The sequence below is a fragment of the Myxocyprinus asiaticus genome, chromosome 28 (assembly GCF_019703515.2).
Source record: "Myxocyprinus asiaticus isolate MX2 ecotype Aquarium Trade chromosome 28, UBuf_Myxa_2, whole genome shotgun sequence".
Lineage (NCBI taxonomy): Eukaryota > Metazoa > Chordata > Actinopteri > Cypriniformes > Catostomidae > Myxocyprinus > Myxocyprinus asiaticus.
In genome coordinates this window covers 11,768,891-11,832,943 of record NC_059371.1, presented here as the reverse complement: position 1 = coordinate 11,832,943, position 64,053 = coordinate 11,768,891, and the positions used below count along the sequence as shown (strand labels likewise).

The following is a 64,053-nucleotide window of genomic DNA, read 5'->3' as shown; positions in this document are numbered from 1 at the left end:
TACATGAAAGTTCAGCTTTTACACATACACACAAACTTTTAATGTAATGAATTAAACTTTGATTATTCAAGCCACAAACAAACAAACATATATATATAAACAATTTACATCAAATAACAAAACAGACCACTGTCTTTACATTTCTGTCTTTCTTTACATGTCTGTTACATTTTAAATGCTGAATATTCTGTTAATGTAAGTCAACGGGAGAGTTTCAAAGTTTTACATTTCTTCAAAACCACAATATTTGAGAAATGTCAATGCAGCGCTGCCTTGAAAGCATTAAAATAAATAGATTAATAATTATGTATCAATTAATCAATCAATCAATCAGTCAATCAAATCTTACCAGAGCCCCTGTTTTGTTGCAGTTCTGTCTGATAAGCTGGGCCATTCTACCCACCACCTCCGTCATGCTATCTGCATGCTGGGGTCTCTTGCCTTCACTGAGACAGCTGAAGTGCTGGGTCATAATATAGATATATCGTAGAATGTGGTGAACCTGCCGTAAAAACATACTGTATAGATTATTAAGAAAAACGCTCATCAAAGTGCCTATTAGAAACAAAATAGCAACTGTATCTAGAAAAAAATATAACTGTATCTGAGGGAGATAAATTTTGTATTAAGGAAACATACATGTAGCCATGTACGGGTGGCTGTACCTTCTCAGAAGGACAGTGATCCTTTTCTTTTGATATGTCAAATGGACCAGTCAGATTCTGGGTCAAGAGAGGGCATGGGAACTTGCATTGTCAACAATTTCACAGCACTTGTTACACAACACAATGCAACAGTTCAGTGGGTCAACAGTCATATTCTAATGATCACCAACAGAAGGCAGCAGTTATTCACATGCTCATTATAGAGTTCTGATTAAAGAATACTATCCAATGGTCCACAATTGCTTATATGATGATCAAACAAGAAATGCAGCACAACTTTGGTAAATGTTTATATATTTAAGGTCAGAACTTACCAGATTTTGGAGCTCCACCAGGATGAGTGCCCTGTAGGTGCTGATGATCATAGAATAATCACATGCACGTTTACTGTGGGCCACTGCGAGCAGCAGCATTACAGTCACACAGACAGCAGGCCTATTCACACACTGTTCATGTGCAAAATAAAAATATGTGTTATCATTTCTTTATTTCATACACAAATGTAAAATATTTTGGATTGATATGAAAACATAAATATATTCATGGAAGCTTTAAAAATATTCTAAATTCTTTCTACTGTCTATTAGAATGGAAGCTTGTTTCCGCCAAATGAAAAATAAGTGCTTTGATAAGTCATAAATATTGAGATAAAAAGTCTTAATTATGAGAAGTTATAATTATAAGATATAGTCATTTATTTTTTATTTTTATTTTTTTTTTGGATAAAAGTCATAATTATGAGAAGCAATAATTATTATACAGTAAGTCATAATCATTAGACAAAAAGTCAAAATTATTAGATAGGTCAATTATAAAATGAGTCAAAATTATGAGATAAAGTCAATATTATTAGATAGTAGGTCAATTATAAAATGAGTCATAATTATTAGATAAAAAGTCATAATAATGATATAAGTTATAATTATGAGATCAAAAGTCAAAATTATTAGATAGTAGGTCAATTATAAACTGTCATAATTATGAGATAAAAAGTCAACATTATTAGATAGTAAGTCATTATTATGAGATTAAACCATAATTGAGATAAAAAGTCATAATGAGATTGTTATAATTATGAGATAAAAAAATCAAATTTATTATAGCCTTTAAGTATCTCGTTATTTAAGTTTTTTTTTTTATATATATTTTTTATTTTTACTTTATCTCATAATAATGACTTTTAATCATGTAATCAGGATATAGTATCTCATAATTATGACCTTTTAACTCAAATTATGACTTTAAATCTAACAATTATGATGGGTTTATGGCGGAAATAGACTTCCACAGAATTTCGACGTAGAATAATTTCCATAGAGTTTTAGTATAAATGTTTCAAATTCTTGTTTATTTGTGTAGGGGCAGTTCACACCGAACGCGTTTTTGCTTCCGTTTACATTGTTTTTCTAGGCAAACCTGCGCTAGACGGATGTCTTTGACCAATGCGCCGCGTTTTTTAGACGCCTTGTCAAGTTATAAAGAATTCAGTTGCTAAAAACGTGTCTCGAGACACCTGCGTTCTGTTCAACACACTCGCTGCGTCCAGCACGTTCGGTCTGAAACGGCCCCTTAGAATAATTTCATTAGGATTTGGAAACTTAGAAACATTTTACATTCTTCCTAATGTCTATTAGTTTTCAGAAGTAGTTAGTAGAATTGCATTGTTACTTATCTAATCTAATCATGCAGCAATTGAATACTGGCAGTCGTATTTAAACAGTGATGCAGCTGTATCGAGGAACAGATCTTACCATTGACCATGGGGTGCTGAAGGACTCTAGTGCGCACCAGTCAGGGCTCGGAAAGGTGGACATGAACCAGAGGCGTCCAGCGCTTCTTTACATGTTTCTCGCAGAAAACTTAAAAAAACGGACCGAACAAATTCCACCTTAAATACGCGTTTTTGGACAAGTTAGTGCTCTGGCAAGAGGCGCGTTGAAGCGTCCATTCCAGCATTGCCGAAATAAATGTGTGGCGAGGCTCTCATTTCTCTCAATCGTCATGGGCTGCTGGCATCGCGCTTTGGATTTCACCAGAGCTCTAGTCTGATCAAGTCGAGAAAACTTCCGCGATCAATCAACTTTACGCTTTGTTTCGGTTTCGGCACAAGATTACTTTTTAAAACTGTTACATTGAAGGGTCCACTGGTTAAGTAACTCAAAGTGTGCAGCGACCACATGAGGGTTTTTTTCTTTACTGGACTCAGTTGTGATCAGGAAATGAGTCCTTAATTATACTGATATGTAAAGAGAGCTAGATCTACAAGGTTTTATGACTAGATTGAAATGGACATTAGTCGCTGTGCAGAGCAGTTGAATGAGGCAGTGTGGTTTGTGTTTAGCTGATAAAATCATCAGTACAGTAATATTTCATATACAGTAGATTTGCATTTCCAGAAGGAAATGCCTGTGCTTGCTAGATAGGAAAAGGAATAGTGTTCAAGTTTTAGACAAGGTTTTATGCTTTGGTTCTGTGTCAATTATAAGCTGCATCATAGCTGCTTTGTCATTACACTTAGCTTGCATCTGGTTTTCTTTCAGCGAAGCATGAGCATCAACACAAAATGTGGCTTTATGCAACCTTTGTGGCCCTTGTGTAAAGGCGACTCTTTATGGTTAAACTGATGCAAGAAAGAAGCAAACACAATTCTGTATGCACATAAACACAAGAAAGAATATCAGTCTTAATCCAGTATGCAAGTATTGCAAAGACGTCATTGCTGTCGGCTAGATTTTAAATATCGAACATTCTGAAATGTAAATCAATTGGCAATTTTCACATTTTAATCGCAACCCTTAAAAAAGGTATATACCAAAGGCTTTAACTACAAATAATAAACAAATAAATATGGTGTCTGTATGTTAACTTGTTCAAGCTGAATTGCAATTAATCGTGGAGAATAAAAATAGAATGTCAATAGTGTTGCCCTGCAAGCATTGTACTTATCACAAAAGCACTGACATCAGAAGCACGTTACATACTTCATTTATTTTACACAAAAAGCATAATGAGAAGCAGAATATGGTGATGTCAAAGGGTTCTGGCCATGAAATCTTCAAATGGGTCTCATGTCTCTGGCTAGTCTTACGTCTAAACACACAAGACTTTACAAGACAGTGAAAATTACAACAGCAAACACATTTGTAATGAAAACTGCCTTTAAAGTTGTCAAGCTGTCAAAGCTTTCTTCTAGAAGGGCAAAAACACAAAGTTGTAAAGTATTAATAAAATAAGGAAAAATACTGTATCTTGACCGTTCTTCCACAGTTTCCCTAAGAACAACATATTTGCTAAACCAAACCAGCACAGGATTGTAAATCTGATATCAGTCCCAGACTTTAGAAGGTGTTTTTGATCTTTGAAGCCACAAGGATCAGGATCTCTCCAATGTTCTTCTGCCAGTTGTGAATGTGCTTGGATTCAGAGCATCACAGCTCACTGTGGCGTGGTTCTGCATTCTCGCAATGTTTCTTTACCTCTTCTTGCTGCTCCTGAAGAACAGAAGAATACCAGATTGAAAACATGTACGAGGGGCAACATTCAATGTTTTAGGTATCTAAACATATCTGCATGATTTTATACATTACACTGCTGCCACATGATTGGCTGATTAGATAATTGCATGAATAAGCAGATATACAGGTGTACCTAATAAAGTGGCCGGTGAGTGTACATTATCTGTATGGCCATCTTTTGATTTTTGAGGCCATCTATGTGGTCTATATGGCCATCTTTTGAGTTTTGAGGCCATCTGTATGATCTATATGGCATATGATCTTTATGGTCATCTTTTGAATTTTGATGGCACCTATATGATCTACATGGAAATCTTTTGAGTTTTGAGGGCAACTGTATGATCTACATGGCCAACTTTTGTGTTTTGAGGGCATCTGTATGATCTATATGGCTATTTGTTTTTGTTTTGTGGCCATCTATATGATCTATACAGGGCTCCAGACTAAAAAAAATATTTAGGAGCCATTGGCTCCTTAACTGAAACATTAAGGAGCCAAATGGCTGTTTTTAGTCCCCAAATCATATAATTGCTTGATTTAGATTGCTGTACAGAAACAAGATAGAAAGCAGAACAAAAGGAAGACAGCTGATAACCCATAAATCGGAGGTTTAATAAAAAGTATATATAGTTGAGAAGATACGCAAGTTTGCATTCCCTTTTGTCTCATCAATGTTCACATCCCTTTTATAATTTATACAAATATAAGAGATAAAACATTTATTTTATTTATTACTGCCCTTCATAATCTACATAAGCAGATATTTACATAAAGCATAGTATGCATATAGTAGTGTGTTGTCTTCTTGAGCATCAATGAATGTTTGCACCTTGTGTAATAGTTATGTATGTGTCCCTCAATTGTCCTAAGTGTCAAAAGCTGGATCTCATATATATATATATATATATATATATATATATATATATATATATATATATACACAGTTGAAGTAAGAAGTTTACATAAACTGAGTTTAAATGTATTTGGCTAAGGTGTTTCACAATTCCTGACATTTAATAAAAAAAAATTCCCTGTCTTAGGTCAGTTAGGATCACAACTTTATTTTAAGAATGTGAGATATCAGAATAATAGTAAAGAAAATGATTTATTTCAGCTTTTATTTCTTTCATCACATTCCCAGTGGGTCAAAAGTTTACATACATGTTGTTAGTATTTGGTAGCATTGTCTTTAAATTGTTTAATTTGGGTCAAACATTTTGGGTAGCCTTCCACAAGCTTCACAATAAGTTGCTGGAATTTTGGCCCATTCCTCCAGACATAACTGGTGTAAATGAGTCAGGTTTGTAGGCTTCCTTGCTCGTACATGCTTTTTCAGTTCTGCCCACAAATTTTCTATCGGATTGAGGTCAGGGCTTTGTGATGGCCACTCCAATACCTTGACTTTGTTGTCCTTAAGCCATTTTGCCACAACTTTGGAGGTATGCTTCTGGTCATTGTCCATTTGGAAGACCCATTTGCGACCGAGCTTTAACTTCCTAGCTGATGTCTTGAGATGTTGCTTCAATATATCCACATTATTTTCCTTCCTCATGATGCCATTTATTTTGTGAAGTGCACCAGTCAATCCTACAGCAAAGCACCCCCACAACATTATGCTGCCACCCCCATGCTTCACGGTTGGGATGGTGTTCTTAGGCTTGCGAGCCTCACCCTTTTTCCTCCAAACATATCTATGGTCATTATGGCCAAACTGCTCAATTTTTGTTTCTTAAGACCAGAGGACATTTCTCCAAAAAGTAAAATCTTTGTCCCTATGTGCACTTAAAAACTGTAGTCTGGCTATTTTATGGCGGTTTTGGAGCAGTGGCTTCTTCCTTGCTGAGCAGCCTTTCAGGTTATGTCGATATAGGACTCGTTTTACTGTGGATATAGATACTTGTCTACCTATTTCCTCCAGCATCTTCACAAGGTCCTTTGCTGTTGTTCTGGGATTGATTTGCACATTTCACACCAAACTATTTTCATCTCTAGGAGACAGAATGAGTATCCTTCCTGAGCGGTATGATGGCTGCGTGGTCCCATGGTGTTTACAGTTGCATACTATTGTTTGTACAAATGTATGTGGTACCTTCAGGTGTTTGGAAATTTCTCCCAAGGATTAACCAGACTTGTGGAGGTCCACAAATTTTTTTTCTGAGGTCTTGGCTGATTTCTTTTGATTTTCCCATGATGTCAAGCAAAGAGGCACTGAGTTTGAAGGTAGGCCTTAAAATACATCCACAGGTACACCTCCAAATGACTCCAATTAGCCTATCAGAAGCTAATTTGCTAATTGCCTAAAGGCTTGACATCATTTTCTGGAAATTTTCCAAGCTGCTTAAAGGCACAGTTAACTTAGTGTATGTAAACTTCTGACCCACTGGAATTGTGATATAGTCAATTAAAAGTGAACCAATCTGTCTGTAAACAATTGTTGGAAAAATGACTTGTGTCATGCACAAAGTAGATGTCCTAAACCACTAATATATATATATATATATATATATATATATATATATATATATATATATATATATATATATATATATATAGAAGTGGTGCAGGACTTTTATTTATAAAGAAGCCCGAAATACACATGGGACTGCTATTCTGAAATGTCTGCGCTCCCAGTTGTGAATATTCTGACGGATGAATCACTGAGAAATTGGCTCTGATTCAAACTGCTTACCTGAGCTCCTGAGTTCAGGTGATTCATGGAAAAGACCTGGTTCAAAAGAGTCATTTGTTCACGACTCTCTCGCGCTGGGTTTGTTGTTGCGTGCGGTGCAGCGAGCTCGTCATCACAACAGAACAGGTAAAAAGCGTCTCGAGACATACTGGCATACATTCTAAAGATGTATTCAGTAACTCACAAGATGATATTTGACGAAACCGCACATGAACGCACACAACCCGACTGTCGCCAGTGGCGACTAGATTTTAATTATTGTCGCAATCAATTATTTTTGGTTGCATTTGCGACCATTTTAGTCGCAGTCTGGAGCCCTGCTATATGGTCATCTTTTGAGTTTTGATGCCATCTATATGATCTGTATGGTCATCTTTTGAGTTTTGAGGCCATCTATATGATCTATATGGCCATCTTTTGAGGCCATCTATATGATCTATATGGCCATCTTTTGAGTTTTGAGGCCATCTATATGATCTCTATGGTCATCTTTTGAGTTTGGAGTCCATCTACAAGATCTATATGGCCCCACTTATGATCTATTTGGCCATCTTTTGAGTTTTGAGGCCATCTACATTATCTATATGGCCATCTTTTGAGGCCACCTATATGATCTATATGGCCATCTTTTGAGGTCATCTATATGATCTATATGGCCATCTTTTGAGTTGAGGCCATCTATATGATCTATATTGTCATCTTTTGAGTTTGGAGGCCATCTACATGATCTATATGGCCATCCTTATGATATATATGGTCATCTTTTGAGTTTGGAGTCCATCTACATGACGTATATGGCCATCCTTATGATCTATATGGCCATATTTTGAGGTTGGAGGCCATCTACATGATCTATATGGCCATCCTTATGATCTATATGGTCATCTTTTGAGTTTGGAGGCCATCTACATGATCTATATGGCCATCCTTATGATCTATATGGCCATCTTTTGAGTTTTGAGGCCATCAGTATGATCTATGTGGTCATCTTTTAAGTTTGGAGGCCATCTATATGCTAATGTACTCTTAAAAGTTGACCAAACAAACTTTTAGCATTTATTTTTAAATAAATTATGAAAACGGAGCAAAAATATTTATGACTCCAAATTTCTTAAACAATAAAATGCTCTAGAATGAGAAATGTCCCTCCCTCTAAAACCACTTGCTTCTAACTGACAACAGCAAGTAGCAAGAGTTCATGGCTTTGACATAAACTAAAGGCTGCTGGCTATTTTAAAATAAGGGACTAGCCCTTCGATATGTCATGTACCAACTTTGTTTCAATAAAAAAAAAATCTGTAAATACAGGAGTGAAACCTGCAGTTGTCAAGACATTTCCTAAGGTCTTGTCCTAAAAGCTAGTGCACAAACTAATTAAACAACATAGCTTGTTTTCTCCACATCAGAACTGCTCGATTTTAAAATAAATCAGATAAATTGCTCCACCCACAGGCTACATGCTTACCTGTGTGCCATGCTGTAGCTCAAACTTGTAGACGAATCCCCAGGCATCTCCCAAGCCTGGCTCAATCTTTACTGTTCGTAGGAATCACTCTTTCATCTTTGTTATCTTTCTCTCGCTCCAGAACAATCTGCAGAGTAGACGAACACAGACATGGTATAAATGCAACTTAAAAACAAAACAAAAATGGCTGCAGGCAAGATCAGACTGTTCTTGCTAAAAAATGAAGGATGTGGGAGGGTTGCACTGTCAGCCGGAATTAAGATTTGGGGAGTTTAGGCAAGAGTCTGGTAAGGAGTCTTACTTGGCCACTGCCAGAAGTACATGAGGATCATGTTCACACTTTCTGAAAGCGTCCACGCTCTTGGTCTTGCTCTGGGGTCTGGCCTCCAAGAACACCGCTTCAGCCCAAAGGATACCTGATAACAGAAAGAGGTGATTGCAAAAGTGTTGAATTGTAAAAATGTGTAGAGGCTCTAGATGTATCTGTTGGAGGTGTTGATGAAAGCTTTGGCTTACCAGAGTTAGGACACTCCTGAAGGGCTTTAGCCATGAGTGTGTTGGCTATGTTTTTCAAGCCTGCTCTGTATTCAAGCTGAACAGACTCTAGCCTGGAGAATTTGAGACTGAGAAATGTGATTTCTAGGTGTCAGTAGTCGATACCAACAGCAGTGAAATTTGACAATTCTTGATTCTAATTTTGATACAAAAATTGACATTAACCACCAACTCTGAATAAATATTAAATTAAAACAATAGCATGTCATAAAATCCATTTGCAGCTCTTCGCCTTTCAAGTAGTCTTGGTGGTGATACTGCAGCAGAAGCAGCACTACAGCAAACTATGTTAATTTCTTATTGTCCAGTTGTCAATCATATAGCACCAGGGCAAATCCTACGATGGTGTAGGCTTAGCTCTTAATATTAATTAAATGATAAATGTTCAGCCTGTAAGCCTTTGCAGAAAGGCACACACAGGCAATTGCTAGACAGCTGGCAAATTAATGAATCCTACTATGGGGAAGTCTGGGTCGTCAATATTAATTAGGTTATGTGACTGAATGCTCTCAAAATATTATAAAGAAATGTCAGCATTACCCAACTAATATTCATAAACAGAGAGTAGAATTCATAATTTCGGGTAGCAAACTGAATTTAGGCATTAAGGTTGGATCATATTACTCGACTTCAAACCTGATCTGTGTTGGTGCACGTCGGCTCCAGCCAGAGTTGTCAGAATTCACAGAACATTAAAGGACATGATGGGTACAGAATCCGATTTCTAACCCTCAGACAACAATTCCATCTAGCCAGTGTATATCAAACATGTTGATATTTTACAGTGGAATATAGAGGAGATCTTGTAGTGTATAATGGTCCATTCCTCAAATCTGAAGCCACCTACTGTTGACCAGCCAGTGGAAAAGCTTTGTCTGTTTTGTTTGCAACTAAGAACACAGAGTACAAGCAACATCATGTTTGTTTACATCTTTGTGTCATGCTTCTGCTAGTAATGGGAGGGTGCATGTTCATGCTAGGGATGTGTATGGTAACCATGTGTAATATTTTGGATATCCACAAGGGTTCACAAATGGTTATTTTTCGGGCGTCGGGACTCAGCAATATAAGAACGTAAAAAATGTCATTCCATTGTGTTTGCACATAAAAACTAAAGAAAAACAGCACAGACGCACACAAAAACACGTGTGAACAGCCCCTAACTCTTTTCATAACTTGCCCTATGCTTGAAAAACTGACCCAAAACCCGACACAAAACCCGACGGTTTGTCAGGTCCCGCTGGGCTCGGGTCAGGTTGCAGACCTCTATTGCATGTGTAGAATAACAGCATAGTGATTTTGGTATTCGAGAAGAGCGTCGAACAGTTAACCGAATGATGACTATCCGTGCACATCCTTAGTTTCCACATGAGTTAGTTGTGTTCATATCAACTTGACAGTCGGGTAGTGTGTGATCCTCAGTCATTTGGTGTGTGATGCCCATTTTTTTCTGTTGCCATTAACAGACTGTAAGGGTGTGATACCCAGTAGTATAATCTACACAGATTTTAAAAGTTGAGTAGTGTCTAGCATCAATATCAACTTTTATATATATTTGGCATTTGTAGAGGTTTCTCACCCCACCTTAGGGGTTTGTGGATTCTTGAGACATGCTTTCTCCAGAATGGCTCGAGCACATGTGAGCTGACCAACTTTCTCTTCCAGTCGGGACAATAAGCAGAATAGCATATCATAATGCACAACACATCGAACCTTGAGGCGGTTGGGCTACAACAGCAGAAGACCACATCGGGTTCCACATCTGTTAGCCAAGAACAGAAAACTGAGGCTGCAGTGGGCACAGGCTCACCAAAATTGGACAGTTAAAGACTGGGAAAAAACAGCCTGGTCTGATGAATCTCGATTTCTGCTGAGGTACACAGATGGTAGGCCCACTGCAGCCTCAGCGAGATAAAATTCCCCTCCCCCATTCTGATGGTTGATGTGAACATGAACTTAATCTGCTGACATGTATCTGCCTGATTTTATGCATTGCACTGCTGCCTCATTATTGGCTGATTAGATAACTGCATGAATAAGCAGGTCTACACTGTACAGGTGTACCTAATAAAGTGATCACTGAGTGTATATTTGTCTACAATCCTAATTTCCAGCATTTAAGCATAAGCCTTTAGATTTTTTAGAAAGGTTTTCAAGATTATGTGAAACATTTCGGTCAAGTACCTCCAAACTTTTGACTGGCTGTGCAGGTGATGCATTGAAGTTGACTATTAATGGAAAAAAGAAAACGGTATGTAAAACCCTTAAAAGTGAGGTACCCACGTAGTGCACAGCAACAGCCAGGGAGATTTCTGTGATTATTTTCCTGTTAGAACCTCACATATCCAGTTTTTAAAACATAATATATTGTGTTATTTTTTTCTAAAACATTATCACTTATGAGGAATCCTGCCAAGTGCTTGAGGTACATCTGATCCTTCGATATTTGTTTAGATGCTGACACCTTTTACTGGAGCCAAGAATTAAACAAGCCCAGACAGGGAGCCATTCTAACATCTTTCATCCCCTGCTCCATTTACACAAAGATCTCACGCTCCTTTAGAGGGTAAAGAAAATGAACAGCTGTTATCAGGTGGTTACCATCCACCTCAAAACATGATCCCAGGCCATCCTTTCAAACAACATTCTCTTATTCAAATAAAACATCTTGTACAAACAACATAGTGCAAGATCAATAACCTCAAATCAATGAAACGTTCACAATTTAAACCAGATTTTGCTTGTTTGAAAAAAAAGATTGGACACTTTTGTGGTGGTTCATTTGAATAAACTTAAATGGAGAGTTTATTTAACTGATGAAAATTCTGATATCATTTACACACCCTCTTGTCGTTTCAAACCTGTATTACTTTATTTCTTCCGTTAAACATCAAGGGCGATGTAATGCAGAATGTTAGCCTCAGCCAACATTCACTTTCATTGCATCCTTTTTTTTTTTTTTCACACAACGAAAGTAAACAGTGACTGAGACTAACATTCTGCCAAGCATTTCTTTTTTTGTGTTCCATGAAAAAGAAAGTCATACAGGTTTGGAACAACATGTTCCCGGCAGAGGGGTGTCCCCAACATGATACAGCAGCAGTTCCACCAATGTTGCATGCAGGGTTGCTGGACTTATTTAAAACTCAAATTTAAGACTTTAAGACCCTTTTCAAGACCTGAAAATACCCTATGTCGATACCTGAACAAACCCACAAATTCTCAAAATAAATCATGTATTACAGACTCTTTTACTTGAACAGTCTGGAGCACATTCAACAAAGCCTAAACACTACTTATCAGAGTACACAGGTTATCTGCGAGTTTAAAATACTCAAGACATGTTTTCCACTTAACGTTTTTCACTAAAAGAGAGTACATGAAAGATTTCATCATATATATCCTATTAAAATTGGTTTATGTACCAATATGTCAATACATATCAATTGGAGGTCGACTGATTTCTTGCTGATACAGGTGTTTGAAGGATGGAGATAACGTATTAATCAGCTGATAAGTGTTTAAAATTGAAACATTAAATGTGTTAAAACATGTCCTTAGTCTTTCCTTCCTGTGACGGGGCAGCCCAGAAAGAGGCTACAAGAGTTCAAATTGAATAAAATCCCAGATTCAGTTTACTGTGCAAAGAAAAATCCCAATAATAACCAGACTAGGGACTAAGGACTTTTAACTATAAACAAGCCCAAAATACACAGGGACTCTCATTTTAAAGGAATATTCCGGGTTCAATACAAGTTAAGCTCAATCAACAGCATTTGTGGCATTATGTTAATTACCTTTTTTTTTTTAAAGAAAAGGAGGGACTAGTCAAAATTGATTTTTGTGATAATCAAAATTATTCCACAAATGGTGTTGATTGAGCTTAACTTGTATTGAACCCAGAATATTCCTTTATAATGTCTGTTCCTTCATAAATGTGCAGTACACACTGATTGTGAACCACTCTGAAATCATTAGAAACACAGAATCATGAGCCCCCGCGTGCTTGGAGAATATGCAAAAGTTTTGCGTTGTAACTTCGAAGCATGCAACACATGCAGACTATGTATTTATTTAAAGGTGCTGTAAGCGACTTTAGCGTTCTGAAGCTTTCACGTGACTGAGCCATTGAATTAGCCAAGCTCTCTCATTCCATAGGTGAATTACAGACTGGGCCAACAGGGCCAGTGACTACCAGGGGCCCTGGGCTGCAAGGTCTCGCAGCCCATCAACTTAAAAAAAAAAAAAAAGTTTATATAAGCTTAAATATGTAGGCCCCAAAGCCTAGACAAGGCCCCTTCAATAGGGCCCTGTGACTGTGAGGGCGCCCAGACATCTTATAGGGCCGCTTTACCTCCCTGTTTCTAATTAAAATATTTTGAGCCACTCCTTAACAGCACTCTTAACATATTTGATACATAACTTTCTAAAGCCTCTACTGTATATCATCAACATAATCAAAACTTGGCTAAAAAACCTGTTGTATGCAATGCACTAGATGTCTACTGCCTACTGGTGAAAGTTCCCGTGCTCTTGAATGATACTTTGTAATATCATTTCCAAAATTTCTGCCTTTGTGTTGTGATGCACTTATCGTTTTGATGTGAATTCTTTTCTGATTTTGATAGAGTAAAAGTAACAGTAACGCTTATATTGCTACTGATATTTCAAATTGAGCATTTACTGAAACAAAGCAACGTGTGCTAACTTTTATGTACATTATTTATTAGAAAAATCGTGTTGAAAATGTGTGTTTAAAATGTGATACAACAGGGTTTTGAGGTTCAGTGCATCTGGAAAGTATTCACAGCGCTTCACTTTTTCCACATTTTGTTATGTTACAGCCTTATTCCAAAATGGATTAAATTCATTATTTTCCTCAAAATTCTATAAACAATACCCCATAATGACAACGTGAAAGAAGTTTGTTTGAAATCTTTGCAAATGTATTAAAAATAAAAAACAAAACAAAAAAAATCACATGTACATAAGTATTCACAGCCTTTGCTCAATACTTTGTTGAAGCACCTTTGGCACCAATTACAGCCTCAAGTCTTTTTGAGTATGATGCTACAAGCTTGGCACACCTATTTTTGGGCAGTTTCTCCCATTTTTCTTTGCAGGACCTCTCAAGCTCCATCAGGCACAGCCATTTTCAGATCTCTCCAGAGATGTTCAATCGGGTTCAAGTCTGGGCTCTGGCTGGGCCACTCAAGGACATTCACAGAGTTGTCCCGGAGCCACTCCTTTGTTATCTTGGCTGTGTGCTTAGGGTCATTGTCCTGTTGGAAGATAAACCTTCGCCCCTGTCTGAGGTCCAGAGTGCTCTGGCGCAGGTTTTCATCAAGGATGTCTCTGTACATTGCTGCATTCATCTTTCCTTCGATCCTGACTAGTCTCCCAGTTCCTGCCGCTGAAAAACGTCCCCACAGCATGATGCTGCCACCGCCATGCTTCACTGTAGGGATGGTATTGGCCAGGTGATGAGCGGTGCCTGGTTTCCTCCAGGCATGACGCTTGCCATTCATGGTCTGAGAGTCCTTCAGGTGCCTTTTGGCAAACTCCAGGCGGGCTGTCATGTACCTTTTACTAAGAAGTGGCTTCCGTTTGGCCACTCTACCATACAGGCCTGATTGGTGGAGTGCTGCAGAGATGGTTGTTCTTCTGGAAGTTTCTCCTCTCTCCACAGAGAAACGCTGGAGCTCTGTCAGAGTGACCATCAGGTTCTTGGTCACCTCCCTGACTAAGGCCCTTCTCTCCCGATCGCTCAGTTTGGCCAGGCGGCCAGCTTTAGGAAGAGTCCTAGTGGTTCCAAACTTCTTTCCATTTACGGATGATGGAGGCCACTGTGCTCATTGGGACCTTCAATGCTGCAGAAATTTTTCTGTACCCTTCCCCAGATCTGTGCTTCAATACAATCCTGTCTCGGAGGTCTACAGACAATTCCTTGGACTTCATGACTTGGTTTGTGCTCTGACATGCACTGTTAACTGTGGGACCTTATATAGACAGGTGTGTGCCTTTCCAAATCATGTCCAATCAACTGAATTTACCACAGGTGGACTCCAATCAAGTTGTAGAAACATCTCAAGGATGATCAGTGGAAACTGCTGAGCTAAATTTTGAGTGTCATGGCAAAGGCTGTGAATACTTATATGCATGTGATTTTTTTTCGTTATTTATTTTTAATACATTTGCAAAGATTTCAAACAAACTTCTTTCAAGTTGTCATTATGGGGTATTGTTTGTAGAATTTTGAGGAAAATAATGAATTTAATCCATTTTGGAATAGGGCTGTAACATAACAAAATGTGGAAAAAGTGAAGCGCTGTGAATACTTTCCGGATGCACTGTATATCTTTTAATCATCATTACTTTACATCCATGCCCACCACAATAAAAATAATAATAATAATGTTATAAGATAGGCCTATATTAAAAGTGTGAACAGCTAGTTATTTTACACATGCAGCTTGCACTGTCATTATAAAGATCTCATGGTTTTATATTACAAGCTATTTTACTATAATATCCTGAGACAGAAAATGTCAATATAGGGTTTGGTGTATAAAAAACCTGATAATAATTGATTTTATTAAAAAACATAATATTGTATTTGATGTGGTAGTTTAGCAAACTCATAGAAAATAACCACAACAATCCTAGGTGTTTATGCAGTACTGTGGCTAAATTGGTAAGGAATAAAGCATCGACTGAACCAGATGTTCCATCACAGCACAATAGTAATGACTTCATGAATTTCTTTACTGATAAAATTGAAATAATCAGAAATAAAATTGGAATTATGCAATCATCTGTCACAGTACCTCAGAAAACAGTGTCTCATAACTTTCCTCACGTGCAACTTCAATCCTTCGCTGTCACAGGTCATGAAGAGCTAACAAAACGTATAAAAAAAATCAAAAGCCACAACATGCATGTTAGATCCAATACCAACCAAGCTCTTAAAAGAAGTATCCCCTGTAATCTCAGAACCTCTTCTTAATATTATTAACTCCTCGCTATCCTTAGGACATGTCCCAAGAAACTTTAAAATGGCACTTATCAGAGTTACTAATGATTTACTCTTATCATCTGATCGTGGCAGCATTTCTCTTCTAGTGCTTTTAGATCTTAGTGCTGCCTTCGACATGATAGATCACAACATTCTCTTGAATAGGCTGGAGAATTATGTTGGCATTTGTGGACTTGCATTAGCATGGTTTAGGTCCTATTTATCAGACTGCTACCACTTTGGATGTGTAAACAAGGAATTGTCAAATCAAACAAAAGTTAAGTATGGAGTGCCACAGGGATCAGTTTTAGGGCCTTTGCTTTTCTCCTTGTATATGCTTCCCCTGGGTGATATTATCAGGAATCATGGAATAAGTTTCCACTGTTATGCCGACGATACCCAAATTTATATTTCTTCTAAACCCAACGAAAATTCACAATTCTCCAAATTAGCATATCAATGAAAATCAAAGGTTGGATTGCCAGAAATTTACTTCTACTCAATTCCGACAAAACAAAGGTACTATTTATTGGACCAAAAACCTCTAAAAATAAGCCCCTAAAATATAATTTGACTCTCGATGGATGTACTGTTACATCATCTTCAACAGCGAAGAACTTAGGTGTTATATTTGATACCAATCTGTCCTTTAAAAATCAAAATTCCAATGTTTGTAGAACAGCATTCTTCCACCTCAGAAATACTGCCATGACACATGCTCTCTGTTGCTGATGCCGAAAAACAAATTCATTCGTTCATGACCTCAGGACTAGATTAATGTAATGCCTTACTGGGAGGATGTCCAGCAAGTTCAGTAAATAAACTTCAATTGGTTCAAAATGCAGCTTCCAGAGTGTTGACTAGAACCAAGAAATATGATCATATTAGCCCCATTTTATCATCGTTACATTGGCTACCTGTTAAATTTCGTATTAATTTAAATTCTGTTAACTACATACAAAGCTTTGAATGGCCTAGCTCCGCAGTACTTAAGTAACCATCTGACATGCTATATTCCATCACAATCATTACGATCGCAAAATTCTGGCTTGTTAATAATTCCATGAATATCAAAATCCACAAAAGACCCTTTTCATATTTGGCTCCTAAACTATGGAATAGTCTCCCTAACACTGTTCAGGACACTCTCACTCAGTTTAAGTCTAGGCTAAAGACACATCTATTTAGCCAGGCACACACCTAATTTATCCTTCAACTCACAATTAGGCTGCTTTAGTTAAGTCTGCTGGAACCAGAAACATCTATCATAGATGTTTCTGGTTGTAACTGTCATAATTCGGCATAAAATTGAATGGCATCTACGCTAAAATTATTCTATTTGTTTCCATGTCTCAACCTCGGGATTCATATCCCGAGGTTACCAGAGCCGGCCAGATCCAGCTCCGTTCCTGCTTGGTGTCTGCCACCACTGCTACGTGTTGCTGAGTGATGACAACAAACTACAGCCGGTGCTAGCCAGACATCACTTCAGTCTTTTCACTTCAGAAGATGAACTGATGCAAACTCCAACTGTAAGACATCAGATACTTCATATGCCACTGCCTGAACCTTGGATTTAGGATGGACCCCACTGAACCTCACCGAAATGAATTGCCGGTTGAACTGCGAAGCACCCCATTGATCTATGCCTGCATCACCTTTGTCTATTGATGGACTACACTCTTGAAATGGAATACATAGATTATCAATTAATTACCAACAAAAGCCATCAGCCAACTAACACTGGACAATACATCTACGTGAACTTCTGCAGTTAATCCAGGATGGACTTCAAAGACATTAGTCATTAATCTTAAAGTTCATAAAAACTTTTTTTTTTAAACACTGAACCTTAACACTTACTTAGTTTACAAACCATGACTTGTACTGCACACAAACAACTAATATTGGCATTATATTCATGCTGTTTAGCCAGAGAGGAACTGGCCCCCACAGTGAGCCTGGTTTCTTCCAAGGTTATTTTTCTCCATTAACCAACATCTTATGGAGTTTTTGTTCCTTGACACAGCCGCCTTCAGCTTGCTCACAGGGGTTCTAAATACAATTATTATTTAATAATTTACTACACAATGTCAAACTACACAATGATCACTCTAATAGATATTACAGTTTCATTTTTTTTTTGTTAATGCATGTTTTCCTGTAAAGCTGCTTTGAAAAGATGTTTGTTGTGAAAAGCGCTATACAAAAACTTACTGAATTGTAATGTCATACATTTCTATAGAGCAAGGAGAGGAAGTTTCATGGCCAAACTCACTAATAGTCTGAAAAATAGCATGAGCATTCCAAAAGAAACTCAGCTCATTTGAACATTCTGTCAGTGTAATGTAGTCTTGGGGATTTGTGGCCACTTTGAAAGCAAAAATTATGCCTTTGCAGGGCACTTGGTTGGGAGTAATAAAAATGTTAGCCAAGCTGTAGGGTCATTCCAAACAGAATCTCCAATCAAATAAAATGACCACTTTATTTTGAGCCCCACACCTTTGGGTCTTTGAAGGGAATAGGGTATAGGGATGATCACTTCTGAATAGAACACACCCCATAATTCAGATGAGTAAGAACAGATATAGCAGCGCGAGCCAGAACTGCCTGAACTCTTTGCAAAGTTTGTTGGATGTAGCTTAAAAAAGTGAAAGTTAGTAATATACAGTTCCATAAAATAGCCTTTAAACATAAGCAATAAAGCAGTGTGAATATTTGAAAGAATTTGATTAGTAGTTTTTTTTATTTTGATACACACAACGGTATAATCAGATTATAGTGGTTATGACAGGTATTTTTAAATTAGTTGGCGCTGTTAGATTTACAATCAAAATTTTTCAGTGTGTACACTGCATTGCAACCCTCTACAGATACATGATCGGAGATCATTTTAATAACATTTTAGCTTTTTAAAAATTTACAAATTCTTCATTCTAGCAATAATATGATGTCAGAAAATTGCTTATGGTATCATAATGATGCCACTGTATAAAATGTCATGTCAGCTACAGATTTACAACAAAAAAATATTCATAAGACTGGAACCTAAATATGAAAATAGAATTACACATCTAACATTTAACTTGTACAATGAAAAAACTGCCTTGGATGTCCATTGTGTCCTGCATGATTTACCTCAGTGGGTGTCAAAGGTTTGTGGAGCAAGGCTCTACATGGGTCTCACCAAACCATCCATAGATGCTGTAGAAACCTAGTTGTTTAATTCTTCAATATTTAAAGTGTTTGATGAAGTTAAAATATTTCATAATGTATTATTGTCCCTTTAAATAGATGCACGTTTACACATTTATCACACACTTTGTTACATACTTGTTTTTGTATTCATAATTTGCAGTATTTACATTGAGTTTACATTGATATGTATAAAAAGCACTAAAATGGTATACTGTCTCTTTAGGAACAGCACCTGCTCAGCAAACCTGTTTTAGTTGAGGTTTTTTTTTTTTTTTAACCACATCTACCCTATGTGTAATTAGAATGAATCTGATTGTAAATAACAGAAAGAGTATAAAAAGATACTTAAATCAATGAAAATGGATTGTGTGGATCTCAACTTTAAAAGATAATTCAATCTTAAAGGTAATTGGTCTGGTGTGGCCCTAAAAGAAAATTGGCCCCAGGGCCCTCACTAGTCATAATCCGCCCCTGCCTCTTTCCAAAACCCACCCTCCAAAGATAATTTTGAGACTAAAACCGAGTAAAAGAGCAGCATTGTTTGCGCCTGTGGCTGTCAAATTCAACAGTGGCTCAATATCGCCCTCAACTGACAAAGATTATGAATCATAGCATCAATGATCCAGTTCGAATACAACACTAGAGAACAAGCAAATGATTGACAGGTGAAAAGCATCACTGTCAGCGGTCCGCAGAAAATTTTGTTTGCTGTTTACAAATTCTACAGCTGTCATAGAGACCGCTGAGATATCTCAGGACATTTATTTCATTAATATCTTTAAGGGAGTAGGAACATTTTTTGCATACTTTTCCATTAAAAAAAAAAAAAAAGAAAAATCGCTTACAGCACCTTTAATTAAATTACAGGCTTTTGAAGTTTAATAAATCACATTAGGCTAAATCGCGATTCCGGTCTTTTCGTCCCACAACTTTAAGACCTCTGCATATTAAAATAAAGACTTTTGTTACACCATATAAGACATTTAAGACTTTTTATGTCCTTAAATTTTAGAAAACATTTTAAGACTTTAAGGATCTTTGGGAACCCTGGCGTGGAAGAAGGGGGTGGTCTGAACCCTGGGCCACTCACCCTGGCAGTTAGTCTGCGTGCCCTCTCATACTCTTTCTCCGTTGGCAGCCAGACAGATTTCCTCTCTGTTGGGATTAGCCTAAAAGAGAGAGAGAGAGAAAGACAAAAGGGGACAGAGGTTGATTAAGGTTGGGTGAGTTTTTTCTGGCCATCATCCAAGCTAACGTTTATACACTTTAAAAGCGAAACTACTTGTTTTCGAAAAATGCTTGTGTATGCAGTTTTCACTACACGATAGGCATTGATATGCAGTCAAGCTTCAGGATCTTTTTTGGCATTTTGAGTTGATGTTTTGCATTTAATTCTTGTTAGATCTGTGAATGGACAACGTGATCACACAGCAAGTCGGCATGCTGTTTCCGAAAGTTCCGGTACCCTAGGATCCTAGGATCGGCAACAGCATGCCGACTCATTGACATGCCCTATCTCCCACTGGACATATTTGCAATGGCTCCTCAACTTTCCCTCATGTCGCGACTGGTAGTGCGTTGCGTCAGTTGCACGGGAGACCACAGTTCGATCCCCATTCAAACGAGGAGGTAATCATGTTTGTATGAACAATCACGAGCGTGATAAGGAAGTTGTATTTTTATCCCTAAAATTGCATTTTGTCTCTACTCACGGTTAGGGTTAGATTTGGGTTTTGGTTGGGGGGTAGATTAAATAAAATAAGCATTTCTCTTCACTGTTTTATAACCTGTACAGCTGAAAACATTTCTTTTTACAACTGGCTTCTGGCGACCTCTCCTGGATATAAATGGATGTCACACTTGTTTATATGCTCTAAAACACTTACCTCTTTAGCCTCTGGGGGCAGTGTTTTAAAATTCAATCAACGTATACCGATTTCTTTACGTGAGATCAGGCTGGAATGGATGTAGAGCAGCACGACTATGCTCACATAAAATCTGCACACTTTTTTCACATTTACCACACTTGTGATTTCGATTATGACTGTGGGGGGATATCAAGGGTTTTTCCTGCATTAAAAATGAAGCAAATTTAGTAATATTCATCTCCTGTTCTGCGTTTTATACGTGTCAAGTATGTTTCTCATCTGTATGCACATTTGCGCAGTGCGACTGAAGCCTGGTTTTCACGTGAGTATGAGCCATCACAGAACTAGTCGTGGAAGTGATTGCCTCTGCTCTATCCTACTGTATCTATGGAGCACATGGGCATCAACCGGCTACCCTACATATCACAGCGCAGACCACAAAACTGATGTAACCCATTTGAATTTTCTAGTTTAAAGTGCTATGAAGGAAGTCAAACCTCTCAAACTGCTAGACAGACCCGACGTAATAAACAGCCAAAATAATGTTTTTTCAAATTACACATCACCCCAACTACAATTACTCATATCTAATGTAATCATGAAATGCAATTAAGTAACTATGTTACATATTCAACAGAAGTAGACTGATATACCGGTTTTACAGATTAATCGTGCCGATAGTTGCTTTTTGGTACTATCGGATATCTGCAAAAATCTATGCCGTTGCAGACGTTTTTTTTTTTGTTTGTTTGTTTATTCCTCTGTGTTCTTCTGTGGCCGACACTGGAGGATTCTACAGTTAAAATGGCTTGCTTCTACAGAATAACAGCAGTCTCTACAGGTGAAATAAAAACAAATCACGTGGGGATTTGCTGTATTTAAATCTCTCATTGACAATATTCATCTATATTTTTATCCTTATTATTTATTTTGATTACAAAAGAGTTCTGAATTAAAGTCTATAAACTTAATTTCTTCTGAATAATAATAAACATTATTCCTCATTAAACCTCATCTGGTGAAAAACCTTAATTTGGTTAATACTTAATGTAGGTAAGTATACATAGAAAAGTCTCAGTCATTTTAAAAAAAAGAGCGTGTTTGGATTGTATACAGTTAAAAGTCCGTTACACACCAAATCTTAAATTTGACTAGTTATTATTGAGATTCTGGTTGAACAATAAACAGCATCTGGGATTTTATTTATTTTGGACTCTTGTAGCCTCTATACCTGTGCCCGTCAAAGTATGAAAAGACTAAGATTTGTTTTTACATTATAATTTTTTTTTTAAACTATCGGCTGATTTATCGGTTATTGACCTTTTCCACCATCTTAGTTATTGGTATCTGCAAAATCCACTATCGATCAACCTCTAATTAATTGCAATTATGTAATAAACTAACTTTTGGATAAAAAGTGGATAGCATTTGGATGACTGAATACGTAAGCCTCCACCGAAGACCTGTTTGACCCAGGATAAACCCTGCTGCAGAACTGACAGAAATATACTAAATGAACTATCCATCAAATAAATGACTATTAAAAGAATAGGTTATCCAAAAATAAAATTCTTTCATAATTTAAGCGAGGAGCTATTTCCACACACAAGCAGTGTGTTCAGTATACTGTGGCACACCCTTCATTAACGTCCAGTCCAGGGTTGCAGCACATTTTTTAAAATCAAATTTAAGACTTTTTAAGAAGTGAACAAATAAAAATTAATACTCTAAGTCCATACCAAAAAAACAACAACAACAACAAAAAAAAACCTACACAATATCAAATCAAATCATGTATCAGATTCTTTACTGAAATGTCTAGTAGTCACTGATTGACCACTCTGAGACCCCTGAAAACACTGTTTTACAAGCACCTGTGTGCTTGGAGAATGTGCAGCTCTCTTGGAGAATGTGTTCACTTTGAAATGTACAGCACACGCAGACTATGTATTTATATAATTAACTCACAGCTTTTGGCAGTTTAATAATCCCATTAGGCCATTTCACGACTCCTGTCTTTCGGCCCCTAAATTTCAATTATTTAAACTTTAAATGATAATTAAGACTTTTGTTACACCATTTAAGATATTTAAGAATTTATGACCTTACATTTTAGAAAACTGAATTTAAGACTTTTTAAGGACCCACTGCAGGAACCCTGCATTTAAACAGTGGAGCCTCTGGTCTCCCTGTTGCACATTTTTGAGCGTGGTTTGAAAGGGCCAGGATACTTCTGGCTCCAGGAACATCTCCTGCCAGCCATTTAGCACCCATCAGCCACAAACCTCAGCCTTAGGACAGTGAGCAACAGCCCACAGTAACAGCCTCTAAAGACTCTCTGAGAGAGAGGGAATTGGTATTAGCCATTGGTATTAGCAATTCAAATACACTTCCTCATTCCCGAGAATAAGCAAGTAAAAAATGTGGTATATACTAAATGAATGAGATGTAATACAATACATCAGATACAGCCCAATCCAGGCACAACAAAAGGACAAAATCAATGACTATGAATTTAAATTGTTTAACTAGTGAGAGGGAGATGCTAACATTAAGGGAGAGGTAGCGAGTGTTGTAATAGTGTCTCACCTTGTGCCAAGGTTTTTCTCAAAGTAAGCAGCCCTGAGCCACACGCTATTCTTGCTGAGGAAGACCTGGAGCGCGTGAGCATAAATGGCACGTGCACACTCCAGAGCTCCACACACTACAACACAACAACCAGCATCACGTATTACAGCAATGACAATATTTAGCAGAGCAATAGCAAAAAAAAAAAAAAAAAAAAAAAATCATAAATATGAAACCTTCTAATATATATATTATATATACAGGTGCATCTCAATAAATTAGAATGTCGTGGAAAAGTTCATTTATTTCAGTAATTCAACTCAAATTGTGAAACTCATGTATTAAATAAATTCAATGCACACAGACTCAAGTAGTTTAAGTCTTTGGTTCTTTTAATTGTGATGATTTTGGCTCACATTTAACAAAAACCCACCAATTCACAAAAAATTAGAATATGGTGACATGCCAATCAGCTAATCAACTCAAAACACCTGCAAAGGTTTCCTGAGCCTTCAAAATGGTCTCTCAGTTTGGTTCACTAGGCTACACAATCATGGGGAAGACTGCTGATCTGACAGTTGTCCAGAAGACAATCATTGACACCCTTCACAAGGAGGGTAAGCCACAAACATTCATTGCCAAAGAAGCTGGCTGTTCACAGAGTGCTGTATCCAAGCATGTTAACAGAAAGTTGAGTGGAAGGAAAAAGTGTGGAAGAAAAAGATGCACAACCAACCGAGAGAACCGCAGCCTTATGAGGATTGCAAAATCGATTCAAGAATTGGGTGAACTTCACAAGGAATGGACTGAGGCTGGGATCAAGACATCAAGAGCCACCACACACAGACGTGTCAAGGAATTTGGCTACAGTTGTCGTATTCCTCTTGTTAAGCCACTCCTGAACCACAGACAATGTCAGAGGCGTCTTACCTGGGCTAAGGAGAAGAAGAACTGGACTGTTGCCCAGTGGTCCAAAGTCCTCTTTTCAGATGAGAGCAAGTTTTGTATTTCATTTGGAAACCAAGGTCCTAGAGTCTGGAGGAAGGGTGGAGAAGCTCATAGCCCAAGTTGCTTGAAGTCCAGTGTTAAGTTTCCACAGTCTGTGATGATTTGGGATGCAATGTCATCTGCTGGTGTTGGTCCATTGTGTTTTTTGAAAACCAAAGTCACTGCACCCATTTACCAAGAAATTTTGGAGCACTTCATGCTTCCTTCTGCTGACCAGCTTTTTAAAGATGCTGATTTCATTTTCCAGCAGGATTTGGCACCTGCCCACACTGCCAAAAGCACCAAAAGTTGGTTAAATGACACCAGTGGTGTTGGTGTGCTTGACTGGCCAGCAAACTCACCAGACCTGAACCCCATAGAGAATCTATGGGGTATTGTCAAGAGGAAAATGAGAAACAAGAGACCAAAAAATGCAGATGAGCTGAAGGCCACTGTCAAAGAAACCTGGGCTTCCATACCACCTCAGCAGTGCCACAAACTGATCACCTCCATGCCACGCCGAATTGAGGCAATAATTAAAGCAAAAGGAGCCCCTACCAAGTATTGAGTACATATACAGTAAATGAACATACTTTCCAGAAGGCCAACAATTCACTAAAAATGTTTTTTTTTATTGGTCTTATGATGTATTCTAATTTTTTGAGATAGTGAATTGGTGGGTTTTTGTTAAATGTGAGCCAAAATCATCACAATTAAAAGAACCAAAGACTTAAACTACTTCAGTCTGTGTGCATTGAATTTATTTAATACACGAGTTTCACAATTTGAGTTGAATTACTGAAATAAATGAACATTTGCATGACATTCTAATTTATTGAGATGCACCTGTATATATATATATCCTAATAATAGACTCTTCTCTTTGTTGTGGTCAGGGAAACGCTTCTGCTCCCAAATGGCCAAAACAGAGAGAATGAGAAGGAGCTTCTTTCCCCAGGCCACCCGTGTCCAGAATCAAGGACAACACCGAGGACTAGTTTCACTATTCAACACCACACACTTGAAGCAATATTACACTCTGCATTATCATATTATTATATATCATTATTATACATCTACAACATCACCTCTATAACATCAGCCTGTTGAAGGTCAACATTACTGCACAACTGCACTTTACCTTGCACAATGTACATAATGGCAGTCAAACTGTTGCTGCTACCACCTCTACATCTGTCATTATGAACTATTTCATATTCATATGCATACTTTGTACATAAAGAAGACAACACACTACTATATGCATACTATACTTTCTGTAAATATCTGTAATGTAGATTCTGAAGAGCAGTAATCTTTTATGTCTTATATTTGTATAAATTATGAAAGGGGTGTGAACATTTATGAGACAAAAGGGAATTCAAACTTATGTTTATTAAACCTCCGATGAATGTGTTATCAGCTGTCTTCCTTCTGCTTTCTATCTTGTTTCTGAACAGCAATCTAAAATCAAGCAATTCAGTGATTTGGAAACTATAAACAGCCATTTGACTCCTTAATGTTTCAGTTTAGGAGCCAATGGCTCCCAAGTCATTTTTTAATCTGGAGCCCTGTATTATAGAGCAGGGACTAAAACTGAAAAGAAATGTGTGATGCAGCAGTTTCCTTCAGGATCAAAGCTCATGTTTCACTTTTTCAGGCAACATTAAGTGGTGTACTTCCAAAAATATACTATGATAAATCCTTTTGGTCTTTAGTTTCATAAAAAAATTATCGGAACAAAATTAACCAGTTATAAACAGTTTCCAGCATTTAAAAATAATGTTTTCACTCCAGAACAATTGAAAATCACTTTTGTTCCAGTTACGTTCTACTAAAAATTTTGTTCGTTTTCGGTTTTCGTTCTTTGAATTGTTTTTAGTCCCTGTTATAGAGTGCACAAAACAGCAACAAAGGCCCTGTACAATTGTGCCAGTGAGGACCTGCATAATGGAAGAATGATGGAAAATTCTGCTTTCTAACCTTAACAAACTTGTGTCTTCAGTGCCCAAATGCTTATTAAGTGTTATAAGAAATGGTGATGTTACACCATTGTAAACACTCAACTGTCCCAACTTTTAGGAGCGTGTCGCAATCATCTGATTTGAAACGAGTTTATATTTCCAAAAAACAAAACAAAAAACAATGAAATTCACAGGGTTAAACATTAAATTATGTGTTGTAGTGCTTTCCATATAGGACAGGTTAAATAGAATTGACAAATCATTTTACATACTCTTCCAATATTTTAGGAATTGGGGTTGTAATTGGTGTTTATTTTATTTTACTTTATAAGTAATATTGTTCATATTCTGAATTGTTTTCAACTAACTGATTCAGTTGCAGTATTCTATGTAAATGGCTGACATTTTTTATACAGTTAGATATACTTGCCTCTTGAAGGTTAATAAATGTCCCCCAAAAATCAAGTCCATTCTCGCATTACATAACAGAATTAACAATTTAATCATGGCAGAGTCATTGATCAAGTGGAACCGCCAGCCTGTTTTCAGATGTGCTTTTTTCAAGGGGCAGATTCAGGAAGTTTTAACAACATGAGACTGAGCTGAGCTTTCCAACATAACTAACAATTCATCTGTCTCTGTCATTCAGGTATCCAGACAGAAAAAAAGAAGTGGCGGTGGAAACAGAGAGCTGAAGAAAAATGGAGGAAGAGAAAGCTCACCTTTCCTGAGCACTCGTTTCTTGGCCCTGATGTCGCTCTCTAGTTCAGCGGCTGTGATGTAGATGTGCACAGACTGAGGGAGGTTTCGTACCACCTGGGCAACCACTGCCTTCGCTGTGTCTCCGGGCTGCAGACGGGCAGCTTCTAACCAGACATCCTCACTCTGAAAAGATAACACACATCAGAGATTATCCATGCATAACCTCAATTTATAAAGATAACACACACATTATAATCACTCTATATAAATAAACAGACACATAAACACTCTGTACAGATAACTCAGACAGTCCAAACTGTGATTGCTGAACTGGTTGCAAACTCAAGAATAAATACAGATTTACAGCCATTAAAAACCTAGTCACCATTGGCAATAAGACATCAAACTTAAACGGTCATTATTTAATCACCCTAATGTTGTTCCACTCATCTGCTGCTGATGTGAAGCTCTGCTAACGGTTAACTTTGATTAATGAGCCGGCAGGAATTTTCCAATACTTAATGAACTTATGCGCACACACTGAGAGCAAAGGGCCTGACTCTGTTTCCGCTTTGTGAGAGCGTGTTTTCATTTCCCATACTGTCTCTGTGTCCAAAGTCAGCACTAGAAGACAAACTGAATCCTACAGCTAACATAAACCTGGCGTAATTCATTCACCCTGACATTTTGATGCAGTTGTTGTTGTTGCTACACCAGATTTAGTATTTTGGGAAAAAGGAGGATTTTGCTGGCCGCAAGCTGTCACTATGGCAACCTGTCAACACTGGCAAAGCTCCTATAGAGTCTGTTTACAGTTCTGCTGATACAGTTCTACTCAACGGTCATTGAGTCTGTCCTCTGCACTTCAATAACTGTCTGGTTTGGTTCAGCTACGAAATCGGACATCAGAAGACTACAAAGGAGAGTTCAGACTGCTGAGAGGATTATTGGTTGCCCCCTGCCCTACCTTCAAGAACAATACACTACCAGATTGAGGAAAAGTGCTGGAAAAATCACTCTGGACCCCACTCACCTTGCCCATTACCTTTTTGAACTGTTGCCTTTGGCTGATGCTTCAGAGCTCTGAGCACCAGAACCGTCAGGCACAGGAACAGTTTTTTTCCCTCAGGCTATCCATCTCATGAACAGTTAAAACTGCCCCTTTGAGCAATAATTAATGTGCAATACACAGCTTAGTCTATTTAAATTCATCCAACATATCCTACCTCTTCTGCCATTACATTCCCTTGCGCTTTACATAACAGACTTGTATTTGTACATACGTATGTATGTATGTATGCATGTATGTATGTATATATTTTGTCATATTGTATTGTCATATAATATTGTCATTTTGTGAATTTCTATATATACTTATATTTTCTATTCACTTTTTATTTTTATTCTATTTTTTTTATTATGATCTCTGTCTTGTTGCTGTATTGTTTGTGCACTGGATGCTTCTGTCACCAAGACAAATTCCTTGTATGTATAAGCATACTTGGCAATAAAGCTGATTCTGATTCTGAGTCTGATTTAATGCCTTTTAAGTCATCCACACACTGACACCTAGTGGACACATACAGATTTCACTTAAAAATGGGACATTTTCTGAACTTCTATAATTAACCTACAGTATAATGGTAATCAAGGTTTCTTGTATTAAAATGTGCTGTAATTTTTAAAGACCATTTCCCACACTCTATAAACTTTACAATTAAAGCTGAAGTGTGTAATTTATTTGATGTTAAATTTCGTATTCTACCTTAATATGCAGAGTCAGTAAGCCATTTGTAGGTCCAATTTCAACAACAAGTGTAACACTGTGACTGAGTGTGGCGCCGTCAAAACCTTCCTCTGTTTGTTTGAATGGCCTGTCCAACCTAACACAGCATGTGCATAAAATTATCCAATATTTAGAGCAGACAGGAAGTCAACAGCAATTTAGAAGAATTGCAGAGCAAAGCACACACTGTAGGATTAGTTAAACTCTGGAATAGAAAAGGTCGATTTAGTGTTAAGAAACCCACTTCAGGCAAGTCAAATTGGCCTCATTTTCACACATCATCTGATAATAGCCATAACGGAAAAATAAAACGTTCTTTGTGTACACTTGTTGTCTATTTGTATGGCTTTTGCTCTATGTTGAAAACAACTGTTGGTTTGTGGGTACGGGAGCGGTTGGGAAGAAAATCACTGAGGGCAGAGAGCGGGTGAACATGGAGTAAAATTCAGTGGGAGCATTCGGGTGCAGGACGGAAAAACCAGTCCCGTGCAGACCTCTAGTGTGAGTTTGGGACAGGACTATTTGTTTGTACAACCAATGGAAGACGGGGTGATTTTTCTGGTATTTGTTTGAAATCGCTGATTATTCCTGACTTGGTGAAGCCAAGTGGTGCAGAAATTACATACTTCAGCTTTAAAGGAATAGTTCACCAAACATTTTTTTTAATGCTCTTATTATTTACTCACCCTCATGCCATCCCAGATGTGTATGACTTTTAGAAGAATATCTCAGCTCTGTAGGTCCTCACAATACAAGTGAATGGTAATCAAAATGTTGAAGCTCCAAAAAGCACACAAAGGCAACATAAAAGTAATCCATACGACAGTTTAAATCCACATCTTCAGAAGCGATATAATCAATTTGTGGTGACAACAGACAAAAAAATATCACTCCTTTTTTACTATTAATCTTGAAATCAGCAGTCTCCTTGGCAATCTTAATTTCATGCAAGATTACACTTCCTAGCATCATCTAGTGCTCTGCGTATGCATCAAGCACTAGGAAGTGTAATCGAGCTTGAAATCATGATCATGCCTAGAGACTGCGATGGCAAGATGTACAGTGAAAAAGGAGTTACATTTTGGTTTGTTCTCACCCAAAACCAACTGGATCGCTTCAGAAGACATAGATTAAACCACCGGAGTCTTATGCTGCCTTTATGTGCTTTTTGGCACTTCAAAATTCTGGTGACCATTCACTTTATAAGGACCTACTGAGCTGAAATATTCTTCTAAAAATTTTTATCTGTGTTCTGCAGAAGAAAGTCATACACATCTGAGATGGCATGAGGGTGAGTAAATTTTCATTTTTGCGTGAACTATCCCTTTAAATGTGCACATGATAGAGAGATCATTACATTTATGCACTTGGCAGATGCTTTTCTCTAAAATGGCATTCAAGGTACTGTAGGGCTTTATTGGTTGTTTAGATCAGTGTTACTATCAGAAATAATTATTAATTATTTCTTTAGTTATTAATTAATATTTAAATTAATTAATTGAATCTAACTCATTAAAACCTCATATGGGGCTCCAGTAAATGTAGTGCGCTATGTTTAGGAGCGGGTTTGGTTATTAGCAATAATTATTAATTATCAAAGATAATTTTTAATTATTAAAATCAATAGAACATTGATGAGTATCAATGTTAGCTTTTTTTAAATCCTTTAAATCAACAATTATCAAAGATAATCGTTAATTGTTAACATCGATGAAACATTAATTAAAATTAACACTAGCTTATTGATCATTCAAATTCAACAATCATCAAAGATAATTATCAATTATCAAAAATCAATAGAATATTAATAAGGATTAACATTGACGGGGCACCACCCTGGAATCAGGGACTAATAACCAGATAGTAAAACAGTCTCAATATTAGATTGTTTTCTTAGGAAAATTGACATCCAAAGAATATCGATTTTCGGGAAGAAAAAAAAACAATGAATGAAGGTTTGAATCCGAGCACTGACATCCCGTCAGCATGACACAGGCGTATGCAAAACAAACCAAAACACTTCTCTTTGTAATATAAACAAAGTTTATTTATGCAGTAATATCAATTAATAATTAATACAATGCAGTCAATAAACTTCCGACTTACAACTACAAACTAAACAGTGATATGATTAGATATGGAAATCAAAATAATCCTATAACACATAAGGTGTGTGTGACAGTGTGTGTGTGTGTGTGTGTAAGGAGGGACGCGCACAAAATGGCGGACGTGACTCTCGTGGAGAGTATGTCATGCGAGACTTCCGGCCAGGGAATATGACCGCGAATGGGGGCGGAGAGAAACCAGTCAATGGCGTCTACCAGTTACCGCGTGTATCCGCTTGTACAATAGCTTAGGGACAAAGCTGGGCTTTAGCACTAAGCTATCTACGAGCCAAAAATGTGTGCCAGAATGTTTGTGAGGGGTCGCGTGCGTGCGTGTTTGTGTGTGTGGTTAGTACGAGAGAGAGCCCTAAAGCCGATTTCGCGATCGTGGGAGAGAAAGCAGCTGTTAGTTCATCGCTCAGAGACGCGGTGGACGGCTCGTAAACAGTCCCGCGTTATTTGACTCTTTAATGGATGAACTCAGTTTACCTGTCTCACCCACGATGGCGAAAGTGCACAACAGTCCAATTTGGTTGGACCACAATACAGCAAAACAAATTCGTGATAATTAATACCCTGAGTATTAATAATGAGCGGACATGGCGGTCCGTAAACTGTACAAGCAAAAACCTTGAAACACAAGAATAACACACTATAATATTCTATCTCTGCCCAGACGTAAACCTCTTACTTGAATCGCATGAGGACAGAATGTGTGTTCATCTGTCCTTTAATTCCGACCCGGTTCCTTGAGGCTCGGGTGTTGACGGGAGGCCGTTTCCTCGCTCTGCTGGCGGGCATGGCTGTTGATTCTCGGCGGGCTGGCAGAGAACTCAGAAATGTCGACTTGATTGAAGATAGAAGAGAAATCTTTAATCTCTTCACTTCTGCAGGCAAACGGATGAAACTGCGGATTGCTCAGTGGTCTCCTTCGGATCCGTTAGAGTGTTCGGTTGAACACAGAGTAATCTCAACTCGTCCAGCGAGATGGAGATTGTATGGCCACAGTTTCAAGTCGGACGTTACTTCCTTGTGCCACGAGGTTGCACCTGAGAGCAGCGATGAGCTGTGTCTATACTAGGTGAACAAAGTTGCTGGAAGCAAATCCCGGAAGCATTTCAGAGGTATTTCAACTCCTGATGATGTCACGTTTGAGGGACGTTCTATTGTGTGCCTCATCCAATAGGAGTTGAGAGTTTGATCCTTTAGTGAGCAAGGCTTCATGGGATTTGTAGTCTGTTTTGGACTCCCTTTGTTTGATTTTGGCACAATTTTTATCAGTAAGATTTACGACTTGGTGTGTGGGGGCTGAGTTAGGTTTTACAACTGTGTAAGGCCTGCCTTTGTCTTTTATCTGAATACTTGAGGCCCAACAGTACAGTAGGTCCTACATTATGTTTTTTGTATTCCATGGGAATCGAACCCACAACCAGTTGTTACAGGAACCCATCACATACAAGAAAATGTATGAATGACCCATATGAGCAGCTTACAGTGTCTACACTGCAGGCACATTGAAACAAAACTTGTAGCGGTCTACACTGCAAGCGCTTAATGTCAAAAGAGCGAGGGGAATCTCGTTTTTCATGATATGACCCCTTTAAAAATGCAAAACTGATGTTTAGTGTTTGAGTGTCTCACCTTGGGACACACCTCAGTGCCTTTCATGATGAGGTTTCTGGCCACCTGCAGTTTCCCAGTCACCTCCGCCAGACGCGCAGACGCGATCCAGGCGGGGGGATGGTGGGGATTTGTTTCTCTAAACGACTTCAAGAGGAGACAGGCCTTCTTAATATCACTGTAAACACAAATAATGATGTCACCGAATGCAGTCGAAATAGCCCAGATGTCAAGAGCATAAGGGTCACAGGTAAAATCTATTTAAAGGGGGAGTTCACCACAAAAACGAAAATTCTTTCATCATTTACTCACTCATGTAGTTTGAAGCACACATGACATTCTTCTGTGGAACACAAAAGGAGATTTAGGGCCTTATCACTTCTGAAGACATGGGTTTAACCGCTGAAGTATGGATTACTTTTATGCTGACTTATGTGATTTTTGGAGCTTAAAAATTTTGGTCACCATTCACTTGCATTGTATGGACCAACAGAGCTGAAATATTCTTCTAAAAATCTTCATTTGAGTTCAGCAGAAGAAAGAAAGTTAAACACATCTGGGATGGAATGAGGGTGAGTAAATGAGGAGAGAATTTTCATTTTTGGGTGAACCATTCCTTTAAAGATAATCGAATGGCTAAAATTGATTATTTACGCAGGTATGGGCCTGTTTTAATAAACAACTTATAATTCAGCTGTGCAGATCAACTGACAAATTAACAAACCTTGAGATCCGAGAACTTTAGCTGAATTTTGGGCCGTTATATTTGGAGAACAAACCACCAGCATAGCTGTTGAACTACAGGAAACAGATTTAAACCATAATAACTTTGCTTTTTATCTTCTGCATCAAGTGATCAACAAGATCAAACAGGAATGCCCAGCTGAAGAGCTTATTTTTCCTTGCTATACATGAAGTTTCACTAATCTATAGTACTGTTTATGAAATATAAATCGAATTGTGCATTCATCAGGCACCCGCTACAGGACAGATCAATATAAAGTGCAGGTGTACCTCATCATAGTCAGTGTCGTTCAGATCCTCGTCATCCTCTTCCTGGTTATTCTTCATCTGATCACCCACTGTCCTCTTGCCGGGGGGCGCATGACGGTCGTCCACCGGATCGTTGGCATCTCGGGCGGACTCATATCAGATTGTGTGGTGAAACCAGTGGCACTGCAGTAGACAGTATATTACAACTCAAGCAATATAACACTTTATAAGACAACAACACAAAACACGTGATAGCACAGGAGTCATCAAACAGATTTCCCACCCCTTTTTACCCATGATTTTCCATTTTGTTAATGGGATTATGTTTTGTTAATAAATCATTTAGACAGATGTATGAACAATTTCGATTGAAAAAAAAAAAAAAAAAAAAGGATTCAGGCTTGGAAAACATAATTTTTTTTTTACATTTTTTTTTTTTAAATGCATGTTTTCTATTTTCAATCCACGTGGGACCCTGGAAAGAAAAACAGATAACAACACAACACACAACAACACAACTAAACGTACAACCCACAACAACTCAGCACATTAGAACAACACGCCAGTCAAAATAAAATATAAAAAAATCAGGATGGAAATCAAGCAGTTGACCAAGGCAGGATGAATAATATTCCCCATTAAATTCAAAGTGTTGTTATATAATGTGATGATTTTGAACACTGTAATGATGATTGTCGCTGCTGGTCTCTTACCCTCTGCCCAGACCTGGCACATAACCCAGCAGCACGGGCATGCCCAGAAACGGCTTCTTATTCTTATTCAAACCCCCCACGTGCGGAGACGAGAGCGGCATAGTCTGTCCGGCGCCTGCTGCCCAGCCGGTACCTCCGGACGGGGCTTTACTCGCGGTTTTCACGGGCTGTTTCGCAGTGGAGCTCGCCATCGTTACGCTGCCGACAACATGTTTCACCCCCGGCACAACAATAGTCTTCCTGTGGCATAAACGTGCTTTTAAAATAAGTTCGTGTTGTGCCTCTAACAGTAGGGGAGGAATGAAATGGCTTGACCTAAATGTACTTCACATTCACTTGTGCTCTTCATGCGTTTGTTTTTAGATTGACATGATTCCACAAAGGATAATAACAGAGAAGTTGATAAAAGGTCAAATTATGACATTATTTATATGTGTGAACAGCAGCATTAGTTCTTTTAAGAACACAAGAGAAAGGGTATTTTAAAGGTGCACTCAGCAAGTAAATGACTTCTAAAGAAATGAATTGTATTTTTGAAACATACACTATATTGCCAAAAGTATTCGCTCATCTGCCTTTAGACGCATATGAACTTAAGTGGCATCCCATTCTTAATCCATAGGTTTTAATATGACGTCGGCCCACCCTTTGCAGCTATAACAGCTTCAACTCTTCTGGGAAGGCTTTCCACAAGGTTTAGGAGTGTGTTTATGGGAATTTTTGACCTTTCTTCCAGAAGCGCATTTGTGAGGTCAGACACTGATGTTGATCGAGAAGGCCTGGCTCACAGTCTTCGCTCTAATTCATCCCAAAGGTGCTCTATCGTGTTGAGGTCAGGACTCTGTGCAGGCCAGTCAAGTTCTTCCACACCAAACATGCTCATCCATGTCTTTATGGACCTTGCTTTGTGCACTGGTGCGCAGTCATGTTGGAACAGGAAGGGGCCATCCCCAAACTGTTCCCACAAAGTTGGGAGCATGGAATTGTCCAAAATCTCTTGGTATGCTGAAGCATTCAGATTTCCCTTCACTGGAACTAAGGGGCCAAGCCCAGCTCCTGAAAAACAACCCCACACCATAATCCCCCCTCCACCAAACTTCACAGTTGGCACAATGCAGTCAGACAAGTACCGTTCTCCTGGCAACTGCCAAACCCAGACTCATCCATCAGATTGCCAGATGGAGAAGCGTGATTCGTCACTCCAGAGAACGCGTCTCCACTGCTCTAGAGTCCAGTGGCGGCGTGCTTTACACCACTGCATCCGACGCTTTGCATTGCACTTGGTGATGTATGGCTTGGATGCAGCTGCTCGGCCATGGAAACCCATTCCATGAAGCTCTCTACGCACTGTTCTTGAGCTAATCTGAAGGCCACATGAACTTTGGAGGTCTGTAGCGATTGACTCTGCAGAAAGTTGGCGACCTCTGCGCACTATGCGCCTCAGCATCCGCTGACCACGCTCTGTCATTTTACGTGGCCTACCACTTCGTGGCTGAGTTGCTGTCATTCCCAATCGCTTCCACTTTGTTATAATACCACTGACAGTTGACTGTGGAATATTTAGTAGCGAGGAAATTTCACGAGTGGACTTGTTGCACAGGTGGCATCCTATCACAGTACCACGCTGGAATTCACTGAGCTCCTGAGAGCGGCCCATTCTTTCACAAATGTTTGTAGAAGCAGTCTGCATGCCTAGGTGCTTCATTTTATACACCTGTGGCCATGGAAGTGATTGGAACACCTGAAATCAATTATTTGGATGGGTGAGCGAATACTTTTGGCAATATAGTGTATGTATGAAATCATCAATCACGTCATATCAGTAACATAAAAGCTGTTTTATTCGTGAATGTGTTTTGGTGTGTGCAAAGGATTGTGTGTGTGAGAGAGTTTGATCTTTATGTACACGTTTTATATTCACATAAATACATTTTTCCCAATTGTTTAGTGTATACAGGTATTTTAGTTCTACGCATCTATCACTGATATATGCTCGAATCTGTGCACCTAATCAAGGCTGCAACCATGTCTTGAACATTCGGGGGGACCAAACCATTTTGGGGGTGGAGGGGGGTCACGAGTGTTGAGGTCACAAATATAATGGTCGTCTTTGGTCCTTTAATATTGTAAAGGCGCTGAATTCTATAATTTTCTGAATAAAGGTTTGAAATGCGATAAAGGCCCAAAAATTTTATAATTTTTGGTTTTAAAAGATACATGTATTTATAAAGTTCACACAGTACAAGATAAACACTGTCTCTAAATTGCTAACAATTCACCTGTTTCAGTTTTCATTCTTTTTTGTGCTGTCTCAAAGAAAAGACGAATGTAATTTGAATTTCTTTTCATCATTAATGTATATGTAAAATGACATGAATGTGTCAGCTGGCTAGCAAAAAGAAAAAACACAAAATAATTTACTGCCCTCAAGTTGTCCCTCATTGTTTTAACCTCATACATTCTTAACAAAATCATTTCTTCAAGAATCCTAACACTGCTCTTTTCCACACAAAAACAGTTCATATTGAGCACTACTGTCAAGGTCCAAAGAAAAAAAAAAAAAAAAATCATTATTAAAATACCATAAAAGTAGTCCATAGCTGTTGTGTGGCCCCAGAAAGCTTGGAATATAGTGCACGAGGCATATGGACTACTGTTATGATGTGTTTATACTGAACCTTTAATAGTGCTTTATAGTATTTGTCCTTTTTGAAGCTTGAAAGTTCCTGCTCACTATAAACTGTTATTCTATGGAATAGAGCTGCTTAAAATATTTATTTTTATGTTCTAAGAAAAATATGGGTTTTGAACAACATAAGGGTGAGTAAATGAGTGAGTAAAAGTACATTTTCCATTTTTAGGTGAACTACTCCTTTAACTGATAGCTCATTTGTTGAGCACAAACCTGACAAGACATACTATTTTAAAAGTAATTAAAATAGTTAATTAAAGACATAAAGAAATTATTTAGAACATCTTTAATTCATTTTAAATTATTACCTAACAATATTTGCATTTAAAAAATATATATGACACTGTCCTTGCCAAAACCTAAAAACTCAATGGAAGCCAAAAGTCACAGGTCTAATGTTCTAGTTCTGATTAGGGCTGGGCAATAGGATGATGTAATCGGATTTCGACGATGTCTTACAAAGATCCTGATGCCGATTGCGAACAGACAATGATCGACAATATCGGGAAATGGCAAAACCATGGATCTGGGAAGTCGGCAAATATATTAAACAGTGGCCAGGGTGTGAAACTAGCACCCGCCACCCGCCAAATGCGACGAGGCTGAATCCTGTCCACAAGCTCCTCGTCCAAATGTATTTTATTTTGCTAATTTTGCTCATCTACCTGCAACAGGCGGGCGACCAGTAAGACGTCTCGGAGTGACACGACAAGAAATGCTGTTAGTCACAAAGACATGCGCTTGAAGAAACACACTTTATTATATTTTTAAGAACAGACAAAAGAAAAGCCGTCAACAGTTGTGTTTCCATCAACGCATTTTTATGTGCATTTTAGGATATTGCATAAAATCTGCTGCATGGAAACACCAAGATGCAAATAAAATCTCCAAAATGTGCATGGAAAACGTATACGCTCGCATGAAGTGGATACATTTTTTATTCGATAAAAAGAAATGTGCATAAACAGTGGAAATACATTTACAGAATAAACTCTTATTGAATTTAACAGGACTACAAGATGCGGATCAAAAAAATCATGTGACTGAATAATTCATTCATAACTGGACGAACCATCAGCGGACCAATCATCGCATCTGAATTGTTGCCCTGGTCATTCTGAAATACCACTTTCCTAAAACTCCAAAGCCTGCATAGAGTTTGTAGAGCAATTATGTTTTTTTCCCGAAGAGCAAGTTTATTGCTACTTTTAAAGAATATCTTATAGATCCACACTGCAAAGCCATGATGGAGGAATGCACACATATTGTGCTCCCAGAACACATTTCCTGTCATGAAACGAGTTATTAAAGTGTTTTGTCTGCGCATCCTAAACCGAGAGTATTTTAGTAATAAGAGTCACACAGTCGCTACAATTTCCCAGAAGTGACGATTTTGTTCTTTTGAACGCAAGGGATGGAAACGCGGCTTTATCCGCATGTTGTTTTTGCGATATTCTGATTTTTCGCATTAATTAAATTCACAACTTGGATGGAAACATAGCTACTGCTTGTGTCTGATTCGCTGTTTGTTCAGAGGCGTTCAGCATGAGCCTGTCATGTGGAACAAGCGCATATAAAGAGTTTTCCCTCTTTTTTCTCTGTTTCATTCGTCTGAAAACTGTTTGCAAGAATAATGTAGTCTGTGAGAATGCTGCAAATTATCTCCGAACATCTCAGGAGGTGCTGTGAGTTTAGTTCGCTTTATTTCCTCACGGTTGGCATGCATTGTGAACCCAGCTCTGCAGATTCAGTAATATATATCTTTGTATTAAATAAACAAAGACGAAAGTGATTAAATCATAAACTAATGCAAGACATGTTCATCTTGACCCTAAAATTGAGTTCTGTTTTCTTTTCTTTATACAGCATTAACTGTATTACCAAAACACAATACAAACACAAATTCGATAAGAACACACATTTGCCAGCATTATTTTGGGAACACAAGAGGATTTATTAGGTTTATTTATTTTGATTATTATTGTCTACATTTATAATTGTCTTTAGTTCTTAATCTGTAGGCTATTAGTAATTTTCCATCTGTGTTGATGGATGCTTGCGTGATGGCAAATGGAGTCGTTGGAGACGGTAATGTTTGGATTTGGGGAGATGGTTAAATACAATTTTTGATCACTTCGTTATTTTATTGCCTTTTTTTTGGTTTAGTTTAAAGTGCAATTTGAATTTAGAAATGTGTTTTGTTTAAGTTTTTTGTGTTTCAATGAATGAATTACATTTTTACAGCAAAATTAATAAAGCAAAAAAAAAAAAAAAAAAATTCACCGACTCAGCAGGTGGGTTGAAAATGCAATCGGATATCACAATATTTTTATGGCAATTATTGCTAAAATATTTTTTACATATTGCCCAGCCCTAGTTCTGATCTGAGGGTATAAAGGCTCTACTTTGTGATTTATAGATCATTATCTTAGACAATGTAAAGAGAATTTTCTAAAAAGCTACTTCAAAGCCTGCCAGATTAACACATTCATTCAATTCCTTTACAATATACACACATTCACTCTTTGTCTTAAGCCTGATATGCTGAAAACTGCTTAGTTAATGTTTTCACATTCGCAATTATGAATGACATGCAAATCACATACTGTAATTACATATTTTCAATTCAAAATGGCGAATTTCAGGGCCTTGGTAGCTCAGTGAGTACTGACGCTGACTACCACCCCTGGAGTCGCTAGTTCGAATCCAAAGTGTGCTGAGTGACTCCAGCCAGGTCTCGTAAGCAACCAAATTGGCCCGAATGCTAGGGAGGGTAGAGTCACATGGGGTAACCTCCTCGTGGTCGCAATTAGGGGTTCTCACTCTCAATGGGGTGCGTGGTAAATTGTGCGTGGATCGCGGAGAGTAGCATGCGGAGTCTCCGTGGTGTCATGCACAACGAGCCACGTGATAAGATGTGTGGATTGACACTCTCAGAAGCGGAGGCAACTGAGACTTGTCCTCTGCCACCTGGATTGAGGTGAGTAACCGCACCACCATGAGGACCGACTAAGTAGTGGGAATTGGGCATTCCAAATTGGGGATAAAAAAATAAAATAAAAAAAAGGCAAATTTCGCCAAATGGTGAATAGTTTGCACCCTTGGAAATTAATGTCGGTCGGTACAACATTTCAATCATAAAACAGTGGGCAAACATTATTGGGGGGGACTTGCCCCCCTTAAAGTATATTGTGGTTATGGCCCTGCACCTGTCAGGAATAGAGAATGAGGCTCAGGACTCAAGTGTGGAGTTTAAAAAACAAAGGATTTAATAACACAAAAAGGAAAAAACAAACCAAAACTCCCACAAGGGGGAAAAAACAAACATAAACTTCCCCGTAGGGGAAAAAGGTAAACCAGGGCTGGGGTAGAAGGCAGGGGGGGAACAGAACTGACTAGACCGGGTAGGGATGAACAGGACAGGAAACTAGACCAACCAACAGACTGACTGGAATAAACAAACAAACACACAGGACCAACTGGAAAACATGACTAGAAACAAAACGAACTGGCACTGGACAACAAACACGAGGAGACTAAAATAGGGAGAGAAATCAACAGGTTAACAAGACAGGGCAGGTGTGACTAATAAATTAATAATGAGCAAACAAGTTGGCGGGGTATGATGTAAGACAGAGAGGCTATACTGAAACAAAACAAAACAAAGTCACGTGCTCTCACAAGACAACATCCGCATGTCATGAGCGCACATCGCCAAGACAATAAGGCAATATACGCCCATGCCAACCGACAAACAAGACAAGAGAATGCATAGCAATACTAAACAAAGTGATGCTACGCATTCTCACTCTGCACTAAACCTGAGTGTACATCACGAGGCAAATGCCACACGATGCACGCAACAGGCGACAAAAACAAGACAGGACACCTGTGCGAGAGTTCGGCCACACACACACCCGACACCTTAGGCCGAAGTGACCGAACCTCAGTACAACATGAAGTCAGCTCGCGACCCAGGCCTCAGGGCAGAGGGGACAGAGGACTGGGCAGCGGCAGCTGGACAGGGGTCAGAGGACTGGGTGGTGGCCGCAGGACAGGGGTCAGGAGGGAACGGTTCAGGGGCGGAGCCGTGGTAGGCTCGGGTACTGGCCGCGACAGGCGAATGGCCTCTGTGGCCATGAACGCTGGCAGAGACTGGGGAACGGTCTCCTTGGTCGTGAGCACTGGCAGTGACAGGGGAACAGTCTCAGTGGCTGTGAGCACAGGCAGTGAAAGTGGAATGACCTCCGTGGTCATGGGCACTGGCAGCTTTTCAAGGGTTGTAAGGAGAGCAGTGAAATGCAGAGCATGTGCGATTTAAACGTCCCCTTGCTATTGACATGAACAGACTGCAAAGTGCAGAAACAAACAACATAGCACATCCTGCCAACTCATCATCACAAACGCTAACCTAGGCAGAAGAGAGCATGCCAGGACATTATTTTTGTACTTGTACTTGACACTGAAATCTAACCATCTATTACAGTTAAGAATACATACATTACAAAATCAAAGTACTTTTCAAGTTAAAATATTTGCATTTGTACTCCCAGAAATTTAATTTTGTCCTTGCAGGGGATGACAGCAAATACCATCACAGCCACTCAATTATAACAACCACAGAGATCTTTCCCAAGTAACAAACGGCCAATTGAAGTTTTAAAGATTTACAAAATGCTGGCTGATATACAGAGGTTCAAATCAGGACAAACTAACAGTTAGTTGACCCAGATGACCTGAGAAAAAAAACTGAGGGGTGAAGAGAGGCCAATCAATAGAAAATCCTGAAATGTGTTATGCCAGATAAAAACAAAGAAAGAGAAGGTTGATTAAAAATGAAAAGACTTCATCAGTCAGCAAGTGCATGGGAAATGTTTTCTGTTTGCTGCACGTTCCTGTTTCTGTGATAATGTTAGGCAGGCAAAATCTGCAGGGAGGAGGAATTATGTTGACAAAGTCTAATGAGAGGACTTTCAAAATCATATAACTTCATAGAAGTGATGCAGCCTACTGTATTTAGGTGAGACACTAAATGTGAATCTCACAAAAACATGTGCAGGTCATATTTCACCCCAAAATGAAAAGAAAAATTAAGAGAAAGTATGAATGATGCATTAAAGAAACAAGATGCTTTTTTTTTTTTTTTTTTTTTTTTTTTGGAGTTATGACATTATTTTTAGAACAAAAAGAACAAAAGTGAAATTTTCCACCAATTTCTTATTACTGTAATGTATTCAGATGTTTTAAGTTTTCTAGTTCCTATTATTCGCAACGTGATTTCAGTTACATTCCTTTTACTTATTTAAATCCCCTCAGTTATTCTTTACTGTAATAAATGAAAAATGAAACATTTTTATTACTGAAATTTATTAAAATAAACAGAAATTAAAGGCAGTACAATAAATACTGTACTTCATACACAATTCATTTAAATATCTTTTTTTCTTTTTTTTTTTTTCTATGCAGTAATTACAGTAATGAGAATGGGGTGGGGTAGTGCTTAATTGTCATGAATAAAATAATCTCATGATGCAAATAAAGTCCATAAAAAGGTGCAATTTATTTATGTTAGTTATAATTTCTTTTTTGATTTACTTTTGAATTTGTGATGAAATATGACCCTGACATTTTCTTGACAGGTTTTATAAGATTCACCCAGGTGTAACCTATCAATGAGGTAAAATTAATGTACTGAAACTGAATGTCCTTGAGCATTGCTCTATGATATTATGTAAAACTTGACTATTTAGACAGATGTGACAGTGGCCGGCTGTGCCAGTGTCTGCCTCTGTTCATTGTTTCTTAGCACCAGTGTCACGGTCCTCCTTACGGCAGGACTATTCGTCCTCTGCCTGTTTAATGAGCTTCCCTTTGTCAGTAGCTGGAGGACACTTCTGCATCTGGAACTGTCATCTTCCCAGTGCTCTGTCTTAATTTACAGAGTTCTCATATCATGCTTGCAGATATCCTTCTAGCACAGATGGGAGCGGCCAATGTTTTTGTGTCTGTCACAAGGTTGTTATAGAGTAGATCTCGATAATCTCTAGTTGGTGGTAGGTGGTTTTAGGGGAAGGGACAAATGCATTCTAGAGAACATTTGATTGGTCAAACATATGATGATGTCATGAGTGCAGGATGAGTAATCCATATTTTTGCTCCTTTTCCAGGAAGAGAAAAAAATAATATTTTAAATGCATATATAAAATTTTATTTTGTAAAGAAGTACACTAGCATATAGATGGTCTTGAAAAAGACCTAAACTAAAAGCCACAAAACGGCTATTTTGATTTCATGGGGTTTTAATAATATTTAAGACACCCTGGTTTGGGTCACCACACTGTGCTAACCTTTTTCAACAAATAGGTATGTATTATTATGAAAATAAGTGTCATGAAACCTCAGAGGGCTTATAAATAACATTTAATTTCATAAAGACAGCTTTGAGGTCAGTCTGACCAAGCTAAGAGCTCCAAAGACAACTGTAAATACTGGTGATATTGTTATAATAATGGCAAGGCCTTGGGCAGCCAACAACCGTGGCAGCTGAACAACAAGCTGTCTTTATCACTGGCACAAGCTCCTGGGAAAATGAAATAGTCTGGAGACATTTAAGAGGATAATAGCAAGCACTAATCCTGAAACAGAATATGATGTCAGAACAGTATGAGGCAATTTCCACTGAACTTTTTCCAGACGTTTTGACTTTGAGAACCATTAGATAAACTGCTTAATAACAGAGAAAAAGAAGCAACATTAGAAAGCAGCCATTTTAAAACCCATCAAACAGCTGTGCCTACTAATACTTAATTTGTACTTCCATTTTCGGAATACATTATTGCCTGTAACGCTTTATATATATATATATATATTGTTAAGAAATTGTTGGGTTAGGTTTAGGGGTAGGGGTGAGATTAAAGGAAAAGTTCACCCAAAAATAAAAAGATGATCTCATTATTTACTCACCCTCATGATATCCCAAGTGTGTATGACTTTCTTTCTTCACCAAAACACATTTGAAGAAAATTAGAAAAATATCTTAGCTCAGTAGGGCCTTAAAATGCAAGTGAATGGAGATTTCTCTTTTGAGGCTCTAAAAATCACAGACAGTCAACATAAACATCATCGATACGACTCCAGCGGTTAAATGAATGTCTTCTAAAGCGATATGATTGCTTTTGGTGCAAAAAAGATAAATATTAAAGTACTTTAACTTTAAATCATGCTTCCGGTCGGCAGTGATACACGTGTATGACGTAATCGCATTGGCATTTGAAACATGTGAGAACTGACGCACGTGAGTCACAGCCGGAAGAGCAGCACTGTTTATAAGTGAGAAGGAGGAACGCTGTACAGTAGCTTGGTTGGTTTTGGTTTAGATCTGTATTTATCTGTTTCTTTATTCACAATGGTGCGTTTGTGTGCTTATCTTGGATGTCTCAAATGAGTGGAGAATGTGAGATTACGTCCGTATCATGGCAATGGATTATGTCACACAAAAGACCGCGTGATCTCCACCCTCTCATGAAGCGGCAGCGATGGCTTATACAGTAGCATTTCTAGCTTGTATGGCGCCCTGGGCGAAACCCGCTTCAGCACGCCCATCTCATTTATTATTGTAAATGAGATGGCTGGTGGAGTTCAGGGCACCCACTTGTCTGTGTGGACGCCTCATGCCGCCACCGGCAAGATGCCACCTCTTCCTAAATCCGCCACTGGGCTTAAAGTCAAAAAGTACTTGAATATTTATCTTTTTTCACATTTAAAGTGAGTGTTTTGCTTTAGGAGACATTAATTTAACCATGGATGCATCGATGATGTTTATGCTGACTTATATATATATATGTGGTGAACAATCAGACCAGATGACATTCCAGGAGCCAGTTTATGGCAGAGCCCCTCCCTAACTTTCAAGGCAAAGAAGAGTGGCTCCATTTTGATTGGATCATGGCAGGACCAACACAAACAAATGTCAAGCACACAGCCATCAGACAACTGCCAGACACCCCTCACAAGGAAGTAAGAACCTACACATGGAAAGTGACTTCTCATTGGTTCATGACTGATTTTCCAGCACCAAAACCTGAAACCCCCATCCTAGCTAAGATGGTCATAAAAATTCCAGAGGCAGCGTTTATGTCCCATGTGGTAGAAAAGGCTGAAACAAAGAAGCCACAAAGACAAATCTTTACACACAAACTTTACTCCTAAAATGGACATCAACTGCAAAACATCTACTCCATGTTTGTTCACTGAACTGTTAATGTAAATTGCAGTTGTTCAATTAGCACAATAGTTCACACAAACTGAACTATGGTGGTATAAATTAATGCATGTGTAATATGTAATCTTTCAATATCATTTTTGGTCTCTATATCTTCAGAAGAAGATCGACCAAGTACCAAGCCTCACTACAAGAGACTATTGCAACACTAAGTTCGGAATCCCTATACCAGGGTGATAACTACAGCGATCAAGTTTAGCTCTGGCGAGCAAACCTCTTCAAGTTTTGAGCATCGGCGTGTTCCAGATATAGAAACCTGCATAGACATAAGGGCTGTATATCTGTGTGGATGCAAGAACCCTCTCTGTGCCTCCAGAAGATCACTATTCCTCAGCACCTTCGTGTCCAAGGCTGTTGAAACGGAATCCAGCTCCTTCCCCACTGTAACGTGGCCCTGAGCCCCAGTGGAAGACGTCACCATCACTGAACTCATCGATCGATCAAGGAGAACGTAAATATCACTACTAAACCTCTTTCCTGAGACCTTGGCATTAGTGTATACTATCAGTTTATGATTTTTTAATGTTCTTTAGATTACATCACCTGTGTATCAAATTGTAACAGTTCAAGGATGGGCAAGGAGGAGGCAGGAACCGGCTGAACAGTCAACCCCAAGCCATAAAAATATACAGTAGGTTGTATTGTGCTGTATTGACATTCAGGCTGTCGGCTAATAGTCAGTTGCCAGTGTGTTGTTAAGAAAGAATATAATTTATGACAGCCCAGTGTAAGATTAATAAAGTGCAGTGCTGATGTATATTGATCATGAGAAATCAAGAGTTCAAAAGACTGATTGCTTGGGGGAAGAAGCTGTCACGAAGTCGGCTGGTGCGGGTCCTGATGCTGCGATACCGCCTGCCTGATGGTAGCAGTGAGAGCAGCCCATGGCTATGGTGGCTGGAGTCTCTCATGATCCTCCAAGCTTTTTTCACACACTGCCTAGTATATATGTCCTGGAGGGAGGGAAGCTCACCTCCGATGATGTGTCTGGCAGTTCGCACCACCCTTTGCAGGGCTTTGCGGTTGAGGGCGGTGCTGTTGCCATACCAGGCAGTGATGCAGCCAGTCAGGTTGCTCTCTACAGTGCTGGTGTAGAACTGTGTGAGGATGTGGTGGTTCATTCCAGACTTCCTCAGCCATCTCAGGAAGAAGAGGTGCTGGTGAGCCTTCTTCACAATGGCCTCAGTGTGGACGGACCATGTGAGTTCCTCTGTGATATGGACATGAGGAACTTGAAGCTGCTGACTCTCTCCACCGGTGCTCCATTGATGGTGATGGGGCTGTGTTCTCTGCCTTTTCTCCTGAAGTCCACCACAAGCTCCTTGGTCTTACTGACATTGAGGGAGAGGTTGTGCTCCTGACACCAGTGAGTCAGGGTGTGCACCTCCTCTCTGTAGGCTGTTTCATCATTGTCAGTGATCAGACCTACCACCGTTGTATCATCAGCAAACTTAATGACCGCATTGGAGCTATGTGTTACCACACAGTCATGTGTGTACAGGGAATACAGGAGTGGGTGGAGAACACAGCCCTGCGGGGCTCCAGTGTTGAGGGTCAGTGATGAGGAGATGTTGCTGCCCATTCTAACAACCTGGCGTCTGCTTGACAGGAAGTCCAGGATCCAGCTGCACAGCGAGCTGTTTAAGCCCAGAGCCCAGAGTTTCACATCAAGCTTGGAGGTCACTATGGTGTTGAATACTAAGCTGTAGTCTACAAACAGCATTCTTACATATGTGTTCCTTTTTTCCAGGTGGGAGAGAGCAGTGTGTAGTGTAGATGCAATGGCATCATCAGTGGAGCGGTTGTTGCGGTATGCAAACTGCAGTGAGTCCAGTGAGGCAGGCAGCACAGAGCAGATGTAATCTCTGATTAGTCTCTCAACACATTTGCTGATGATGGGGGTCAGAGCAACAGGACGCCAGTCATTTAAGCAAGTGATTTTGGATTGCTTTGGTACAGGCACAATGATGGACATTTTAAAGCATGTGGGGACCACAGACCAGGAGAGGGAAAGGTTGAAAATATCCATAAAAACACCAGCCAATTGGTTCGCGCACACTCTGATGACATGGCCCGAAATGCTGTCTGGACTCGCGGCTTTGCGGATATTCACTCGTCGGAAGGATCGGGTTACATCCGCTACAGAGACGGAGAGTGAACTAACCTCTGTAGCTTCGGTCGCGAGAGCTCTCTGCGAGGGTGGTGTTATTTCCCTCGAAACAAGCATAAAATGTATTAATTCATCCGGGAGAGAGGCAGTGGTGTTCACGGTGGAGTTTTTATTCCCTTTGAAGTGTGTGATGATATTAATTCCCTGCCACATGCTTCTAGAGTCAGTGGTGTTGAACTGTCCTTCAATCTTGTCCCTGTACTAGCATTTGGCTGCTCTGATAGTTTTGCGGAGGGCATAACTGGCTTGTTTATGCTCCTCCGTGTTCCCGGAATTAAAAGCGGAGGTTGTTGTGGCTTCTGCCACCTCTGTGAAGAATCACTCTCAAAGTCTTGGGGTTTTGATGCCAGAAGATAGACTTTATTATCAGAGATAGTAGGGTTTTCTGTTTCCCCCAGCTGTTCCCCCTTTAATGCCTTAGGGTCCACTTTGGTTGAAAACTCAGCACGCATTGCCTGCCACACAGCTAGACGGTATGCATCAAAAACAGTTCCATCCATGTAATAAGAGTCCATAGCTCTGTCCAGATCAGATGCTTGAAGTATTTTTTCCATCTTTGCTCCTCCTACAGTTTTTGCCAGGAGTGCTTTAATATCCCCCACAGCTAAAAATCTGCCCATTGTTTGTTCTTCAAACTCTATCAGGGAGGCGAGAGACCAGCCCCTCAAGGTCCTGTGTAGCCCAAGGCACATACTGTGCCTGTGTACCTTTAATTAAAATGGGGAGTTGCTGTGCCAATGTTCTAAGACTTCCTCTTTCTCTTCCCTGTGCCCACCTTCCTCCATCAAATGATGACTCCTCTTCACTTTCTCTCTCCCTACTGTCCAATAGTCTACTTCTATATCTCACCAACTTATCTGTGTCTTGTATTAACAGACTGTTTTCTGTTTCTCTAATTTTCCTAATTATTTGTGCTTCTATTATTTGCGCTTCTGCTTCAATCTCCTCTTCTTCTCTTCTCACTTGCCCTGACAGCCCTTCTTCACATATTGTTTCTTTTTCATACTGTACTTTTATTTTCTCCAACGCTGTCCGTGCCTGTTCATAACAATCTAAAGGCAAGTTTCTCTCACTTTTTCTATCCTGTTTCTTCTTCAGTCTCACTCCTGTTTGTTTTTCTTTTCCAACTCAACATGACCCACCATCTGCATTTCTCCTAAAACTACCTACAGTTCCCTTGAGTATTGGGAACTGACCTTTCTGATGGCACATATGGAGGTGGTTTAACTAAGACCTCTCCTTTTTTACTTATCTCTTTTTCTGCATCCTTCTGTATTTTTCTTGCCTGTCTTATATTTTTCAGATAATTTTCTCCTTCCTTTTTGAGCAGTGCTAGCACTTCTCTCTCTTTTTCCCTTTTTGTTTCTCTCTTTTTATTCTTTTTAATCTTATCTTTAGTTTTATCATTTTTTATAAACGTTTCCATTTCCTTGCACAACGCTACATCAAATGTCCCTTCCTTTGGCCATTTTGTCATCAAATCTTTGGTTCTCTTTTGCCATTTGTTTGAAAGCTTATCTATAAGTTCTTTATACAATGGATATTTTAATCCTAAAATGTCCACAGGAATGGCGGCCATGATTTTTCTTATAATGCAACAAACCCTATCTTTAGGAAAAATGTATCAATTTATCAATTTTGTAACAATTTTTATTTGTTCAAATAATATGATCTTCCAAAAGAAATTAAATTATTTTCATTTATTGAATCACTCTGTATCCAAAAAGTGCCAAACCACAATAACAGCTACTTTTTCTTAGATAAACTGATTCTTTATTTCTTTCACTGTTATTTTTACTTGGCATACCAAGAATGAAAAATTATTTTATCACCCTTCATTTAGATAAATCATTACATTTAGAGGCTGAACGTATATCTTACTATTTTTATTTATTTCCTACCACAATAATCTGCAAATCCAATATCTTGAAACAATTTTTCTAATTTCTTTCACCTTCACTTTTTAATACTGTAACGGCAGTCAATAAGAAGGACACGGGAGGCAGGTTGCTCCACTCACAGGTAAGGATTTTAATGACCACACTTCAGCACTCACAGCTTCACACACTATTCTCTTCAGTTCCACAATAATAAATTCTTAGCTTCACAATAATAAGTTCTTAATTCACAATAATCTCTTCAGCTTCACATCAATCACTTTCTGGACCCAGGCTCTCTCTCTCTAGTCTGCTGGCGGTGTGGCTCTTTTATGCCACTCTCCCCGTGCTCACTGTAATTAGAGACAGGTGTTAGACATAATTTAGCTCAGGTGCAAGCGCCCTTACCGCTTTCTCTCTCTCCGGACGGACGCTTGACCACACCCCCGCTGCCACATATCCCCACCACCCGACTCAGGCCGGGGAGGCATCCGGCCTGCCTACCACTGCCCCCCCCCCCCCATTTCTGGAAAGGAAATCGGAGGCAGCCATCTGCGCTCCCGGTCTGTGGACCACCTTGAATTTAAATGGCTGAAGAGCCAGATACCAACGGGTGATCCACGCATTGGTGTCTTTCATGCGGTGGAGCCATTGGAGTGGGGCGTGATCCGAACAGAGGGTGAAGGCCCACCCCAATAGGTAGTATCGGAGAATGAGGACCGCCCACTTGATGGCAAGACATTCTTTTTCTACGGTGCTGTACTTAGTTTCCCTCAACGAGCACCGGGCGCTCCTCCCCCTCCACCACCTGTGAGAGCACGGCCCCCAGCCCTCTGTCAGAAACGTCCGTCTGTAAGACAAAAGGGAGAGAGAAATTGGGTGAATGTAAAAGTAGCCCCCCGCAAAGTGCGGCTTTAACTTTAGCCGAGTTCCCCTGTTATACAGCTGGCTCTGTCATTCTTGAGCTTGGAGCAAATTCTCCAAGTTTGTTGTTAGTTGCCCCAAGGTGTGGAGTTTTGCTCTAAGATCAAGAACGTATTGAATTTCATTCTTACTGTCTGAAGGTCCCTCCTCCCAAGCTTCGCGTATGATATCAAGCACGCTGCGCGGGCACCGCCCATACAGCAGCTCGAATGGGGAAAACCCAGTGGAGGCTTGCGGGACCTCTCGTACTGCGAATAACAGGGGATCGAGCCATTTGTCCCAATTTCTAGCATTGTCGTGCACGAACTTACAAATCATATTCTTAAGGGTTTTATTAAATCGCTCCACAAAGCCATCTGTTTGTGGAAGGTAAACGCTGGTGCGAATTGACTTAATGCCCAATAATTCGTAAAGCTCACGTAGTGTCCGTGACATAAAGGTTGTGCCCTGATCGGTGATGATTTCTTTCAGAATCCCCACCCGGGAGATTATTTTGAAGAGTGCCTCCGCAACACTACGTGCTGAGATGCTGCATAGAGGCACTGCTTCCGGATATTGTGTTGCATAGTCCACTAGGACCAAAACAAAGCAATGTCTGCGTGCTGACCGCTCTAATGGCCCGACAAGGTCCATGGCAATTCTCTCGAAGGGGACCTCGATCAATGGAAGGGGGTTCAATGGCGCTTTTGGGGTGGCTGGCGGATTCACCAGCTGACATTCATACACCTGAGCACCGTACATGTTGGAGTACTGACCCCCACGCGTGGGGAACTGGCTTCAGTGACGGGACTCCTCACCTCCGTGGGGCAGGAACGGGCTCTGGGGAGAGAGCAGAGTGAGTAGAGGGGAGGGGGAAGAGAGTGGGGAAAACACAGGGGGAGGGGAGAGAGAGTAGGAGGGCTCTTCTGCCCTCGGGTACGCCACCAAATGGTCCTCCGCCAGTCGGACAGCTTCCTCCAGCGATGACAGGCAGTGGCACTGGACCCACTCCACCGTTCCACTTGGCAGTCGATGCTCCAGCACCACCTGGTCAACAACTCCCATGACATCGCGATGCCCGCCAGCAGCCATTTCCAACAGGCATCTCGGAGCCGTTGGGTGAAGGCAAACGGGCGGCCTGTCTTCTCCAGCTTCATGGACCGGAAAAGCTGGTGGTACTGCTCTGGACAGTGGCCAACGCGCTGCAGGATGGACTTCTTCAGGTCTTCGTAGGCCAGGATGTTAGCCGCCGGCAGTTATTGTGCAGCAAGCTGGGCTTCCCCGGACAGCAACGGAGGAGCTGGGCTGCCCACTGATCACACGGCCAGCTTCAGATTTTGGTAGTTCGCTCGAACAAGTCAAGGAAAGCTTCCGGGTCATCTTCCGCCCTCCTCTTCAGAAGGGTGGGTGGGGGCAGGGGGCTGTGGTTGTCCAGGGACGTGGCTGGGGCTCTCTCCTGGCTGAGGAGGCTCCAAATCGCATGCCGGTCCTCTGCTTGAGCTCAGAGGATCTCAAAGAACCGGTGGTCTTGGTCTTGGCGGAGCTCAAGCAGGGATTGTTGGTGAGTCTGGTGTAGGCCGGCGAGGGACTTGAGGATCTCGGCCAACTGCGAGGACTCCACGGGGCATACTTCAATGTCCTGGGTTTCGGCATTAGTGTAACACGACTTCACAGCAGAAGGGAAGGAAAACACAGGGAAGCAGGTTGTCCAGGCTCAGGTAAGACTTTTAATCGGCCACTTCAGTGCTTTACAACTTCACTAACTTATCAGCTTCACAGGCACGTAGCCACTTAAACATATCAGCTTCACAGGCATGTAATTACTTAAACACATCAGCTTCACAAACACAATAGATTAAACGCAACAGCTTCAGGAGCACCGTGGCCTTCCTTGAGCCAGACTCTCTCTCTCCCTTTGCTGGTCACATGGCTGCTTATTTGCCGCTCTCCCCATGCACACTGGAATTAGAGACAGGTGTTAAACATAATCTAGCTCAGGTGCAAGAGCCCTCACTGCTTTCTTTCTCTCCGGACGGATGCTTGACCACGCCCCCACTCTTCAGTAATGTGGCGTATGGTGCCAGTGCAGAGGGGCTGTCCATCTAACGCTGAAATCCAGATAGGAGGAGTACAAGAAACAACAGGTAAATTCAAAGTCCCTACCAGATCAGAATCCATAAAATTACCAGCAGCACCCCTCAATTAAAGCATCAATTTCGACCTTATTTAATTTATATAAGACTGTGGTGGGTACTAGAAGTTGACGGCTCACAAGATCATTAGTAACAAACTCACTCACTGCAGAGTTAGTTGTGTCGGGTCGAGTTGGACTGGTAGACAGTAAATGTCCAGCTTGGCTGCAATAGATACATAGTCCTAGACATCTGTGTCTGAGCATTTTCTCAAGGGTCAAGCGAGTGCATCTGATCTGCATGGGTTCAGATTGGGTACTTTCAGTGGAGAGCTCGGAGGATGGATAGCATTCGTAGTTGGGTTTACGAGCTTGAAGGTGATTATTGAAGGATAGATTAATATACTGATTCAAGTGAAGATAAGTTCAGATTCTCATCCCGACATGCCAACTTGGTTTGTAGCGGTTTATTCCATCAGATGTCTCTGGAAATGCTAAACAGCGGGTAGTGAGGAAACAGGTTCAGGTGGATGAGGTGTAGCTACAGTAACAGTCGAGAAAGTTGGAGGGAATTTCCAGATCCTCTGTGAGTGAGGTTAGCTTGCAAAGCTGCTTGTGGTGCTCATTTAAGACGGATGCTTGTGAAGCAATTTGGGCATGTATGTGTTGAAACTCCGGTGGATCTGAAGGTGGCGAAGTCTTCTGTAATGATTGTGCTGAAGCAGAAGGGTTAGGATCCATGTGCAGAGTTTATTGGTAAATGCACAAAGTGGTCAGACTGAAGCGATAAACCAAAGGACAGGAAAAAGGTCGTTAAATCCACAGATATCCAACAGAACTAATCCAAAAAAGCAGGCAGAGACAGTATTCCAAAAACAGCCAGTAAATCCAACAACGAGTAAATCACACAGAAGTATCAACTCCGAAGTAAATGCAAAAGTAATGCACTCCTAAGAATAACAAGACTTTGCAATGAACAGAGCACTTGCTAGCATTTATATACACATATAACTAATTAGTAGAATGATCAACAGGTGGTAAGAGTCTGGGTCAACATTTGGGTGATAGTGATCTCTGGTGGTGAACTTGAGGTACTGTGGTGGAGGATGTTACACTTCCTCAGGTTGACTATCAATATTTTCCAAAGGTAAAGCACCTCCTTTCACTGATAATTTGTAAAAAAAAAAAAAAAAAAAAAAAAAAAAGATTTAGTTTTAAAAAAGGCCTTGTTTTGTTGTGCAGTGCAGCACACAGACGGGGAAAGAGAAATTGAATTTGTAAAGTGACAGGGAGAGGAAAAGACTGAGAAAGGCAGGTAACAAGATCCTTTGCCAGTAGGTTTGTATATGGTTTAGATAACTTGGTGTCTGAATATGGCTTGGCACACAAGGCTCAGTGTCCACTGAGCATTCAGTGAATTAATTAAAGGTTACATATCACATCAATTAAAAGATTAATAGCTTATTTCATTTCTAGCAAGAATATATTAGAATAATATTGATTTTAAGTTTGAAAGTGATATTTTTTTTTTCTTTCTGATCCCTGTCTTGTTTTCTATAAAGCCTCTTGTCTAATTTTGGATGGATAAAAGACAAAACAGAAGCTATCAAATTAGATTACTGACTAATGCATTTTCAGGTAGGAATGCCTTGAGGAGCCCCTGAACATAATTTCCGAGGTGACTGATATTTTCACGATGGGGCCCTTGATCTTTTTCCTGGTTTTATCTTGGTGGGAAGGCTCGGTGCTTTTATCAGATATGATTTGACAGATGCGGGAAAACAGTACCTGTAACCAGGCCTTGGCTTTGACACTGACAGATTATAGAAAACTGGACCACAGAAAAAGAAAAAGAAAGACAAAGAGAGATAGAAGAAGACAGTGAAAAGACAGATGTGATAGAAATATGTGAACTGTTGTAAATGCAAAATGAAGAGATGGTTTGTATTGTTCTGCATTTCTTATCTGGGATCATTACAGTATCACTTAAAGTTAAAAGATACGAGGACATGAGGACAAAATTCATTGCTAGGTTGTTGTGAGTGGTTGCCATGGTTGCTATGCAGTTGTTAAGGTATTCAGAGAGGTTTTTAGTGTGTTGCAATGTGGTTGCTAGGATGATCTGGGTAGTTTCTAGGGCATTGCTAGGTGGTTGTTGGCACAAAAACAATGAGGAGTTTTGAACGAATGAACTCTCAATTAGGGTATTAAAACTTTAATGAATAATGTACGCTACACTCACATAAAACTAGAAAACTCTCTAATTTATTTAACAGAAACAAAAACATTTGCTAAAAGCTGCGCAAGGACCCATACAGAGCCCCTTAGAGGACAGGAAGGGAATTTAATTTCTGAAATAGTTTTGCGTTTAAACTCCTAGCAGTAGATTTGCGTGTTCCCTCGCAATGATTTTGGATTCCCTTTCAATAGCGTTTTACAACCTTTACAAAAATTAACCATGGTTTTACTACCTACAGTAACCATGCATCAACTATGTTATTTGTAGTAAAACCCAGTTGAGTAGTACAATATTTACTGTGGTTTTACTATTGTGGTATTTGTAGTAAAACCATAGAAATAAAAAACAATTCTGTCATTTTACTACAGTAACCATAGTTCACTAATGGTATTTGTAGTAAAACCATAGTAAATACAACATTTTCTGAGTAGTACAATATTTACTGTGGCTTTACTACTGTACTACCATAGTAACTACATAATTTACTGTCATTTACTATAGTAACCATTTTTCAACTATGGTTTTTGTAGTAAATCATAGTAACTACAAAATGTACTGTCATTTATTATAGTAACCATTGTTCAACTATGGTATTTGTGGCCTGGGTAGCTCAGCGAGTGTTGACGCTGACTACAACCCCCTGGAGTCGCGAGTTGGAATCCAGGGTGTGCTGAGTGACTCCAGCCAGGCCTCCTAAGCATAAGGTATTTGTAGTAAAACCATAGTAACTACAAATTGTACTGTCATTTACTACAGTAACCACTGTTCAACTATGGTATTTGTCTACAAAATGTACTGTCATTTACTATAGTAATCACTGTTCAACTATGGTATATGTAGTCAAACCATAGTAACTACAAAATGTACTGTCATTTACTATAGTAACTATTGTTCAGCTATGGTATTTGTAGTAAAACCATAGTAATCCCAAAACATTCCTGTCATTTTACTACAGTAACCATATTTCAACTATGGTATTTGTAATAAAACCATAGTAACTACAACATTTTCTGTCATTTTACTACTGTAACCATAGTTCAACTATAGTATTTGTAGTAAAACCAAAGTAAATCCAAAATTTACTGTCATTGTACTACAGTAACCATAATTCAACTATGGTATTTGTCTACAACATGTACTATCTTTTACTATAGTAATCACTATTCAACTATGGTATTTGTAGTCAAACCATAGTATCTACAAAATGTACTGCATTTACTATAGTAACCACTGTTCAACTATGGTATTTGTTGTAAAACCTTAGTAACTACAAAATGTACTGTCAATTACTACAGTAACCATAGTTCAACTATGGTATTTGTAGTAAAACCATAGTAACTACAAACATTATTGTCATTTACTATAGTAACCATTGTTCAGCAATGGTATTTGTAGTAAAACCATAGTAAATACAAAATTTACTGTCACTTTCTATAGTAACTATTGTTCAGCTATGGTATTTGTAGTAAAACCATAGTAATCCCAAAACATTCCTGTCATTTTACTACAGTAACCATATTTCAATTATGGTATTTGTAATAAAACCATAGTAACTACAACATTTTCTGTCATTTTACTACTGTAACCATAGTTCAACTATAGTATTTGTAGTAAAACCAAAGTAAATCCAAAATTTACTGTCATTGTACTACAGTAACCATAATTCAACTATGGTATTTGTCTACAACATGTACTATCTTTTACTATAGTAATCACTATTCAACTATGGTATTTGTAGTCAAACCATAGTATCTACAAAATGTACTGTCATTTACTACAGTAACCATAATTCAACTATGGTATTTGTAGAAAAAACCATAGTAACTAAAAAATGTACTGCATTTACTATAGTAACCACTGTTCAACTATGGTATTTGTTGTAAAACCATAGTAACTACAAAATGTACTGTCAATTACTACAGTAACCATAGTTCAACTATGGTATTTGTAGTAAAACCATAGTAACTACAAACATTATTGTCATTTACTATAGTAACCATTGTTCAGCAATGGTATTTGTAGTAAAACCATAGTAACTACAAAATGTACTGTAATTTACTATAGTAATCACTGTTCAACTATGGTATATGTAGTCAAACCATAGTAACTACAAAATGTACTGTCATTTACTATAGTAACTATTGTTCAACTATGGTATTTGTAGTAAAATCATAGTAACTACAAAATTTACTGTCACTTTCTATAGTAACTATTGTTCAGCTATAGTATTTGTAGTAAAACCATAGTAATCCCAAAAAATTCCTGTCATTTTACTACAGTAACCATATTTCAACTATGGTATTTGTAATAAAACCATAGTAACTACAAAATGTACTGTCACTTACTATAGTAACTATTGTTCAACTATTGTATTTGTAGCCAAACCATAGTAACTACAAAATTTAATGTCATTTTACTACAGTAACCATTGTTCAACTATGGTATTTGTCTACAAAATGTACTGTCAATTACTATAGTAATCACTGTTCAACTATAGTATTTGTAGTAAAACCATAGTAACTAGAAAATGTACTGTCATTTAGTATAGTAACCATTGTTCAACTATGGTATTTGTAGTCAAACTATAGTAACTACAAAATGTACTGTCATTTTACTACAGTAACCATAGTTCACCTATGGTATTTGTAGTAAAATCATAGTAACTACAAACTTTATTGTAATTTATTGTAGTATAACCATTGTTCAACTATGGTATTTGTCTACAAAATTGTATGTCATTTACTACAGTAATCATTGTTCAACTATGGTATTTGTAGTAAAACCATAGTAACTACAAAAGTTACTGTCATTTACAATTGTAACCATTGTTCAACTATGGTATTTGAAGTAAAACCATAGTAACAACACGATTTTATGTCATTTTACTACAGTAACCGTAGTTCAACTTCGGTACTTGTAGTAAAACCATAGTAACTACAAAATGTTCTGAGTAGTACAATATTTACTGTGGTTTTACTACTGTAACCATACTATGGTATTTGTAGTAAATCCATAGAAACTACACAGTTTTGTCATTTTACTACAGTAACCATTGTTCAACTATTGTATTTATCTACAGAATTTACTGTAATTTACTATAGTAACCATTGTTCAGCAATGGTATTTGTAGTAAAACCATAGTAACTCCAAAATGTTCTGTCATTTTACTACAGTAACCATAGTTCAACTATGTATTTGTAGTAAAACCATATTAACTACAAAATGTACTGTCATTTTACTACAGTAACCATGTTTCAACTATGATATTTGTAGTAAAACCATAGTAACTACAAAATGTACTGTCATTTATTATAGTAACCATAGTTCAGCTATGGTATTTGTAGTAAAACCACAGTAACAACAAAATGTACTGTCATTTACTATAGTAACTATTGTTCAACTATGGTATTTGTAGTAGTAACTACAAAATTTACTGTCATTTACTATAGTAACCATTGTTCAACTATGGTATTTGTAGTAAAGCCATAGTAACTACAAAATGTACTGTCATTTACTATAGTAACTATTGTTCAACTATGGTTTTTGTAGTAAAACCATAGTGTGAGAAATAGGCCTCAGATGGAACAATGTGACCTTTTTATGCTGATGCTTGCTTATCTGCTTTGTATGTTTTCGGCACTGTCTTGAGCACAAAATGTACTTGACAAGAATGTACTTCTGTAAGCGAGAGGAAACAACCCCATATATGGAGGATTGAGAAAGTTCAAGGTAATGAGTGTAACCAGCCTTGTGTGACAAGAACCCTTGCTTGCTTTTAATAAATCGAAGAACTGCTTGTGACATTCTGTGTCCGTGTATTTCTTCCCAATGGTGAATTCATCTCCTGATCGAAGAGTGACTGCGAGGAAGGCAGAATAAAGCATCCGAATCATATTTTACTAACAGATAGTAACTACAAAATGTACTGTCATTTACTATAGTAACCACTGTTCAACTATGGTATTTGTAGGAAATATAGTAAATACTTTACTATACATAAGTACAGTATTTACTGTGGTTTTACTACTGAAGCTATACTATGGTATTTGTAGTAAAACCATAGAAACTGCTAAATTTAGTCATTTTACTAGAGTAACCATTGTTCAACTATGGTATTTGTATACTAAATGTACTGTCATTTACTATAGTAACCACTGTTCAACTATAGTATTTGTAGTCAAACCATAGTAACTACAAAATTTACTGTCATTTATTATAGTAACCATTGTTCAGCTGTGGTATTTGTAGTACAACAATAGCAACTACAAAATTTACTGTCATTTACTACAGTAAACATAGTTCAACTATAGTATTTGTAGTAAAACCATAGCAACTACAAAATGTACTGTCATTTACTACGGTAAACATTGTTCAACTATAGTATTTGTAGTAAAACCATAGTAACTACAAAATGTACTGTCATTTACTATAGTAACTATTGTTCAACTATGGTATTTGTAGTAAAACCATAGTAACTACAAAAGTTACTGTCATTTACTATAGTAACCATATTTCAAATATGGTATTTGTAGTGAAATCACAGTAACTACAAAAGTTACTGTCATTTACAATTGTAACCATTGTTCAACTATGGTATTTGAAGTAAAACCATAGTAACAACACGATTTTATGTCATTTTACTACAGTAACCGTAGTTCAACTTCGGTACTTGTAGTAAAACCATAGTAACTAGAAAATGTACTGTCATTTAGTATAGTAACCATTGTTCAACTATGGTATTGGTAGTAAAACCATAGTAACTACAAATTGTAGTGTCATTAACTACAGTAAACATTGTTCCACTATGGTATTTGTAGTAAAACCATAGTAAGAAAATGTACCATGGTTTTATTACAGTAACCATATTATGATATTTGCTGTAAAACCATAGTTATAATACAAGAATGACTAAACAATGGTAATAAAGTCAATAGCCATTCTGCCTAAAATGGTTACTAGAGTTTCACTATAGTAACACCATGGTTCATTTTCATAATGAATTCTCAGATTTTCTGAGTTTCCACGCAGATATTGTGTCATCAAAAAAAAAAAAAAATCAAAAAAAATAAATAAATAATAAAAAAAAAGGACATAAAGGCAGCATAAAATATATATATACGACTCCAGTGTTTAATCCATACCTTCTGAAGCGATATGATAAGTGTGGATGAGAAACAGATGAATTTTTGAGTTAATTTTTAATATACCATAAATCTTTGACCAGCCTCAACCAGTAGGTGGCTGTATGAGAAAGCTAAAGTAATTTCCACACCAGAATGTAGGAGTGAAAGGGAAAGTGTAGATTTACAGTAAAAAGGGACTTAAATATTGATCTGTTTCTCACCCACACCTACAGTATCATATCGCTTCTGATGACATGGATTAAAACACTGGAGTTGTATGGATTACTTTTATGCTGCCTTTATGTTCCTTCTGAGTTCTGGTCACCATTCACTTGCATTGTGAGGACCAAGAGAGCAGAGATATTCTTCAAAATATCTTTATGTTCTGCAGAAGAAAGAAAGTCATACACATCTGGGATGGCATTTTCATTTTTGAGATGAAAATAATTTGGGGTGGCATTTCAGAATTAAAATTTTTGGGTGAACTATCCCTTTAAGTTTATAGCATCACTGCATTTAGTTACTCCTCAATACTGGGGATGAGTGGGAAAAGAGGAGGGAGGAGAGCAAGTCTTTCCCAAGAATGGACACACTGGCCCATGCTGTGTTCTCTAAAATGGTTGTGTCAGATAAACACAGAGAAGATTCTAGTCTAAATGCACAAGCCTGCTGTCTGCTTATGTAGTGTCTGATTTGCATGAGACAGGCCAGGGTTCTAGGTGTGAGTGGAATGGCAAAGACCTTTGAAGCCCAATCGCGCAGTGATAAACATGACTTCCACATTTGTGCCCCCTAAAACACACCCACACAAACTCGAACATAAATTCTTTGCCAATACATCACAAGTGCGTAGTCCCATTGTATAGTACGTATTTAACATATAATGTAGGAGTCTAACGACAGTATGTGTTGAATTATTGTTCACAAAGACGCTCTGCTTTTAGGTTATACACTTTTGGAGCACAGCTACAATTTCCGGATTTGGAGAATCCCAGGAGAGTTTTCATGCCAACCATTCAAAATGCCAACACCATGACACCAGTATAGCAGGGTATTAAATCCACTGCCCCAACAAACTTTACTCTTTTGTGAATCCCTGTTGCCTGGGCAAAGCCTGGCCCTGACACTGGCCAATGCCATGTGAGGAAACATTATAGAATACATCATTAATTAGTCGACTGATATGGGATGCAGTTCACAGCCTGTTATTGGAGCCAGGACTGGCAGTTATTCTGAAGACACTCTGTTCTTCCGTTAAATAGACAAGGAGCTCTGTGGTGCATCTGTCTGACCACCAGAACCGTAACCGATCCTGTTTTCCTGTCTGAGGCTTGGCATTGTCAGGAACTGTGCCTACTGACAGCCTGTCTCGGAAAACTGGTGGATGTACAAGGGGGGCATTGGTTCACAGTCATTTAATTACACCAGCACTGTCCATCAGTGTTTGGATACAGTACCACCATCTGCGGGTTGTGTTGTATTTGTCTAAACGAAGACCTTCAATCCAATTGGCAGGGGTTGAAAGCTTCACTCTCTCAACTTGCGGCCTGTCTGAAGCACAGTAATGAAAGTCCTAACTGGACACTGGAAACACAACCCCTCTGCCAGGGGTCAGTGAGCACTGTGATTGCTATTTGGTTCTTGAGAGACTTAGATTTGATGCTCATCACATGAAAAAGGAAGGCCAATGCAGATATCTCTTCAAAGTTTCATGGCTGGGATAAGGTGTATGATAGTTTGATAATGTAATATTGCCTCACCTGTAAATATTACTAGATTTGAACATGTTCTGAAGGGAATATGAGTGTTGCTAACCAGTGCAAAACTCACCATCATGAAGCAAGGGCATTGTAGGTGGAAGCTAGGTGTCAGGAATAGAGAAGCTCAGGACCCAAACGCAGAGTGAAAATAAACAGAGAATTTATTAATATAAAATAAAAAATAAAAATAAAAAGATAAAACTCCCACAAGGGGGGAAAACAAACACAAACGAACTCGTTGCTCATTGTCCGTGGCAGGCGTGGGCGCTGGCTTGTTGATGGTGGCAGGCGTGGGCTCTGGCAGCAGCAGGGGAATGGCCTCTATGGCCGTGGATGCTGGCAGCAGCAGGGTAATGGCCTCCATGGCCGTGGATGCATGAGGAGTAGGTGCCCTTCTCCTCCTTCTCCTCTTCCTGGCGGTGAGGTCTCAGTGCTGTGAGCACAGGCAGTGACAGGGAATGACCTCCATTGTCGTGGGCACTTGCAGTGACAGGGGAACAGCCTTCATGGCTGTGAGCACAGGCAGCAACTGGGGAATGGCCTCCATGGCTGGGAGTGCTGGCAGCAACTAGGGAATGGCCTCCGTGGCTGGGAGAGTTGGCAGCGACTGGGGAACGGCATCCATGGTTGGGAGCATTGGCAGCGACTGGGGAACAGCCTCTACAGCCAGGAGTGCTGGCAGCAACAGGGGAACAGCCTCCGTTGCCGGGAGCGCTGGCAGCGACTGAGGAGCAGGAGCCCTTCTCCTCCTCCTCTTCTGGGCGGCTGGGAGCACTGCTGTGGGAATGGCCTTTGTGACAGAGGACGAGGCTTCAGGCAATAGTTCTGGGATGGATGAGGCTTCAGGCGCTGGCTCTGGGATGGACGAGGCTTCAGGAACTGGCCTGTTGACCATGGCAGGAGTGGGCGCTGGCTCGTTGACCATGGAAGGCATGGGCACTGGCTTGTTGACCGTTGCAGGCGTGGGCACTGGCAGCGGCAGGGGAGTGGCCTCCATGGCCGTGGATCCATGAGGAGTAGGTGCCCTTCTCCTCCTCCTCCTTTCTTCTGGGCAGTGAGGGGCAATGCTGCTGTAGTAGCCTCATCCTCCTGGCGGTCTGCAGCCATGGGCTCGGGCGAGGCGTCCACTTCTGTGTGGGGGTGCCCTCGTCCTCGGGGTGGGATGAGGAATGGAACTTCCTGGAAGAGGATGGAAAACCTCCATCCCCCATCCTGATCTGGGACACAAGATCTAAATGCATCATTCAGACCCACCCAAAAGAGATCTATTAGGCAGGTCTGAGGACCAGATCTGAGGACAATGATAAAAACTCAAGGGCATACCCCCACACGGACTTGTCCTCCTGCCATACCCCGCACAGTCTCCTTATGCGCTCTGCACGCTGGCAGGCATGGGAACCAGTTTGAGAAGAAAGAAAAACTCTACTGGGTCCATTCTGGCAAGTTCATTCTGTCAGGAATAGAGAGGCTCATGACCCAAATGCAGTAAAAATAAATGGGGAATTTATTAATACAAAATAAATAAAAAAACAAACCAACAAAGGGGGAAAACACACATAAACTACCCCGAAGGGGAAAAAGGGTAATCCAGGCTGGGGCAGAGGAAAACAGGTCTGACTGGACCGAAACAGGAACCAGGTAGGGAAAACAGGGCTGACAGGGAAAACTGAACACACAAGACTGGAAACAAGATGAACTGGCCCTGGACATGAGGAGACTAAAATAGGGAGCAAAATCAAAAGGTTAACAAGACAGGGCATCTGTAACTAATAAACTAATAATGGGCAAACAAGTAGGCGGGGTATGACGTAAGACAGAGAGACACTCGGCGATACAGAAACAAAACAAAGCCAAGTGCTCTCACAAGACATCAAAACACCCGAATGGCATGAGTGCACATTGCCAAGACAATAAGGCAGTATACACCCATGCCAAATGACAAACAAGACAAGAGAATGCGTAGCAACGCCAAACAAAGCGATGCCACGTATTCTCACACTAAACAAAACCTGAGCGTACATCGCGAGGCAAATGCCACAAACCCGAAATCTCAGACCGAAGTGACCGAACCTCAGCACAACATGAAGACAGCTCGCGACCTGGGCACACACCTGTGTTCACAAGAGACAGACATAAACTATTGCAACGAGTGAATACTGCCAAGATAACATAAGTGCGATGCACCCATGGCAATAACAGACAGACATGGAGCATGAGTGTCCGGATCCCATCACAGACTGAAACCAAATCAGACAGCAAGTCAGGACACAGACACCATACTCCAGACATGAAACAAGACAGACCGAAGAGCACACTGCAGGGAATACAACCGAAACCGTGTGCTCACACAAAGACAGACAACGAAACACAAGACAGACATGGGACGATGATGCCACAGTCCTGTCAGACAAAAACCCAGACTGACAGAATGACAGGACTGTGACACTCGGGTGCTGCTATGTGGTTGCT

The 64,053-nt window shown here is 39.2% G+C and overlaps 1 pseudogene; it reads right to left on the bottom strand.

The window, feature by feature from the left end:
• Positions 1-3,634: 3,634 nt before the first annotated feature.
• LOC127419371 (pre-mRNA-processing factor 6-like) lies at positions 3,635-33,846 on the bottom strand (annotated as a pseudogene).
• Between the last annotated feature and the right edge of the window lie 30,207 nt (positions 33,847-64,053).